This window comes from Nomascus leucogenys, chromosome 23 (genome assembly GCF_006542625.1).
Source record: "Nomascus leucogenys isolate Asia chromosome 23, Asia_NLE_v1, whole genome shotgun sequence".
NCBI lineage: Eukaryota > Metazoa > Chordata > Mammalia > Primates > Hylobatidae > Nomascus > Nomascus leucogenys.
The window spans coordinates 26025057-26086004 of record NC_044403.1 but is presented as its reverse complement, the minus strand read 5'-3'; the positions used below and the strand labels follow the sequence as shown (position 1 = coordinate 26086004).

At 49.4% G+C, this 60948-nt stretch overlaps 2 protein-coding genes and 1 non-coding gene across 10 annotated transcripts in view; all 3 read right to left on the bottom strand.

Annotated features, from left to right (window-relative positions):
- Positions 1–780: 780 nt before the first annotated feature.
- On the bottom strand, positions 781–39824 carry CHD4 (chromodomain helicase DNA binding protein 4). 7 transcript variants are annotated; one of them, XM_030804898.1, is made up of 40 exons: positions 39653–39824; positions 38627–38804; positions 34727–34848; positions 34311–34526; positions 34003–34121; positions 33643–33884; positions 33021–33148; positions 32628–32763; positions 32311–32489; positions 31867–32106; positions 30319–30522; positions 29990–30195; positions 27830–27961; positions 27168–27264; positions 25798–25989; positions 24757–24957; positions 24432–24569; positions 24047–24168; positions 23745–23918; positions 23276–23417; positions 23054–23185; positions 22826–22943; positions 19640–19764; positions 19054–19291; positions 18727–18902; positions 14347–14527; positions 14176–14262; positions 13998–14086; positions 13765–13898; positions 13286–13430; positions 12798–12963; positions 12144–12241; positions 11896–12025; positions 9719–9790; positions 9284–9421; positions 8901–9009; positions 8657–8789; positions 3819–4017; positions 1569–1732; positions 781–1393 (listed from the first exon to the last, which is right to left on the bottom strand). In XM_030804898.1, the coding sequence occupies exons 2-40, from the start codon at positions 38724–38726 to the stop codon at positions 1376–1378; spliced, it is 5742 nt and encodes a 1913-aa protein (XP_030660758.1). In that variant the 5' UTR covers positions 38727–38804; positions 39653–39824; the 3' UTR covers positions 781–1375. The 7 variants fall into 7 exon arrangements, with proteins under 7 accessions (XP_030660758.1, XP_030660762.1, XP_030660760.1 ...); XM_030804902.1 differs by having other exon boundaries at positions 32311–32450; XM_030804900.1 differs by having other exon boundaries at positions 34311–34505; positions 39653–39822.
- On the bottom strand, positions 12622–12758 carry LOC115832970. Its single transcript, XR_004028380.1, has one exon.
- A 12225-nt stretch (positions 39825–52049) lies between the features above and the next one.
- Positions 52050–60948, bottom strand: part of LPAR5 (lysophosphatidic acid receptor 5) — a 9517-nt gene continuing 618 nt past the window's right edge. Inside the window, exons 1-2 of one of the 2 annotated variants that reach the window (XM_030804904.1) lie at positions 58421–58528; positions 52050–54312 (exon numbers count right to left, since the gene is read on the bottom strand). In XM_030804904.1, the coding sequence (XP_030660764.1) occupies positions 52978–54096 (1119 nt within the window). In that variant the 5' untranslated portion in view covers positions 54097–54312; positions 58421–58528 and the 3' untranslated portion in view covers positions 52050–52977. Of the gene's footprint in view, positions 54313–58420; positions 58529–60948 lie in introns of those variants that run through there. The other variant, XM_030804903.1, reaches the window with a different exon arrangement.

Sequence of the window (60948 nt, the reverse complement as noted above, 5' to 3'; positions counted from 1 at the left end):
TGGAGACTGGGTGTAGGGGGTGGGGTCTCACTATGTTGCCAGGGCTGGTCTAGAACTCCTGGGCTCAAGTGATCCTCCTGCCCCCACTTCTGTGCTATTACAGGCTGTGAGCCACCGTGCCTTGCCCTCCCAGCACGTTCCTTGATGCTCACCCCTGATCAGCCCCTCAGTTAAGATGCTGCACTGCACCTAGTTCGCAGGGGGCCTCTTCGCCGGAACTCGCTTTCAGGTGGGTCTACAATTAGTTGGGAAACAATGGGTTGCAACGCTGACCTGGTCTGGGACATGAGGAGGGGTGAACTACAAGGGTTTCAAGGTTGGAGGGCGTTAGGTCGGGCCTCTGGGGGTGTGGGTTGAGGCTGTGTTCTTCCACAAATTGCATCCCAATTTTGCACAACTTAGCAAGAAAACACCCCTCAGCCTTCCTCGAAACTAACATTAAGGTAGTGGTTAGGTGTTAAAAACTGTTCCATGTACTTTACTGGTTTAACATGACAACCGTGTGAGATATACATGAGAAATCTGCATCCCACCAAAGTTAAACAACTTTCTCAAGGTCACAGAGCCATTAAGCGGCGGTGCCCGCAGTTTTGCAGCCTCTCATTTTCCACAGGTGGAAGTCACCGTTGGCAAGGCACATACTGCACCCACACACAGAACCCAGTTACTCAGTGGGGTATCAGGACACCACGTAGCCCTTAATTTTCAACTATACAGGTGCCAGGCTCCTGCCGCACACACTCATCCACCTGCATCTATACCCACACTGAACCAGAGCACTAAAATACAAGGAAACTTTTATTTTCAATTTTCATCAAGAAATTTGCTGTGGTTTTTTATGCTTTTGGTTTTTTCCTTTTTTTTTTTTTTCCACTTTATTTCATTTAGCCGCTCAGTGGCTAGAGCCGCTGGGTTCCTGGTATTAAAAAGATGCCAACAGAGGTAGCTGTGTCTCGCCCAGGGGCCCAGCCCACTCTGAATACCCCCAAAATAGGAGAAAAGAAAACACAAAATAAACCAACAAAATAAAACCAAAAGGAGGAAAAAATTCAGATCATTTTCTTCAAGCCTGGCAGGAACCCACAACAGTTTGTGTGTAACAGGCGTTACAGTGGGGAGAAGCCAGGGTCCAGAAGGCCAGCCCGCCAGCTCCTGCAGATGGCGCCGGCGCTACTGCTGCATGTCTCTCCTGCAGGAAGGGCACCACTGCCCCTCACTCCCTCCCCTCCCCCAGTACACTGGGGCTGTTCCTTTACAACATGGAAGATGGGCAGAAGGAAGGTGAGGGTCTCTCAGGCCCCCAGGGGAGAAGCTGGGACAAGAGAAAGTGAGGAAGGTCACTGCTCAGCGCTGGAGGTGGTATCAGTCTGCATCTTCACTGCTGCTGGGCTACCTAGAGAAGGAGACCCAAGGAGTCAGAATTCCAGATGATAGGATTCCACCCAATCTCAAGGGAATTTACTGATAGGCCACCCACCCAGTATGTAAAGCTAGGGACATACAGCAAAGTTACAAGCTCCAGAATGGTTCTGCAGGAAGAGGTGGTGTCAAGAAGAAAATGGTCCTACCTGCTGTGGGGTAGGTTCGGGTGCCCGGTTTGCCAGACGGCTGAGAATGTTACGCTCTGACATCTGTAACCTCACAGCAACTGGGGGAATTCGGGCAATGGTAGCTGGGAGTCGAGTCACATCAGCTTTCATGTCACTCAGCAGTTCTTCCAGCTGTTTCAGAACTGCATAGGGAGAAAAAGAGGTGGTGAGCTGTGGTGGCCAAGACTGAGCTCCCTCTACCCTAGTGGACCAGCCCCCTATCACTTCTCAGTGACCAAGTGACTGTGATGTATTGTCTTCTGTCATCTGACCTGACCTCCACCATGTTCAAATTCCTACTCCTCATATTCCATTTCCAACTGTCCATGATTTTGTGCTTTTTAAAGTCACCTAAACCTTCACTATCCCTTACTATTATTGTATTTCCTCTTCTTGAGAAGCTTATTCCTGTTTTTTCTCTTACTTCTCTACCTTCAGAATCTGTCTCCCACCTCCATTATAACAGCATTCTTTTCCTTATTTCACCCTCCGCCTCCTAACCTTTTACTTTAATTAGAAACAAAATGTTGAAAGGGGTCTAGAATTTGAAGGGATCTTTTATCACCTGAAGTTACCTCTAAAATATCCCAAATGACACTATATTATTCTGCTTTGCTTTCCATCTCAAGAACCTGAATATGTTTAAAAGAGGTGGCAGGGTGCAGTGGCTCACACCTGTAATCCCAGCGCTTTGGGAGGCCAAGGCAGGCGGATCACCTGAGGTCGGGAGTACAAGACTAGGCTAACCAACATGGAGAAACCCCATCTCTACTAAAAATACAAAATTAGCTGGGGCGCGGTGGCTCATGCCTGTAATCCCAGCACTTTGGGAGGCAGAGGCGGGTGGATCACCTGAGGTGAGGAGTTCAAGACCAGCCTGGCCAACATGGTGAAACACCATCTCTACTAAAAATACAAAAAATTAGCTGGGCATGGTGGCAGGCGCCTGTAATCCCAGCAACTTGGGAAGCTGAGGCAGGAGAATCGCTTGAACCCGGGAGGCGGAGGTTGTGGTGAGCTGAGATCATGCCATTGCACTCCAGCCTGGGCAACAAGAGCAAAACTCCATCTCAAAAAACAAACAAACAAACAAAAAACAAAATTAGCCGGGCATGGTGGCACGTGCCTGTAATCTCAGCTACTCAGGAGGCTGAGGCAGGAGAATTGCTTGAACACAGGAGGCGGAGGTTGCAGTGAGCCGAGATCACGCCATTGCACCCCAGCCTGGGCAACAAGAGCAAAACTCCACCTCAAAAAAAAAAAAAAAAAAAAAAAAAGAGGTGGCCAGGGCGGGGCACAGTGGCTCACACCTATAATCCCAGCACTTTGGGAGGTGGAGGCGGGTGGATCATTTGAAGTCAGTTTGAGACCAGCCTTGCCAACATGGTGAAACCCCATCTCTACTAAAAATACAAAAATTAGCCACAAGTGGTGGCACATGCCTGTAGTCCCAGCTACTCGGGAGGCTGAGGCAGAAGAATTGCTTGAACCCAGGAGGCAGAGGTTGCAGTGGGCCAAGATCACACCACTGCACTCCAGCCTGGGCAACAGAGCTAGACTATCTCAGAAAAAAAAAAAAAAAAGAGGTGGCCAGATACAGTGGCACGTATTTGTAGTCCCAGCTACTCAGGAGGCTGAGGCAGGAGGATCACTTGGGTCCAGGACTTCAAGACCCACCTGGGCAAAATGGTGAGAGCCCATCTCTTTTTTTTTTTTTTTTTTCTGGAGTCTCACTATGTTGCCCAGGCTGATAGCCCATGCAATGGCACGATCTTGGCTCACTGCAAACTCCGCCTCCTGGGTTCAAGCGATTCGCCTGCCTCAGCCTCCTGAGTAGCTAGGATTATAGGCATGTGCCACATGCCCAGCTAATTTTTCTATTTTTAATAGAGACGGGGTTTCACCATCTGTTGGCCAGGCTAGTCTCGAACTCCTGACCTCGTGATCCACCCGCCTTGGCCTCCCAAAGTGCTGGGATTACAGGCGTCAGGCACCGCGCCCAGCCAAGAGTCCATCTCTTTAAAAAAAAAAAAAAAAAAGAGGCAAAGAACTACTGTCCTTGATTGCCTCTAAGATATTAACTTCCCAAGGATGGCAAAGATCCCTAGCACCTCCTAAACTCCCAGACAAAGGAGCTCTGAAAAAGGTTTGAAAACAAATACATGTACATTGGGATACAGTCAGATCAGGGAGGAGGCCGAATCAGCAGGAGGCAGGGGAGCCACTGGCTACCTTTGTGCAGGACTGCATTGGCTGGCTTGTTTCCTGCCATTGACTCCTTGGACAGGTGCTGATGACTTTCCGCCAAACACTCCACCTCAGCAAAGCGAGTGTTGAGGGCCATGGAAGGGTGAGAAGGGTCTTCTGACATGTTCAAGTAAGCAGCCCGGCGCAGCTGTTCCTCAATCACCAAAGCTTGTTCTAAGAGCTGGACAAGGGGTAAGAGGAAACGGGAGTTTGACTGATAACTCACTTTGCTCACTTGTGACTGGCCTCTCAGCTCACCTCTCGTTTCAGATGGTAATAAGAACCTATGAAGAACTTCATGGACAGCTCATTCCCACACTCAAGTAGTTTAACTTTGCCTTGTACCTTTTTTCTTTCCCTTTTTCAATGTCCTCATTTTTAAAACTCTTTACCCTTTAGGTTCTCTTATACAAAAGCGATAAAAACTCAATTTAGAAAACAGAATATCAAAAATTAACAACAGATAATCCCACCTTCTAGAAATACATCCTGATTTTTTTTAGGTTTTTTTGTGTGTAGTTTTTTACATAACTGATATCATACTATATACATATCCATATTATGTTTTCATTTAGTTACACAGTTAAGCATCTTCCTTTTTATCATCTACTCTTTATCAACTACTCTTCAAAAACACGTTTTGGCTGGTCACAGTGGCTCACGCCTGTAATCCCAGCACTTTGGGAGGCTGAGGCAGGCAGATCGCTTGAGGTCAGGAGTTCAAGACCAGCCTGGCCAACATGACGAAACCCCGTCTCTACTAAAAACACAAAAATTAGCCAGGTATATTAGGAGATACACCTAATGCTAAATGACGAGTTAATGGGTGCAGGAAATCAACATGGCACATGGATACATATGTAACAAACCTGCACATTGTGCACATGTACCCTAAAACCCTAAAGTATAATAAAAAATAAATAAATAAATAAATAAATAAATTAGCCAGGTATGACCTGTAACTGCAGCTACTCAAGAGGTTGAGGCAGAAGAATGCTTGAACTCGGGTGGCAAAGGTTGCAGTGAGCCAAGATCGCGCCACTGCACTCCAGCCTGAGTGACAGAGGGAAACTGTCTCAAAAAAAAAGGGGTTATTTTGCTATTTTAAAATATTTTTGTTTTTTATTTCCTCTTATCGCCATCTCACTCCCATTCCTCTGAAAAGCAACCTTTCTAATATAGTAATACTGTGGCTTTTTGTGTAGGTTTTTAAAGACTGTTTTTGTTTCATATGTATGTTTCTAAGTTACGGAATGATGTTTTCTGTATCTATAAAATGCTTTTTCTTCTCCCACTACATACCTTTTAAAAGGTACTCTTACGTTGTATGCACATGAATTTTGTTGCTTGTTGCTTAATGCCCCATGATATGAATACATGTTTTACCTATGCATTCTCCTAATGCTGAACATTTATGTTGCCTCTAGGCCCCCACCACCAAAAATCATACTGTAAAAACACTCATGCACATGTCACCTGATGGAGCTGTATTAAAGATTCTTTGAAATATATCCCAAGAGGCAGAATGTTGGTTCTTAATTTATGAAAATATTTTAATTACTTAAAAAATATATTCATGAAATATATGACTCAACATAAAAGAAGATTTCTTATACCCTTCTTCTCTCCTAGTGTCAGCCAGCACTTCTATGCAGATGATTTGATGCTTCTCAAACATGTACCTTCAGCACTGGTTCTGATCCCACTAGTGTATGGTGATGGGGTAGGTAGTGGGAGAGGTGCTGATTTGTGAAAAATACCAAAAGACTTGTCTAAAATTCGATATCATTCTTTTCTACAAACTGCTCCCTCTCTTCTTAAATGACAGTTTAACTTTCTCAGTGACTCAGGCTCAAAATGTTATTTTCAGTCTCACTCACTCTGTACCTCAAATCAAGGCAGGAGTTGGCAAGCTACAGCCTGTGGGCCAGATCTGCCCCACCACCTGTTTTTATATGGCTCAAGAGCTAAGAATGGGTTTTACATTTTAAAATGGTTGGCAAAAAGTCAAAACAAGACTATTTCATGCCACTTCATGAGAATTATACAAAATTCAAATTGTAATATCCATAGATGAAATGCTGAAACACATCCTAACTCAGTTATGTATCCCCTGTGGCTGCTTTCACACAACAAAGATGGAGTTGAGTATGTGCAACAGAGACTACATGTCCCACACAGGGACTATCTGGCCCTTTAATAGAAAAGGTGTGGTTGGGTGCAGTGGCTTATACCTGTAATCCCAGCACTTTGGGAGGACAAGGTGGGCAGATCACCTGAGGTCCAGAATTTGAGACCAGCCTGGCCAATATGGCAAAACCCCATCTCTACCAAAAATACAAAAATTAGTCAGGCATGGTGGTACACGCCTGTAATCCCACCTACTTAGGAGGCTAAGGCAGGAGAATCGGTTGAAGCCAGGAGGTGGAGGGTGCAGTGAGCCAGATGTCACCACTGCACTCCAGCCTGGGCAACAGAGCAAGACTTTGTCTCCAGAAAAAAAAAAAAAAAAAAAAAAGGGTTTTATTAACATTTTTGGTTTGGGGGGGAGAAAAAAAGGTTTGCTGACCCCTACAGTAAGTCACTAAGTCCAATAAATTATTTGGTGTTGTTTCCTTTATCTTTACCCTTTTCATTTTCCACAACCAGCATCACAGCCCAGAACCTTAACGCCTCATGATTATATGACAGTTTTATAATCTTATGAATGCCGTTTCCGTTTCCCTTGGTCCCATCAAAACTCTGCTCACAAACTTTCAGTGGCTGCCCACTAATGATAGGGTAAAGTCCAAACTCTTATCTGGTGCCAAGAACCCACCTACTGATCTCTAGCCTGTCCACCTTTCTCTTTCCAACCTACCTCCCACCATCACCCAACACAAATGTTTCCCTACAGCTCAACTGGGCTATTTGCTGTTTCCAGACATACTAAGCTTTGCTGCCTCACATCTTTGCCCAACCTAATCCCTTTGTTCAGATATCCTTCTGTTTCTACCAAAAAATCTCCATCGCATTCTTCAAAACTTCACTCCAATGCCATCTTCTCCATAAAGCCATTTGTGAGTTCCCTCCCTACTCCAATTGCCTCTCAAGAACTTTTTTTTTTCTTTCTTCAAGACAGGGTCTTGGATGGGCACAGTGGCTCGTAATCTCAGCATTTTGGGAGGCCGAGGCAGGCAGAACATGAGGTCAAGAGATCCAAGACCATCCTGGCCAACATGCTGAAACCCCATCTCTACTAAAAATACAAAAATTAGCTGGGCATGGTGGCGCACACCTGTTGTCCCAGCTACTCGGGAGGCTGAGGCAGGAGAATCGCTTGAACCCGGGAGGCAGAGGTTGCAGTGAGCAGAGATCTTGCCACTGCACTCCAGCCTGGCAACACATCAAGACTCTGTCTCAGAAAAAAAAAAAAAAACAGGGTCTCACTCCAATGCCTAGGCTGGAGTGCAGTGGCACAAGCTAGGCTCACTGCAGCCTCCCAAGTAGCTGGAACTACAGGTGCATGCCACCAGAACTGACTAATTTTTTGTTAATTTTTGTAGACATGGGGTTTTGCCATGTTGCCCAAGCTAGTCTTGAACTCCTGGACTCAAGCAATCAGCTCTTTTAAAATGCTGGGATTAGCCACTGTGTCTGCCTCTCTGAGAACTTTCTTTTCTTGTGTTTTTTGAGATGAGTTTCGCTCTGTCACCAGACGAGTGCAGTGGTGTGATCTCGGCTCACTGCAACCTCCGCCTCCCGGGTTCAAGCAATTCTGGAGAACTTTCTTGTGCCAATCAGCAATCTCTCTCCTGATATGCAGAATGGCATTCATTTGATTACACATGTGCTCCTACTTGAAACTGAAAGCTCCTTGAAAACAGATACCATGCTTTGTCTTTTTATCCCTGGGCACATCATTTGCTTAGTACATAATACCTGAAGGCTTATTCATGTACCATTTCTTCCCCGATTACACTCAGCATGTGAGACAACAGACAGGTCTTTTTTTTTTCTGAGACAGAGTCTCACTCTGTTGCACAGGCTGGAGTGCCGTGGCACGATCTCAGCTCACTGAAATCTCTATACCTCCTGACTTCAAGCGATTCTCCTGCATCAGCCTCCCAAAGGGCTAGGATTACAGGCGTGAGCCACCGCACCTGGCCCACACAGGTACTTTTTAACCCAGAAAAAAGAACCAGGCCAGGCATGGTGGCTCACGCCTATAATCCCAGCAATCTGGGTGGCCAAGGCAGGTGGATTACTTAAGGTCAGGAGTTTGAGACCAGCCTGGCCAACATGGTGAAACCCCATCTCTACTAAAAATACAAAAAAAACAGCTGGGTGTGGTGGAGGCGCCTGTAATCCCAGCTACTCAGGAGGCTGAGGCAGGAGAATCACTTGAACCCAGGACACAGAGGTTGCAGCAGTGAGCAGAGGCTGCATCACTGCATTCCAGCCTGGGTGACAGAGACTCTGTCTCAAAAAAAAAAGAACCAGCAGCCCACTGACTGATAGCTCTACCTCTTCAGAGATGCAATTCAATCCCAACTCTGTATCTTTCCTGAATACTCCAATCTGCAGTGTTCCCCAAACAAACCCCTCTGCACTACTGTGTCATTGATTGGACACATAGTCACCTACAGTTCATGTACAGTTAGTTAACTTTCAAGTCTGTGTGTCTTTAACCCTAATGTGTAAGTTACTTGGGAGCAAAGCCTTCCATAGAATGAAGAAAGTGAGAGCGGTGCGCTGGATGGACAGACTCCCTCTTCTGCAGGACGTTATGCGCTTTCAAGTTTGTCACTGAAGCAATATATTCCTCCCCAACCGCTCACCTTAAACCTTCGAGCTAGAAATTTATTCTTGATCTCTAAGAAATTGCCACGGTTCATTTCACCCTTGAAAGGCTCATTGAGGATGGCATAGCGTGGGTCATTCTGGATGTCTTGCCACCGGGCATAGCCATGGCTATTGGAAAAGTGCTCAGGAAAAACAAAACAAGGAAAGTAAGAACCTCAAACTAAGAGACGTTCAGAACCTTTCACCAAAAGCCTCAGTACACATTCAGGCAAAGGATACTTTATGATGCCGGCTAGCAGCCAGTAGTCATGCCGTCGATGCCAGATCTCATAAGTCTTCTTGGTAACTGTGGCTGCTCGCTCTTCATTCTGCCAAAGGGAGTGCAACTCTGAGGAGGAATTTAGGGAAGGTTGGGGGGGAGGGGGGAAGCAAACATCTGTGAGAATTGAAAAAGCTACTTATTCTTGTCCCCCACCGTCCCCTACCCCTGGATCCATCTTCATATAATTTGCTTCTGGCTTTCTCCACAGAACCCACTATCAGTTTGGCATTCCCTCATCAAACAGAGGTAAAGAGATAAAGTCCCTGTACCGTGGTTTCTGACAAGAACCCCAATTTCACATCAGATCCTTCTAACCGTGGTGGGCCCCTCATTTCCATACCAGTAAAACCACCATCTGCAATGTTAAACATGAAACGCTGTTTAATATTTTTCTTCTGTTTCTCATCATTCAGGTCCTTGGGGGTCTCTCCATTCTGAAGCATCACCTCTTTTTTCTCTTCTTCTTCTTTCTTCTCTTCTACAGAATATGGGGAAGAAAAATGTCAGCTCCAGCCAAAGCCCAGCACCATCGCCCTTACCCAGAACACTATGCTACAAGAATCCATCCACCTCCACCCCTTCTCCACCTGGGTGTCTCTCAGACCCAGAAAATGGTGCCAGTGACCCACTGACAATGAAATGTGGGGACAGGTACAGTCTTTTATCTTGGGATAAAATGGCTAGATGAGTATGGACAGGGAGGCAGGGCAGATACAGTCCTTGCTTCTGGATTTAGAGTTCTTCTAAACCACAATCAACTTCTCCAAACACCCACCTTTGTCTTCTACCACAATAGGGGTCAGATCTATTGCTGACTTTTCCTCCACCTTCTCTACGTCAGCAGCACCTAGGGGAAGAAACGTTATTGAGAATATACCTAAAGGAAGAACATTCTCCTCTGTTGCACACTATTATCCAATTGGATAGACCTACATCTAAATGTCTGCAATTACAGTAATGTCAGCTGGGCACGGTGGCTCATGCCTGTAATCCCAGCATTTTGGGAGACAGCAGCAGGCAGATCACTTGAGGTCAGGAGTTCAAGACCAGCCTGGCCAACAAGGTGAAACCCAATCTCTATTAAAAATACAAAAATTAGCTGGGTGCGGTGGCTCATGCCTGTAATCCCAGCACTTTGGGAGGCCAAGGTGGGTGGATCACCTGAGGTCAGGAGTTAGAAACCAGCCTGGCCAACATGGTGAAACCCAGTCTCTACTAAAAGTACAAAAATTAGCCAGGCATGGTGGCTCACACCTGTAATCCCAGCACTTTGGGAGGCCGAGATGGGTGGATCTCTTGAGGTCAGAAGTTCGTGACCAGCCTGGCCAACATGGTGAAACCCCGTCTCTACTAAAATACAAAAATCAGCCAGGCGTGATGGCGCATGCCTGTAATCCCAGCTACTCAGGAGGCTGAGGCAGGAGAATTGTTTGAACCCAGGAGGTAGAGGTTGCAGTGAGCTGAGATCACACCACTGCACTGCACATCAGCCTGGGCGACAGAGCAAGACTCCATCTCAAAAAAAAAAAAATTAGCCGGGCATGGTGGTTACTCAGCAGACTGAGGCAGGAGAATCACTTGAACCCAGGAGGCGGAGGTTGCAGTGAGCCAAGATCGTGCCACTGCACTCCAGCCTGGGCGACAGAGTGAGACTCCGTCTCAAAAAAAAAAAAAAAAAACATATATATACATATATATATTGGCCAGGCGCGGTGGCTCACGCCTGTAATCCCAGCACTTTGGAAGGCCGAGGTGGGCGGATCACGAGGTCAGGAGATGGAGACCATCCTGGCTAACACAGTGAAACCCCGTCTCTACTAAAAATACAAAAAATTAGCCGGGCGTGGTGGCAGGCGCCTGTAATCCCAGCTACTCGGGAGGCTGAGGCAGGAGAATGGTGTGAACCCGGGAGGCGGAGCTTGCAGTGAGCCGAGATCGCCCCACTGCACTCCAGCCTGGGCAACAGAGCAAGACTCCGTCTCAAAAAAAAAAAAAATATTAGCTGGGCATGGTTGTGGCACGCCTGTAATCCCAGCTACTCGGAGGCTGAGGCAGGAGAATCGCTTGAACCCGAGAGGCAGGAGTTGCAGTGAGCAGAGATCGTGCCACTGCACTCCCTCCTAGGTGACAGAGTGAGATTCCATCTCAAACAATAAAAACAACAACAAATAAAGTCATAAGAGATACCTTAAGGTAGGGGAAAACCTGCCACCTAAAATCAAGGGTGCAGGATTCTTCAGCGTCGCTTCCTCCTGATTATCTCTACAGCCCCAGTGAAAATTCACGAGTGACCATGGTTCACACAGGGATCTGTAGTGCTTAATATGGATACTGGCCAGGCACGGTAGCTCACGCCTATAATCCCAGCACTTTCTGAGAGGCCAAGGCAGGTGGATCACCTGAGGTTAGGAGTTCGAGACCGGCCTGACCAATATGGAGAAACCCCCTCTCTACTAAAAAATACAAAATTAGCTGGGCATGGTGGTGCATGCCTGTAATCCCAGCTACTCAGGAGGGTGAGGCAGGAGAGTCACTTGAACTCAGGAGGTGGAGGTTGCAGTGAGCTGAGATCACACCATTGCACTCCAGCCTGGGCAACAAGAGTGAAACTCCTTTATTAAAAAAAAAAAAAAAAAGGCCAGGCACAGTGGCTCATGCCTGTAATCCCAGCAGTCTGGGAGGCAAAAGCGGGCAGATCATGAGGTCAGGAGATTGAGACCAGCCTGGCCAACATGGTGAAACCCTGTCTCTACTAAAAATACAAAAATTAGCTGGGCATGATGGCGTGTGTCTGTAATCCCAGCTACTCAGGAGGCTGAGGCAGGAGAATCGCTTGAACCTGGGAGGTGGAGGTTGCAGTAAGCCAAGATCGTGCCACAGCACTCCAGCCTAGCGACAGCACAAGACTGTCTCAAAACAAACAAACAAACAAAAAAACGTGGATACCTTTACCTTTGGGCTCTGTCTCCATAGGTTCCTCTGTTCTCTCCTTCACCTCTGCTTTTTCCACTTTCTCCTCTCCCTCAGGGGGTTCAACAACGACTTTTTCATCCTCTGAGGCAGGGGCAGGGGCCTGTGTACACTTCAAAGGAAAAAAAAACAAAAACAAAAAAGATGAAGCAGACAGGCCAGCAACTAAAAGGAAGACTGGACTTACACATTTGTCTTTAGCATGGCATTCAGTCACCCCCATCTCTTACCTCAATGGCAGTCTCAGGGGCTGCAGATTTAACCTCCTTTTCTCCTTCTATGCTCTCTTCTTCTTTGAGGCTATTTTCCTCTATTTTTATCCCATCTTCTGCAGAACAGTAAGAGACAATCAATTAGGAAGAAGGTACTAGATCAGAGAGAAGGTCATTTCTTCCCAGTTTGTCTCTTTTTTTTTTTTTTTTTTGGAGACGGAGTCTCGCTCTGTCACCCAGGCTGGAGTGCAGTGGCGGAATCTCGGCTCACTGCAAGCTCCGCCTCCCGGGTTCACGCCATTCTCCTGCCTCAGCCTCTCCGAGTAGCTGAGACTACAGGCGCCCGCCACCACACCCGGCTAATTTTTTGTATTTTTAGTAGAGACGGGGTTTCACCATGGTCTCGATCTCCTGACCTTGTGATCCGCCCGCCTCGGCCTCCCAAAGTGCTGGGATTACAAGCGTGAGCCACCGTGCCCGGCCTGTCTCATCTTAAATTGTCCTCTCGTGCCTTTAAGAGCCAGCCCTATTCTTAGGACGGCCCTCCTAAACTGAGAGGGAAATTGCTGTGTGTCCTGCCAGACTACCCTGTTAGAACTGAGCACAGGGGAGCAGAAAAATAGGCCAGGACAAAAAGAGAGGGACAGAAAATGATAGGACAGGCAGACTTACCAGCAGGTGGGACAGGTGCAGGAGTGTTGGGCTGCGTGTCCCCTGGAGTGGAGGGTGTAGGAGTCTTTGGGGAGGGTGACCCTGGCTGGGACATTTTCTTGTTTTCCTCTACCTCAGCCAGTTCAGGCATGCTCCAGCGCCCATTAACATGTTCAAACTCCTGAACCTGTAGCAATGGGACAAGAAGTTGAAGACCCAATTCCAGCTACAGGCTCCTTTCCTATTGGCCTTCCAGTCTCTGCCTCCTGGGTTCAAGCAATTCTCCTGCCTCAGCCTCTTGAGTAGCTGGGAATACAGGTGCCCGCCACCACATGCAGCTAGTTTTTGTATTTTTAATAGAGATGGGGTTTCGCCATGTTGACCAGGCTGGTCTCAAACTCCTGACCTCAAGTGATCCACCCGCCTCGGCCTCCCAAAGTGCTGGGATTACAGGTGTGAGCCACTGCTCCTGGCCCCCTAGAAACAATGACAAGAGGCTCAGGGCTCACCTTCTTGCGAATCAAAGACATAACACCAATTCTAGTAAGGACATGCTGGCGAGACAGGCCTTCTCGGGGGACACCATCAGCAAAGGTCTCAGCACCATCTGCCCCCGGCTCACATAAATGCCGCATAAAAAGAGAGACATATGCCCTGTGTAAAGAAGTAGAGAAATGAGTTAAATATGGATCATACTGACTCTTAGATTCTTTTCCATCCCTTCGTGAGGCATTATCACAGGCAATAACTATGGCTCCACCTTGAGGTAAAGCCCACCACTGCACGGGAAGGCTGACCTCCAGACCCCACAAGAAGACCCAGGTTCTCTTCCAGGGAAGCTAGGAACACATTACTAACAGCTTCACCTGCCAACTTCAACAGAGGAAACAGCCCACTTCCCTGCACGGCTGGGCCTAGAACCATGGAATGACCAGATAGATAGCAGAAGCCCTTGCTCTAGATCAGTCCACTCCAGCCCTCAACTCACTTGAACTCTTTCTCTGATTTGCCTCGCAGGTCTCTTACAAGCCACTGGGTAGTAAAAGCATCCTGAGGTGGCATACCATATCGCATAATTGCATTAAGAAAGGCTTTTCGCTGACGAGCATTAAAACCAAGTACCTAGGGGAAGAAGAAACCCAGGTGAGAGGGAGCAGGTCGCATTCCACCAAAGATCCAATACCTGGCACTCACCCCCCTTTAGAATCGTATGGCACTTACTTCAATATTCCCACCAACACGGGCCAACAGAGGAGGCAATGGCTTATCTTTATCATTCCGCAGGCCCTTACGACTGGGCCTACGGGGAGCTGCAAGAAGAAAAAGATGAATGAGTGACACAGGTAGGATATTAAACAAAGCAACATTTAGAAAAGCAACAAAAAAGCACAGCCCTCACCTTCTGAACGTTCATCAAAGTCTTCATCACCTTCCTCTGAAGCCACTGAGTAATCGGACTGGTTGTCGGACTGGTCGTCCTGCCAATCTGGAGGGAGAGAGGGCAGATGAGCGGGGCCCACTGCTCTAGTGGAACGGCCCATGGGTGGGGGGCGGGGCCGGCCACACACACCTCGGTCCTCCTGGGAGCCATCATTGTAGTTGACCTGTTTACGGATTCTTTTTCCTTTGCCCAGATTTCGGGCTAGATCTTCTTGCTGCTGCTCATAATGGTGCCGCAGCAATTTCTCCCAGTAGTCAGGATCCACACTTTCTTCCTGTTTAATGATTTCCCGTTCTACCTCCTCTTCCTCCTGGGACAGAGGGAGGGCCAGGACTCAGGAGTGCTGAAGTCAGCACCACCAGCTACCCCTGGTCCTCACAGTTCCCACTCTGCTAGCTCCTTTTCGTGACTGGACTCTTCAATACTTGGTGTGCCTGTTTGGACCTAAGAACTTAGAAGAAATTTAATTGAGAGTACATAGCTCCTCATAATTATGTATAGATTAGCAGTCAGCATAACTCAAGGAAAACATGGGATAGAGCTATTATCACAGGGAAGGATGAAGAGACAGAATGCTTTCTTCTAACCCCTTGCACTGATGCACATACAATTGAAAGACAGCAAAAAGAAGAGGTCAGAGCCTTAGCAAGGCAGAATGGAGAAGCTTCTGAAGTACTGTAAAAGATTTTCATAAGAGAGAAGAAAGGAGAGGATGACTATAAGCCTTTCTGTTCTTCATAAACTTCATAAAAGCTTACCAACTGTCTGCAAAACGAAAAGAATTATATATAGCCTCTTATGTCCCAAAAATGTTGATACTCCTCTAAAAGTGAATTTTTTTCAGACACTTCAGGACCACTCACTGATTCCACATCCCTTATATTGGAATTAAACAGCTGCTAATAGCATAACATTAGAAACAACCTAAATGCCCATCATTATGGAACTAATTAAATAAATTACAATCGGCCCTCTGTATCCATGGGTTCTGCACCTGTGGATTCGAACAACCATAGATGGAAAATATTCAGAGAAAAAACAAAATTATGTCTGTACTCAACATGTACAGACTTGTTTCTTGTCATTATTCCCTAACCAATGTAGCATTTACATTGCATTGGTATTACTTTTATGTTTAAAAGGAAAGAAAAGGTTTTGGGTACATATATGTGAGTGTACATATACATGTATGAATATATGTATAATCTGTATACACATAAAATATTTTTGGAAAGATATAAAAGGAACTGAAAACATTAGCTGTCCCCAAGAAGAGAACTAAATTGTTAGAGGACAGGAGAGAAAAGAGATACGTGTGTGTACATATAACTATATATATGTTTTGTTTTTTTTTGAGAGAGAGTCTAGCTGTGTTGCCCCGGCTGCAGGAGAGTGGCATCATTACGGCTTACTGCAGCCTCGACCGCCAGGTTTAAGGGATCCTCCCATGCAGCTGGGACCACAAGCGTGAGCAACCACACTCGGCTAATGTTTTTATTATTTAGAGATGGAATTTTACCATGTTGCCCAAGTTGGTCTCCAACTCCTGGGGTCAAGCGATCCTCCTGCCTCAGCCTCCCAAAGTACTGGGATTCTAGGCATGAGCCACCGTGTCTGGCCCTTTTGTGTATTTTGAACTATGTAAATTACTATCTATTAAAAATAAAACTTAAAAATATTTTAAAAGAAGTCAACAGCAGCTGTAGTCACTAATCAAAGAACAATGTGTATACTTGTGTAGTCACCAGCAAGGATGATCCACTTAGCATGTGCTCTCCCGTCAATCACTTCTATTACATTCACTGCCACTGAAAGGAATGTGAGCATTCTATCAATAGGGTCGTTTCTGATTGAACACTGTGGTACACAGACCTATGTCAGACCATTCAGCCACACTTACATATAAACTGAGGTTGGACGCATTACCTTCAAGAACAAAATCACAGGGAAACACAGCAAGGGGGATGGTTCTGAGGTGGAAGAATGAGAAAAGATGACAAAGACCACCAGAACTAATGCCAATTCAAAGAACCCGGAGCTGAGTGGTTTACAGAAGACAAGAAAAAGGAAATTTTATTTTTCCATTTCATACCCCTCTATATCATTTAGGAGTGAAAAACATTAAAACAAGCCACACGCACATTCCTCACATACTATTTTCTTTTTTTACTATAAAAGAACAAGAAAAAGAAGGGAGGAGAATAAAAAGGTATATACCGATTCTAATCTTTTTTTTGAGATGGAGTCTCACTCTGTCACCAGGCTGGAGTGCAGGGGTGCAATCTCAGCTCACTGCAACCTCCGCCTCCTGGGTTCAAGTGATTCTCTGCCTCAGCCTCCTGAATAGCTGGGACTACAGGCACCCGCCACCACGACCAGCTAGTTTTTGTATTTTTAATAGAGAAGGGGTTTCACCATGTTAGCCAGGATGGTCTCAATCTCTTGACCTCGTGATCCACCCACCTCAGCCTCCCAAAGTGTTGGGATTACAGGCGTGAGCCACCGTGCCCCACCCGATTCTAATGTTTAAAAAAACACAAGGAGGGGCCAGGCACGGTGGCTCACGCCTGTAATCCCAGCACTTTGGGAGGCTGAGGTGGGCGGATCATGAGGTCAGGAGATCGAGACCATCGTGACTAACATGGTGAAACCCTGTCTCTACTAAAAATACAAAATATTAGCTGGGTGTGGTGGCACGTGCCTGTAGTCCCAGCTATTCGGGAGGCTGAGGCAGGAGAACTGCTTGAACCCAGGAGGCGGAAGTTGCAGTGAGCCGAGATCACACCACTGCACTCCAGCCTGGGTGAGACAGCAAGACTCTGTCTCAAAAAAATTAAAACAAAAACACACAAGGAGGCCAGGCGTAATGGCTCATGTCTATAATCCCACCACTTTGGGAGGCCGAGGCAGGCGGATCACTTGAGGTCAGGAGTTCTACAGTATCCTGGCCAACAATGGTGAAACCCCGTTTCTACTAAAACTATGAAAAAATTAGCCGGGCATGGTGGCGCGTACCTGTAATGTCAGCTACTTGGGAGGCTGAGGCAGGAGAATTGCTTGAACCCAGGAAGTGGAGGTTGCAGTGGGCTGTGATCGCACCACTGAACTCCAGCCTGGGCAACAGAGCAAGACTCCGTCTCAAAAAAAAAATACATAAGGCCAGGGGCAGTGGCTCACGCCTGTAATCCCAGCACTTTGGGAGGCAGAGGTGGGTGGATCACAAGGTCAGGAGATCGAGACCCCCCTGGCTAACACGGTGAAACCCCATCTCTACTAAAAACACACAAAAAATTAGCCGGGTGTGGTGGCAGGCGCCTGTAGTCCCAGCTACTCGGGAGGCTGAGGCAGGAGAATGGCATGAACCCGGGAGGTGGAGCTTGTAGTGAACCAAGATTGCACCACTGCACTCCAGCCTAGGGGAGAGAGTGAGACTTCATGAAAGAAAGAAAGACAGAAAGGGAGAAAGAGAGAGAGAAAGAAACGAAGGAAGGAAGGAAGGAAGGAAGGAAGGAAGGAAGGAAGGAAGGAAGGAGAAAGAAAGGAAGGAAGAAAAGAGAAAAGAAAGACACACACAAGGAGACCTGGTGTGGTGGCTAACACCTGTAATTCCAGCACTTTGGGAGGTCAAGGCAGGAGGACTGCTTAAGGCCAGGAGTTCAAGACCATCCTGGGCAACATAGCAAGACATCTCTAAAAACATTTTAAAAATTAACCAGGTGTGGTAGCACACATACTAGGGTCACTCTTCAGCCCAGGAGTTTAAGGTTGCACTCAGCTATGATTATGCCACTGCACTCTAGCCTGGGTGACACAGCAAGACCCTGTCGCTTTTTTTTTTTCTTCAGAGTCTGGCTCTGTCATCAGGCTGGAATGCAGTGGCGCAATCTCAGCTCATTGCAACCTCCGCCTCCTGGGTTCAAGCAATTCTCCTGCCTCAACCTCCCGAGTAGCTGGGACTACAGGTGTGCTTCATTGTGCCCGGCTAATTTTTTTTATTTTTAGTAGAAACGTGGTTTCACTGTGTTGGCCGGGCTGGTCTCAAACTCCTGGCCTCAAGTGATCTGCCTGCCTCGGCCTCCCAAAGTGCTGGGATTACAGATGTGAGCCACTGCACCTGGTAGAGACCCTGTCTCTTAAATAAAAACCAGAAAACACAGAGAGATAGATTACCTAGAATCTTCTGCCTTTTCTCTAGAAAGATGAGGTAGCATTCAAAATTTTATTTGTAAGGTTTAATAAAACACATAAGAGAAAATGACATTCTGGTAAAGAGCCAAACTAACTGTTGTGAGCATGATATTTGGTTGTCAGTTTTCTGACAACCAAGGCAAAGATGAAAATCTGATTAATCATGTTAGCAGCTTTGTTTTCAAAGGAAGAGGTATATCAATTCATCAACATAAGTATTTGCCTACAGATATTTTCCTCTTGTCTCAAATACCACCTTGGTCTCAATTCCAATTTTCAGACCAATCACCAAGCACAGGATTGCCTTGGATTCATACTCACCCCCATTTCTTCTTCCCGTACCACATACTGGGCCACTTTGAATGAGCTCAAATATTCATTCATGCCCTGCAATTCTGTGTCTTCAGTCTCATCCTGGTTACGGTCTAGCAGCCGTTCAATGGCCTTATCATCGTAGTGGATAACACTGCTATCTTCTCCCTCTTTGTTGTCTCCTCCTATAAAAAATTAAGGGCCCACATCCCAAAGTCAGCTTCAGCAGCTGCAGTGGAAAAAGCAAGTCCCACAAGACCCTTGGTATCAAAGATTCTCCATAACCTTTAGAGAGGCCAAGCCCCACACCAAAATGTAAGTTCCTGACTACCTCACCTCCATCAGTGGCTTCATCCTTGAATAGTTCCTCAGTGCCAAATTTGAGGATATCATCAAGCTCCTGTTTGGACATAGATCCAGTCTTGGAGCCCAGCCCAGGCCGCACCACTAGATGCGTCAGCATCATTTTCTTCTTTGCCACCTGCGTGATGCGCTCTTCCACTGACGCACGGGTCACAAACCGGTAGATCATTACCTTTTTATTTTGCCCAATCCGGTGAGCTCTGCTAAAGGCCTGGAGTTGAACAGGAAATGAAGCCAGAAATTGTATTTTTCTGGTGCCACTGTTATCCTGACTTCCACTTAATATTCTAAATTCAGTACAAGGCAAGGTCCGCAGCCTGCCTTCATAGGAAACTTCCTTTTGCACCCCTGCTTCCAGACACCACCCTCTATTATCATGTTACCCAAAATAGGACCACAGCTAACCAAACTCTGGCTCATAGTAAGGTAAACAACACAGAAAGAATCTGTTGTTTCTCACTTAAAAACCTAATTCCAGATGATGGAGCCCTCATAGAGGCCACTATGCCTTTCTAGCGTAACATGTTACTTATTAAGGCTGCCTGCTGCCTCTGCTCACCTGAATGTCATTATGAGGGTTCCAGTCAGAGTCATAGATAATAACTGTGTCAGCAGTGGCCAGATTGATTCCAAGGCCCCCAGCTCGAGTGGAAAGCAAGAAGCAGAACTGCTGAGCACCCGGTGCTAATAAAGGAACCAAAAACACCATTAGAAGTGTCTCCTAAATTCCAATTCATAAATGTAGTAAAAAATTAAGCCAGGGGCAGTGACTCACGCCTGTAATCTCAGCACTTTGGCAGGCAGAGGCAGGTGGATCATTTGAGATCAGGAGTTCGAGACCAGCCTGGCCAACATGGTGAAACCCCCGTCTCTACTCAAATTACAAAAATTAGCCAGGCGTGGTGGTATACACCTGTAATCCCAGCTACTCAGGAGGCTGAGGCAGGAGAATCGCTTGAACCTGGTAGGCAGAGGTTGCAGTGAGCAGAGATTGCGCCACTGCACTTTAGCCTGGGCAACAGAGCGAGAAACTCCATCTCAAAAAAAAAAAAAATTAGCTGGGCATGGTGGCACACGCCTGCAGTCCCAGCTACTCAGGAAGCTGAGGCAGGAGAATCACTTGAGCCCAAGAGTTCGAGGTTATAATGAGCTCTGACTGTGCTACTGCACTCCAGCCTGGGCAACAGAGCAAGACCCTATCTCTTAAAGAAAAATGTCAGAATAGGCCAGGTGCAGTGACTCACACCTGTAACCCCAACACTTTGGGAGGCTCAGGTGGGCAGATCACCTGAGGTCAGGAGTTCGAGACTAAGCTGGCCAACATGGTGAAACCCTGCCTACTAAAAATACAAAATTAGCCAGGCGTGGTGGCAGGCACCTGTAATCCCAGCTACTCGGGAGGCTGAGGCAAGAGAATAGCTTGAACCCGGGAGGCGGAATTAAAAAAGAAAGAATGTCAGAATATAAAACTTCACTAGGCAAACACCACAGTAATAATCATTGTAACCAAGGTCCACTGATGAATACTAAAATCAGTGTGAAAGTTTAAGGAGAAACAAGACACTGACATAGTCTCAAATATCTCCCTCAAGCTATTTATCAATTACAATGGGAACAAGAGAAACTTTACACTGCAGAAACTCAGTAGGCACCACCTTAACCAGTGATCAAGTCATTACCAGTAAGGGGACATATGAACATCATGTCCGTCCCCCAGTATGATGCATTGAAAAGGACACATCATCGACTGGGCGTGGTGGCTCACGCCTGTAATCCCAGCACTTTGGGAAGCCGAGGCAGGTGGTTCACAAGGTCAGGAGATCAAGACCATCCTGGCCAACATGGTGAAACCCTGTCTCTACTAACAGTACAAAAATTAGCTGGGCGTGGTGGCGGGCGCCTGTAATCCCAGCTACTAGGGAGGCTGAGGCAGCAGAATGGCTTGAACCCGGGAGGCAGAGGTTGCAGTTAGCCAAAATCACGCCACTGCACTCCAGCCTGGTGACAGAGCAAGACTTTGTCTCCAAAAAAAAAAAAAAAGAAAAAGAAAAGGACACATCATCACCTCTGTGGCATTCTTGCCCAAAATGTCGAATCTAATCAAGAGAAAACATCACACAAACCCAAACTTAGAGACATTCTACAAAGTAACTGAACAGTGCTTATCAAAAGTATCTATATTGACCAGGCACAGTGGCTCACACCTGTAATCCCAGCACTTTGGGAGGCCGAGGCAGGCGGATCACCTGAGGTCAGGAGTTCGAGACCAGCCTGGCCAACATGGTGAAACCCTGTCTCTACTAAAAATACAAAAATCTGCTGGGCGTGGTGGCGCACATCCGTAATCTCAGCTACTCAGGAGGCTGAGACAGGAGAATTGCTTGAACCCAAGAGGCACAGGTTGCAATGAGTCAAGATCGCGCCACTGCACTCCAATCTGGGCAACAGAGTGAGACTCCATCTCAAAAAAAAAATCTGTATCATATAAGAAAATAAAGAAATGTCACATGTCACAGATAGCAGGAAGCACAATAACTAAATGGAACACAGGACCTGGGATTGGATCCTGAAACAGAAAATAGACATCAGGAAAAATTGGTGACATTCATTGAAGTTCTGTCATTTATAGTATAATACCAATGTTAATTTCCTAGTTTTGATCATTGTACTGCAATGATCAATAATGTAAGTTATTATTAAGAGAAGCTAGCTAGTTGAACAGTATACATGAACCCTCTCTGCTGTTTTGCAACTTTTTTCTAAGTCTAAAATTAAAATAAGTTTTTTTTAAAACAAGGAATAGTGATACCGAGCACAGTGGCTTATGCCTGTAATCTCAATACTTTGGGAGGCCAAGGCAGGAGGATTGCTTGAGCCCAGAACTTTGTGATCAGCCTGGGCAACATGGCAAGACTCCATCTCTACAAAAAAATTTTTTTAGTTAGCTAGGTACAGTGGCTCAAGCCTATAGCCCCAGCTAGTTGGGAGGCTGAAGCAGCAGGATCACTTGAGCCTGGGGGTCGGTCCAGGCTGCAGTAAGTCATGATTGTGCCACTGCTCTCCAGCCTTGGCAACAGAGTGAGACCCTATCTCAAATAAACAAAACAAAACAGGCTAGGTGTGGTGGCTCATGCCTGTAATCCCAGCGCTTTGGGAGGCCGAGGTGGGCGGACCATGAGGTCAGGAGATCAAGACCATCTTGGCCAACATGGTGAAACCCCATCTCTACTAAAAATACAAAAATTAGCTGGGTGTGGTGGCACATGCCTGTAGTCCCAGCTACTTGGGAGGCTGAGGCAGGAGAACTGCTTGAACCCGGGAGGCGGAGGTTGCAGTGAGCCGAGATCGTGCCACTGCACTCCAGCCTGGGCGACAGAGCAAGACTCTATCTCAAAAAAAAAAAAAACAAACAAAAAACAAAACCAAAACCTAGTAGCGTCTACTGAGGCAGACAAGTCTGCTAGTAACTTGCTATTTGAGCTTGAACAAGTCCTGACCCCTTGCTTGCCCTCGAGATACAATGCTTTCTTCTTTCTAGCAGAAAGAACAAATACCGCAAAAGAAAAAATCTCCTAGGAATAGTCCAATACATCCTTCCAATTGAGACATTCAAAAGCTTTACTCTTCCATCTCAAATGACAAAGCCCCAAAAGAACTACACAGAAAAGGAGATGCACAAGAAGTTAAAGTCCAAAGATACAAGCAAATGAGGATTCCTGAAACTAAACAACTCCTTCTCTCTCACCATTGAAGCGGTCAATGGCCTCTTGCCGCATGTTCCCAGTGATTCCACCATCAATGCGTTCGTATTTATACCCTTCATGTTCCAAGAAATCCTCTAGCAGGTCTAGCATCTTGGTCATCTGTAAAAGAAGCACGGTTTAATTACGGAAGGGTCAGATGGTAATCCCTTTCCTTAGGTAACTAAGGGTTGTCTATGACTGTTCCCTAAAGCTCCCAGTCCACATGATACCTGGGAAAAGATGAGTACACGATGCCCACCCTCCTTAAGGTTCTTGAGCATTTTCTGCAGCAGCAATAATTTCCCAGATGCTCTGATTAGGGCACTGCCATCATACATGCCATTAGGCATCTTAGGGGCTTCCTGAGAACAAATGCAAAGAAAAAAATATTAAAAGAAAGCCCACATGGAGGAGACCCAACCCAGGGTGGAACAGGAGATGGCACTACATACCATTGCAGCCACAGGGAAGAGGTATGGATGGTTGCAGCACTTCTTAAGATCCATCACCACATTTAGCAGAGACACCTGGTTGCCACCACCTCGGGCATTGAGTGCTTCAAAATTTCGAGTGAGGATGTACTTGTAGTATTTCCTACATGGGCAAGGTAGAAAGACAGGTTAGACTTGAGGGCCTTTCAATGACTAATAATGCAGTCCCAACAACTGAGATCTTTCTTCCAACACATCCCACTTTGGAACTAAGGACACCTAACGCACAAGCACTACCACCACTACCATTTTAAATAAGGAAAGGTATAACTTAAAGAACTATGCGTTCCAGCGCCCTAGCATCAGGTTTCTTCAGGCCTTGCTTGCTCATGTCACCAGATGCCTTGAAGCTGAGTGGGGGAGGAATAGGAAACACTCTGCAGACTGGCAGATGTCTAAATGGAGTCTGCTTCTGTCCCTCCCAACTCACTTCTGCATAGGGCTCAGCTCCACACGCACAATTAGTTCTGTCTTGGAGGGCATATTCTTGAACACATCAGCTTTGAGCCGCCGCAACATGTGCGGCCCCAGCATGTCATGCAGTTTTTTTATCTGGTCCTCCTTGGCAATGTCAGCAAACTCCTCCAAAAAACCTTCCAAATTGCTTCAGAAAGAAAAAGGAAAAAGTTATTGGAGAAGGAGAAAGGAAGAAAGAAAAGTGATACAGGAAATGGGCAACAGGAAGAATGAGAAGCACAATTATGAGCTGATTACAGATAAACACATACTTACTGGAACCTCTCGGGGGTGAGAAAGTTGAGCAGATGAAACAACTCTTCGAGATTGTTTTGTAATGGAGTCCCAGTCAGCAACAGCTTGTGCTGGAGTGAGTAACCGTTCAATACCCGGAAGAACTGGTGAAGCAGATGGAGAAAGGTGAAATCCAATGAAAACAGAGCTCTGGTAAATCTCTACAAAATTTCAAGTTTTTCACTGCCCACTAGTTAAGCATCCCACTCCTCACATTCTTTTTAAAGGCCTGGCCACCAAGGGCTGTCACATACAAGGAAAGACAATTTTTCCCTCTCCTCTCCACCTACAAGTTTCCCCTTAATGAATTGGTAGTACTAGAAAAAACCCAAAGTGGGGGCTCCAACATCCCTCCCTCAGCCCTCACCTTAGACTGATTGTTCTTCAGCCGATGGGCTTCATCCACGATGAGGCAGGCCCAATCAATAGAGCCCAAGATAGCCATGTCAATGGTGATCAATTCATAGGATGTCAGCAGCACATGGAATTTCACAGATGCCTCTTTCTGCACATGAAGGCAACTTGGTCACTACTCGTCAGTTCCTTTGTGTAAGCACAACCAGGGGACTGATGGAATGCTTTCCTCCTCCCAGGGTTACCCTTTTGCCTCACCAGGGACCAGATCACAAGGAGGTAAACTAAGCCAGAAGCCACAACTCTTTCTCTAGGGTGGCTTCCCTCCCCTCAGATACCTTCATGCGGGAGGCCTTCTTGCCACCACGAATGGCATTGTCTTCAAAGGAGAATTCATTCTCTCGGATGATGGCACGGCTGTCCTTGTCACCCACATAGGTTACGACATACATGTCTGGAGCCCACATTTCAAACTCCCGCTCCCAGTTGATGATGGTAGAAAGAGGGGCGCTCACTAGGAAGGGGCCTTTGGAATGACCCTTTGAGGAAAAACAGGAGAGTCAGGACTGAGGGCCCCAGCACACTGCAACCCCAGTGAACACCCACCACCCTGCTGCCCCCTCAAGCTGGGCCAAGGACTGACAAGCCTGTGCTGCTGCTCCTGCTCTCACCTTCCTCTATACATGTGCCCAGCCCACTCCTTTCCAAAAAGCCAAGGTCCCACCATAACTACAAGTCTTACCTCTGCCATTAAGTCTTTATATACTTTTTTTCTGAGACGGAGTTTCACTCTTATTGCCCAGGCTGGAGTGCAATGGCACAATCTCGGCTCACTGCAACCTCCACCTCCCGGGTTTAAGCGATTCTGCTGCCTCAGCCTCCCAAGTAGCTGAGATTACAGGCGTGCACCACCACACCCGGCTAATTTTGTATTTTTAGTAGAGATGGGGTTTCACCGTGTTGGTCAGGCTGGTCTCGAACTCCTGACCTCAGGTGATCCACCCACCTCAGGCTCCCAAAGTGCTGGGATTACAGGTGTGAGCCACTGCGTCCAGCCAAGTCTTTCCATACTAATTCTACTCATAATTCTACTTCCCTCAACACACAGTCATTCCCCTAGAACTGACACTATGGACCCATTGCTAATCCTACCCAGGGCTCCATGCCCTCAAATCTTCCACTGTGTACATGTGTTTATCCACTATCACATTTATCTACTATCTACTAAACACAAGTGTACATGTGTTTATCTATTATCCACAGTGTTCTTGAAGGTCAGAGACCAATTTTTTTATTCCCTTATCTCTCTACTCAGTGTAAGTGAAGGCTTCAAACACAAAACACCCACACAAAAAACTATCCGCCCCAAATTTCCTTACCTCCTTGTAAAGGGAATACAGGAAGACTGCTGTCTGTACAGTTTTCCCAAGGCCCATCTCATCAGCCAAGATGGTGTCAGTGCCCTGAGCCCAGGAGAAGCGCAACCAGTTCAGGCCCTCCATTTGATAGGGGTGCAAGGTTCCACCTGTAGCATCCAGGTACTCTGGCTGTCGCTCATACTTCACTGTTGGCTGAAGGATGAAACAGAGAAGTCAAGAGCTGGCAAGGAACTCCCTTCCTCCCCTAATATAGCAGCTGCTTCCTCCTCACTAGTCTTCACGGATCCTCTTGGGGAAGAGCTACAAAAAATTCTGAGGGAAGAGATCCCCTATGATTACTGCAATTTCATGTTCAGTTTAGGGTCCTCCAGGAAACAGGGCTTAACCAGACAGACCTGATTTTGATCCTACAGATCACTGAGGAAAAACACATCGCAGACTCCCTACCAATACAATAATTCTACTAGTCAGGATCCATCAGGTAAATAATCGTTATGTCCCTCTTAGATTCATCTTTTTAACTTGAATCACCCTCGCCGGGCGCAGTGGCTCACGCTTGTAATCCCAGCACTTTGGGAGGCCGAGACGGGCGGATCACGAGGTCAGGAGATCGAGACCACAGTGAAACCCCGTCTCTACTAAAAATACAAAAAATTAGCCGGGTGTGGTGGCGGGCGCCTGTAGCCCCAGCTACTCGGGAGGCTGAGGCAGGAGAATGGCATGAACCTGGGAGGCGGAGCTTGCTGTGAGCCGAGATTGCGCCACTGCACTCCAGCCTGGGCGATGGAGCGAGACTCCGTCTCAAAAAAAAAAAAAAAAAAAAAAAAAAAAAAAAAAAAAAAATTAGCCGGAAGTGGTGGCAGGCGCCTGTAGTCCCAGCTACTCGGAGAGGCTGAGGCAGGAGAATGGCGTGAACCCGGGAGGCGGGGCTTTCAGTGAGCCAAGATTGCGCTACTGCACTCCAGCCTGGGTGACAACAGAGCGACACTCCGTCTCAAAAAAAAAAAACTTTAATCACCCTCAAATTACACTGTACAAACAAAACCCAGAGGAACTGAGCCTGAATTAAGCCAGATTCCAATGTAAGTTCATAAAAGCTAGGCTATGTGGCCCCTCCCCCCAGATAACACTTCTTCAATCACTCAAAATATACCTCCTTTTTTTTTTCTGATGACAAAAATAGAAAGTAATCCTAGTGCTTTCTGATATATAGAGATGTGCAGAAGTGGGGAAGCCAACTTTGTGAAGTAATCTCAGCTACAAAGTTACTATCTGCATTTCATTACTTAATAGTATTATCATTAGACTGCAGCAAAGATACACTGTCCTACCCAACAAACTACTCTACAGTCCTTTCCACCCCCACTCACATCAACTGTTGGCGTTTCTGGAGGCCTCTCCAACTTCCGAAGCTTCACCTTCTTGAGCTTCTTGCCTGGTCGGCCTTCCTCACCCCTCATTAACTCCCTAAAGGAGAAAGACATCACACAGCTGCCCAAAGTCCTTTTCTATAGAAGAAACAACTTGGCCAGGCACAGTGGCTCACACCTGTAATCCCAGCATTTTGGGAGGCCAGCACTTTGGGAGGCTGAGGTGGGCAGATCACCTGAGGTCAGATCGAGACCAGCCTGGCCAACACGGTGAAACCCCGTCTCTACTAAAAATACAAAAATTAGCCGGGCATGGTGGCAGATGCCTGTAATCTCAGCTACTCAGGAGGCTGAGGCAGGAGAATCGCTTGAACCCGGGAGGCGGAGGTTGCAGTGAGCCAAGATCGCACCATTGCACTCCAGCCTGGGGGACGAGAGCAAGACTTTGTCTCAAAAAAAAAAAAAAAAAACTAGCTAGGTATGGTGGCGTATGCAAATAATCCCAGCTACTCGGGAGGCTAAGGCAGGAGAATTGTTTGAACCAGGAAGTCGGAGGTTGCAGTGAGCCAAGATCACGCCACTGCACTACAGCTTGGTGACAGAGCAAGACTCCATCTCAAAAAAAAAAGAAGCAACTCTATTCCTCACCCAAAATCACTCACCTGTGATTCCAATAGCTCTGCTTGAACAGGTCGTAATCCTGGATCTCCACATCCTCACTCTCCCAAGAAGCCTGATCGTAAGGTAAGTCCCGCCACTTGATCAAGTAGTGGACGTGGCCCTTCTTGTCCACACTGCAAGTCAAGGAGACAAAACCCTCAGAGCCAGAAAAGGCAACCCTCCTCACTTCCTCTCAAAAACTGGCAATACCATATGTTTCACACCAGACCTCTAGGTATGCCACAGATCACATTTTCAGAGCCTCTACTATACCAGTCTTTGACCAAAAATTATCTCTAATTTATACTTTCCTACAGCTCAAACACCAGAATTCAGTCAGTTAATAATTAATATAGAGTGTCGGCCGGGTGCAGTGGCTCACACCTGTAATCCCAGCACTTTGGGAAGCTCAGGCAGGCAGATCCCTTGAGGCCAGGAGCTCAAGACCAGCCAGGCCAACATGGCAAAACCCCATCCCTACTAAAAAAGAAAAAAAATTAGCCAGGCGTCAGGCCGGGCGCAGTGGCTCACGCCTATAATGCCAGCACTTTGGGAGGCCGAGGCAGGCGGATCACCTGAGGTCGGGAGTTCGAGACCAGTCTGGCCAGCATGGTGAAACCCCGTCTCTACTAAAAATACAAAAATTAGCCAGGCACGGTGGCAGGTGCCTGTAATCCCAGCTACTCGGGAAGCTGAGGCAGGAGAATTGCTTGAACCTGGGTGGCAGAGGTTGTAGCAAGCTGAGATTGCGCCACTGCACTCCAGCCTGGGCGACAGAGCAAGACTCCATTTCAAAAAAAAAAATCAGGCAGGCGTGGTGGCACACGCCTGTAATCCCAGCTACTCTGGAGGTTGAGGCAGAGAATTACTTGAGCCTGAGAGGTGGAGGTTGCAGTGAGCTTAGATCATGCCACTGCACTCCAGGCTGGCCCACAGAGCAAGACTGTCTCAAAAAATATAATAAATAAATAAATAAATAGGCCGAGTGCTGTGGCTCACGCCTGTAATCCCAGCACTTTGGGAGGAGGAGGCGAGTGGATCACAAGGTCACGAGATCAAGACCATCCTGGCTAACACAGTGAAATCTCGTCTCTGCTAAAAATACAAAAAAAAAAAAAAAAAAATTAGCCGGGCGTGGTGGCGGTGGCCTGTAGTGCCAGCTACTCGGGAGGCTGAGGCAGGATAATGGCGTGAAGCCGGGAGGCAGAGCTTGCAGTGAGCCGAGATCATGCCACTGCACTCCAGCCTGGGTGACATGTCTGTCTCAAAAAAAAAACAATAATAAAATAAATAAAAATAATAACATAAAGGTGTCAGGCGCAATAGCTCACGCCTGTAATCCCAACACTTTGGGAAGCTGAGGCAGGCAGATTGCTTGAGCCCAGGAGTTTGGGACTGCTATGAGCAGTGATCATGACACTGCACTCAAGCCTGGGCAACACAGCTAGACTTTGTCTCAAAATAAATAAATAAATAAGGCTGAGCGTGGTGGCTCATGCCTGTTAATCCCAGCACTTAGGGAGGCCAAGGCAGGCAGATCACCTGCGGTCAGGAGTTCAAGACCAGTCTGGCCAACATAGCGAAAACCCCGTCTCTACTAAAAATACAAAAATTAGCCGGGTATGGTGGTGGGGGTGCCTATGCCCAGCTACTGGGGAGGCTGAGGCAGGAGATTCACTTGAGCCCAGGAGCCCAAGGTTGCAGCGAGCCGAGGTTGCACCACTACACTCCAGCCTGGGCAACAGAGCAAGACTCTATCTCAAAAAAACAAACAACCGGGTGTGGTGGCTCATGTCTGTAATCCCAACACTTTCACCTGAGGTCAACAGATCCAGACCATCCTGGCCAATGTGGTGAAACCCCGTCTCTACTAAAAACACAAAAAATTAGCTGGGCATGGTGGCTTGCGCCTGTAGTCCCAGCTGCTCAGGAGGCTGAGGCAGGAGAATCACTTGAATCTGGGAGGCAGAGGTTGCAGTGAGTCGAGATCACGCCACTGCACTCCAGCCTGTGCACAGAGTGACTCTGTCTCAAAAAAAAAAAAAAAAACAATGTCTTCCGAGTCTAAGTTACTGGTGACATTGGTGACATCCATTTTCCCAATCCCTTTAGCAGGAGTCTCCCATGGAGACTGCCTATCTCCCGTGTGCTCAGCTGGGTACCTGTGGTTGAGGATTCGGTGGATCATCATCCACTCAGGTTTTATCCCATAGCGATAGAAGCGTTCCTCCATCTCTGCAAATTTAGGGTCCTTGTTTTTTCGCTTTCGGCTTTTCTCTTCATCACCACCAAAGTCCCCAGAAGGTGGCTCATCCATATCATTCTTCCGCTGATAGTTTCGGAACATTACCTGACAGTGCAGCTCCAGCTTTGAGCAGAAAGACAAAATCAGCCACCAAGAAGCTGCGTTCATTCCTTCTATCCACAAGGCTCTTTTATCACTGTCCTCTTCATCATTAGCCCCTACATCTCCAGCCTATCCTAAACTTACCTGCAGTTCGGAAACCCAGGAGCAGTGCCAGTAAGACATGCCTTGCCATTTCACAAAAAACTGCCTCTCTGGCCGCCCCTCCAAGGGCTTTGGGGAGGGCGTGTTGGGATCAGCATCTGGAGGCCGCGGCACTGGTGTGGGAGATGGTGGCTGACCCCACTTCCAGATTAGGATCTTCTGCACTTTGCCCTTCAGAGCTGGACACTGAAAGAAAAACAGACAACTTAATCTCAAATCATAACCATGGGAGGAGAAGGGACAGCCCACAGTCTCAACTTCGTCAAAGGACGATTAAGATCTCATTTCAGACCCGGAGCAGTGGCTCATGCCTGAAATCCAAGCACTTTGGGAGGCCGAGGTGGGCAGATCATGAGGTCAAGAGATCGAGACCATCCTAGCTAATATGGTGAAACCCCGTCTCTACTAAAAATACAAAAATTAGCTGGGCGTGGTGGCGCGCACCTGTAGTCCCAGCTACTCGGGAGGCTGAGGCAGGAGAATCACTTGAACCTGGGAGGCAGAGCTTGCAGTGAGCCAAGATTGCCCCACTGCACTCCAGCCTGGGGGACAGAGTGAGACTCCATCTCAAAAAAATAAAAAAAGATCTCATTTCAAATAAAATCTAATCCCAGGACTCCTCTAGGGAGAAAATACAGGTTGAGGACCCCTCGTGAAATGCTTGGGACCAGAAGTATTTTGGATTTCACATTTTTGGATTAGCGTGCTCAACCTGTGATAGAATTCCCTCTCCATTTCTGGACATCATCCAGGATTTGCATGCCACCATCACTCCTATCTGCTTAACAGAGCTAGTAGTTAGACTTTAATAAGCCAGAACAATCAGGAAATCAACAGACTTAGAGCACAGAATTCCTCCCTTAAGCAATCTAAAAGCAGTAAGTGGCCCTATTAAACATTCTAAACTGGCTGGCATGGTGGTACACGCCTGTAATGCCAGCACTTAGGGAGGACAAGGGAGCAGAATGGTTTCAGACCAGAAGTTCAAGAGCAGCCTGGGCAACACAGTGAGACCCTGTCTCAACAGAGATTTTTTTTTTTTTAATTAGCCGGATGTGGTGGCATGCACTGGTACTCCTAGCTACTCAGCAAGAGGCTGAGATAGGAGGATCACTTGAGCCCAAGAGTTGGAGGCTGCAATGAGCTACGACTACACCACTGCACTCTAGCCTGGATGACAGAATGAGACCCTGTCTCCAAAAAAAAAATTTTTTTAACAAAAAAATTAAAAACATTGTAAGCTAGCAAGACCCTGAGGCAGGGTGTCAACACAGGGACAAATGTTCTCAGCTAGAAGAACATTGCTTCAGCTCCTCCTAAGAGAGCTGGCAAAACATCAACTCCTCAGTTTGAAGTTAGTCCTATATTTTCCCAGGACAAAAGTATCCCAACACTATAGGATGAAGGAAAATACCTTTCTCAGGGCTAAAAAGCTCATAGTTCCTCTCCTGCACCCCAGCCTCACGATAGCCTACATAGAAAAGACTACACTTTCCACATCTTTTGCCCTGGCTGAGATCAGTCACTCACCGTACAACGGGGACAGAGCCATTCACCATTGGGGATCTCTGGAAGTGGGGGATTCAGGCAGTGGATGTGGTAGGAAGAAGGACAGGTATCACAGCAGAGCAGTTCCCCACCATCCTTGCAGACCCGACAGAATTCCATATGGTGGTCATCCTCCTCTTCGAGGTCTCCCCCAACCTCTTCCAGGATCTCCTCACCCTCCGAATTGTCCTCTTTAGCTTCCCACTGGATGCCTTCCTTCTCCTGCAGTAAAGGACCACAGATTCAGATTATTACCCCCGCCCACCCACCAAAGTCTGAAGCCAGTGCCCATCATTCCTTTGAATGCTTCCCAAAGCTCACAACCCACAGCACCAGCATTTCGATTTCCATCCAGGACTCAAAGAGCTTTACTGTCCCACCCTTCTTCTCATGGGTTCCAAGGGGCCACAATGGCCAGACACTCACGCAGTGTGGGCAGCTCCACTTGCCCTCGGGAGCCTTCTCCATGTCGGGATCCAAGCAGACCATGTGGTAAGCACGGGGACAGGTATCACACAGGATGATCTCACCGCCTTGCTGGCACACCTCGCAATAGTCCTGGTGGTCTGTCTCATAACCATCCACAGCAGTCACCTCCTCCTCGCCTGGGCAAGGAAGAGGGAAAGCCCAGTTATTGGAAAAAAACTACCTCCCCCCACCCCCCAACCCCTATCTCCTTAGGGAGATTCTTCCCCAATCACTCCCACCTCATCCCATCACAATTATACAGAAGAGAAACACACCTTTCTTTTTCTTTTTAGTGGTTCGGAGTTTCTTGCGGCTGCGGCTACTACGGCTGGTGGAACCATCAGAAACAGAATAGCTATTGATACTGGCATCATCGAAGTCAGATTCCACATCCAAGTCATCATCCTCACTCTGGCAGGATGAAAAAGAGTTAAGGTTAGATGTTCAAGCCAAGGGAAAGGACAGAGTGGCAGAGAGGGGAGTACTCTCTCACTGGGGATACCAGAATCCCAGCAAGCACCGTTATACAGGGAGCCTAGTCTCATCTTGTTCTGTGGGAAACTCCCCACATTCTTACGTGCCTACTATGAAGGACAGGTCCTGATATACGGTCACATCCTTTCTATTAGACATGGCACCCTCCCTAAAGCGATGGGCTGGGCTCTCACCGAAGATCTCTTACGCTTGGAACCAAAACCTCCCAGCTTGATTTTCAGGGGAGCTACTTTCTTGGGTTTAGGCTTCTTGGCATCAGGTACGCGAGGGCTGCCCTTGGGCTTCCTCCGAGCATTGGGACCTAAAATCAGGATACATGCAAATATATACCACAAGACCAAAGATGGGGAAAATAAAATCTCCACCTAAGCTTGCTTCCCCACATTCAGATTCCCAAATTTCCCTCCAAAATCCAAGACTCCACTTTGGGAGGCCGAGGCGGGCGGATCACGAGGTCAGGAGATCGAGGCCACGGTGAAACCTCGTCTCTACTAAAAATACAAAAAAATTAGCCGGGCGTGGTGGCAGGCGCCTGTAGTCCCAGCTACTCGGAAAGGCTGAGGCAGGAGAATGGCGTGAACCCGGGAGGCGGAGCTTGCAGTGAGCCGAGATCGCGCCACTGCACTCCAGCCTGGGTGACAGAGCGAGACTCCGTCTCAAAAAAAAAAAAATCCAAGACTCATTCCTCCCTCCTATCTCCTACCTTAGGGCTGACAGAACAGCATTCTCATGCTCTGTCTTTGACATCTTAAGCCCACACTAGACACCCCCACTCCCATTTGAACCCCATTTCACCTTTGCCCTCCTTGGTCTTGGCCTTGCGGATAGGCACCTCCACAGGGGGAGGTGGCGGTGCAACCTCAGTGGCTGTCACCATGCTCTCCACCACAGCCACCGCTGCTGCTGCCGCAGCTGCCACTGATGCCCCAGAACTGCCTTTGAAGGGGTTATTGGTACTGAACTCCCGCCATTTTGCACCCAAAACCATCATCATCTTGGAGACAGCAATCTTGGGATTTTTGGCAGCAATGAGGGGTCTGGTGGAGAAATGCACAAGAGCAGAGGGAAAGGTTTAAGAATAAAAGAAAGAAAGAGAAGTAAGAAGAGATAATAAAAAGATTCTCCTCCCCCTTCCCCAAGCCCCTTCTGTTTTACCTGACAAACTGGCTGAAGGCCTTGTAGTTGGTGAGGGTTCGATAATCCTCCTCTGAGAACACATGGTCAATGTCTTCCATGCCCCAGTCTTCCAGGAGCTGAGCAGATGATTTAGGCTCCTGCAGAAAGAGCAAAGTCAAGTACCTGCCACCTAGTGCCCACACTTGCTAAGCAAATTTGTGTGGAAAAACCAGAGTAACAGAGTTAAGAGAAAAAGAAGAGAAAGTGTTCTAAAGGACAGTAAGGTGTCTAAGAAACAAAAGCACAAAAGTTTAACAGTACAAAGAAGAGGATGGAGATCCAGGCACCTTTGAATCATCATCATCGTCATCCTCCTCCTCCTCCTCCTTCCGCTTGGATTTGCTCTTCTTCTCTTTCTTAGGTCCAAGCTTCTTCTTCTTCTTCTTGCCAGGGGTATAGTCGCTGCCCTCACTGTCTGAGCGCAGAGCCACCTCTTCCTCCTCCTCCACAAACTCTGGCCCCTCCCCAGAGCTGTCCCCCAGCTGCCGGCATAAGAGCATACGCTGGAGCAGGGAAAGGGGGGGAGAGGGAGACAGACACACACATGCTACACACATGCTGACCTCAGGACAGCCCTGAGGCTCATCCCCAGAACCTGGCCCACCACTCCTCAGAAAGAAACAAATGCCCTCAGCCCTTCAACCCTTCTCAGAGCTCCTCCCTTCTTCCTCTGATTCCCCGTAACATTCAGTCACCCACTCACCTCCTTTTTTTGGCGCTTGCTCTTAGGGATTTTAGGGTCCCGAGGTTTCTTAGGCTTTTTCTTCTTCTTGAGCTTTGGAGTCTCTGTTTCTGACAAATCCTCCTCTGGGTCCTCTTCATTTTCTACATATATTTGGCAAAGCGTGGTAGGCAGGAAAAAGATCAATAGCAAAAGGTTAGGCCCTAATCCAGAGGCTTTAGACTTTATTCCCCACCTCTTGTCCCAGATTCCTCTGAAGAGAACTGCTATACTCTGTACAGAAGGAAGCTGATACCCAGGACAAAAACAGACAAAGAGAGAGCTGTATATACCCGAAATAGGCCTGCCAGGCCAGACCAGGCCCACCTCGGGCAGCTGTCCAGACCCCTGCCTCCTCTCTCCCATTCCTACCAGCAGTCCTCTAGATGTTCACCAGTATGGCTGAACTGAGCTGCTTAGAGTTCACCAAGTAAGAGAACTAGGTTTAGGCCTCCTGTAACTGGCCACCAAGTTATTCTATAAACCAGGGAATGAGAATGAAAGATCCTACTCAGAAGGCAAAAACTATAGAATATACCTTCCCAGAACAGGATCAGTTCAGGGGTCTCGGAAACCACACCCTTCTCTAACCACTTTGAAGTCCTCACTGCTCAAATTAACCAGAACCTCCAAGTCCTAGGTTCAGGTGCCAGCCCAGTCTCATGCCCACTTCTAAAATACAATTTCCTTTCCCCATCTCCAACCCTAATGTTCCTCCTCAGCTTCTCCTGGGTCAGCAGCCTCTTCTCCCTAGGGGCCCAAATCAGCCCAGCTGTCACCATCTCCCCCTGCACCCGCCCCCCAGCAATCCTCCTCCCATCTGGCTCCAGCTCCTCCCCTGGCTGGAAGCACACACAAAGCCTGGGGTAATACTGAAAGCTCCTGGGCAAGGATAGGTGGGAAGGGACACAGAGAAGGCCAGGAGGCAGCTTCCTTTGTAACAGACATTCACACCAGCTCCAACTCCCTCCTCCCTCCTCTCTCCCTCTTCCCAACCCACCCCCGCCCAAACGGGGGTGGGTAGAGAAAGGAGTGGAGAGAAGAAGGGAGTGCCTCACCCACTGAGGAGAGGGAAAATGGCTCCTGACCGCAGAAGCCAGCCCAGGGCACCCAGCTGCCAACATAGGACAGACAGGAAGTGGCAGGGGAGGGGGCGGGTTTGAGAGAGGTGAGGCGGGGGGTGAGGGGAGACTGCCCTCATAGAAGCCTCCCCAAATTATTACCTGGCCCCAGGTCCAAATGCCACCTACTCTGGGATGACACAGTTCACAAGAGCCCACCCTAATGTCCTAAGCAAGGAAACCCAAGGAAAGCGAGACAAACATGAAGGTAATAGAGAAGAACTCGATTACTCCCTCAATCATAATTATTTTTTCAATCATCAGAGCTGAGATTTAACATAAGGCTCAGTGAACCCGTGGTCAGCGCATACAACCTTCTCCTCAAATTTCTGATACCCAAAAGATTTAGTTTGAGGAATGGAGGCCCACAAGAAGTCTCTGAAGCTCAGCTTCCTCACCACCCCCACCCAGATTCCTATCCAACATATGGGAATGTCTGCACAAAAAAACGGAGCAGGACCTAGACAGTGGTAGAACATAATATCCCAGCCGGGTGCAATGGCTCATGCCTGTAATCCCAGCACTTTGGGAGGCTGAGGCGGGCAGATCATTTGAGGTCAGGAGTTCGAAACCAGCTTGGCCAACATGGTGAAACCCTGTCTCTACTAAAAACACAAAAATTAGCCAGGCATCGTGGTAGGTACCTGTAATCCTAGCTACTCAGGAGGCTGAGGCAGGAGAATTGCTTGAGCCCAGGAAGCAGAGGTTGCAGGGAGCCAAGATTGCACCACTGCACTCCAACCTGGGTGACAGAGTGAGACCCTGTCTCAAAAATAAAAAACAAAGTAATATCCCTCCTTCAATCCCTGACATGTTCTTAGCTCTTAACCCCCAAAATTAGCCCTAAAATGTCTCTGGCTCCCCACTTCCTGAGCTAGACAGATACTAGGGAATGAGACATTAGGCTGGACAAAGCACCATCAGCCTCCCTGCTTCTCAGCCCAGAATAAGACTAGGCACAAGAAAGCCCCTCCCATTCCCCCTTGGGAATGGAACATCAGCCTGGATTTCACCAGAAAGAATCATTTTCTTAAGGACTTTTCCCCACCAATCCCCAAGTCAACCCCCAACCCCCAACAGCTACATCTCACCACCCCCATAAAAGCTGGAAGTGGAGACAAAGACAACCCATGGAGGCAAAGGGGACATCCTTCCATGCACATGGAGCCCTCAAACTTCTCAGGCAAATAATATGCTGAAATGGCAAACCGCAAACTGACTGAGATATAGAGAAGATTTAGGAAAGGGACAGGAATGGGGTGTGGCAAGTGGAAAAAGTGGGTCATGTTACAGCTAAGGACAGAGTTCACAGCTCCTGCGCAGCTCCCGGTCAACACGAAAGGCAGCCCCAGCCCAAGGGGCCAATGGGAGGCCAAAATGTGGAACCCACAATGTCTAGGCAGCACTACTGTTTCTCATGCCCCTCTCAGGGTCCCCTTACCAGCACCACAACCCTGCCCTCACCTTGGGCAAGGGCACGGAAATCTGCCCCTCTACTCTACACAAGGATGAAACCAAGTTTCTCATCCCAACAGCTGAGCCTCCATGACAACACTAACCCCTCTCCTAAATGGCCTCAGGTTGAAGAAAAGACTTCCAACTTAAAAAGTGCCAAATGTGAAAGCATCTCTCCCAGACCACCTCAACTTCCACTGAAGCTAAGAAGAGAGAAGGCAGAAGTGAATGATGCTAAATGAGAAACAAAAACAGGATCAGCAGTCTCCAGAATGAGAAAAGTGGAAGCAGAAGGAATGAAGAAATGACATGCAGGAAAACAAAATTAAACTAGAAAACATGAAGGTCAAGGAAACAAGTAGGTGACATAGCTAGGGGCTCTGAAGAAGGACACAGAAGAGAAAGACATCTGCTTAGGAACATGACATCAACCATCATTTGAGGATAGACAACGGCTCCCCCAATCAGGCAGGGTGGTTATAACCATACGGGTTTGGCCAGTTCATGGAGCCACACCAAAACACAGATAGCGCAACCCCTAGCACACCTACACAGACACTTCACACTGCCAGCCTAAACCCCAGGCTACCTCATAGAGGCAGAAGCCACTAGGAAAAAAGCCAAAATTATGTCCACTCACCAGGAGAAGAGGGGTGCCCTCCCTTCTTTTGCCCCTCTTCACTAGGCTATTACATCCTCCCCGAGCCCCCATCACTTCCCCACTCAAAACATTCCAGCAATCTGCCTGGCTAAAAGCACTCCAGATCCTGCTGAAGAGCGCGATTCAAACTTCACACAGTTGAGACAGCACAGAAAACCGGTAACCGATCAGAAGCTAAAAATAATCAGATAGAGTGTAACCAGCACTCCCTCTTTCCTTTCCACAGCGGCAACCACAAGATCCTACTAGCACAGATGCCCGGCTGGTCTTTCAAACAGAATCCTCAACGCCCCCCTCCACCACCACCACCACCACAAGCCTCCAGGCGTCCCAGCTACCTGCATTCCTCCGAGGACCCACACACCAGGTAATGCCTGCCAGCCCAGAGAGCTCCCTCAACTGGGAACTGCAGAGCACTCCTCAAGACAGAGTGCAGCAAGCTGGCATCTCCGTGCCCAGGAGGCACATGGCTTCCACCCCCCTCACACCAGAGCTCCGCAGAAGGGAACCACTCCCTTCGAATACCCTCCACCTCCGGCTCTGCACAGAGACAGCGGAGGAACACAGCCCTGCCTCACCAGGGGAGTCACTTGGTAGAGCCCCAGATGCCTCCTTCCCGCCATGGGCCCTTGGGGAAGATGTTACCTGGGTGGGGTGGGGGCAGGCTGTTGTTCAAAAGTGCATCCATGTCCTCCTCCTCACTGCCCGCCGAGCAGGGGGACGGGGAGCCCAGGCCCGACGCCATCCCCTTCCGCTCCCGGCCAGGGAATTGGCCCAGCTGCTCCTGCCGGCGGCCTGGGGCCCTCTACACTGGCCCGAGTCACTGTGCGGGGGAAGGGGGAGAAACAGAGAACAGTCAGTGACGCGCACTGTCCCCCTCCCCCACACCCACCCGCTCTTTCCGCCCCCCACCCCAGCCACCCTAGCAGGGCACCCGAACCGCTCAGGCTGAACTTAGTTCCACACTCCTCGGGGGCAGCCCGGAAGCTGGCTCCCCGGCAGGCGCCCCCACGGAGCGAGGGAGCGACGCCTCCGAGGGCAGGCTGGTGCAAGCGCGGGGAGGGGAGACGCCGGGCTGGACCGAGCGGGGTGTGACGGGGGAGGGGGTCCGAGTGGCAGCGGCGCGGGGGGGCCAGGGGAGGCCGCAGGCGGCGAGGCGCTCGGGGACACAAGGTCACTTGGGGGTGGGGGGGCGCCACCCTGCGCCCGGGGAGGGGCCAGTCCCCAGACAGGGCAGCTCTCCAAAGGCTGTCCTCTGGGACAACTCAGGCTCTCCTCAAGAGCTGCAGGGACGAGGGGGCGTGGAGGCTCGGGCGCTGCGGGGGGCCGGAGGCAGGGACGCGGGGGGCGAAAGCGTCCCACCGGGAAGGGGGCCGGGCCACGTGTCCCGGGGGACAAGTGATCAAAGGGCGAGAGGGTGGGCGCCGGGCATTGTGGGAGACCAAGCCGGAGGCGGGGGGTCGCGGGGAGCAAGACTCTGGCAGGGTTAGGGCGGGGGCTGGGGAGGAGGCCGGGCGCCCTGCAGGGCCGGGAAAGGAAGGGTCGGCTCCTCTGGGCAAGGGGCGGTCCGCGGGTCCGGAGACGCCTGAGGAAGGGGCGGGTGACGGGATGACCCTCGGGGCTGGTAGGGCCGTGAGGGGCGTCTCTTTGGGAACCCCGCGCTCTCCTCACCCCGGAGCCGCTGCAGGTCGCGCTGGGTCCGGCTCGGTGTCACTCCCGCTCCGGATCCTCCTCGCCGCGGCCGAAGGGGGGAAAATGGCTCCGGCTCCAGCGTCGCCTCTTAAAGGGCCTGAAACACCGGCCGGGAAATCCCACCGCACAGGCCCCGCCCCCCCACGGACAGCCCATAATAACCTCAACCAACTCCAACCCCCCCCTTCCACTACCGCCACCCTCCTCCCCAGGTCTCCCGGGCAACCCCCGCCCCCTCGTCGCTCAGGCAACCACTGGCCACGCCCCCTTCGAGCGCGCGCGCGCGTGTCACCTGGGCAACCGCCCACCTCTTGGCCATCCCATAATACACACGGACACCCCCCCCCCCAACACACACACACAAACACACAACACACACACCCTGCCCCCCACATTTCATACACATATGCCAGGGGCTGCTGACATCTCATAATATTGCAGACCTTTTGCAACTAACCCTCTTAGACATCCCATAATAGCCATCCTTTGCCAACTTCTTCACTCTTGGCCCTAATGCTAACATCCCATAATAATTCATCACCCCTCCTTCCTCATGGCCATCCCATAATAAGCACCCCTCCCAGCACTTATGCCTCATATCCCATAATATTCAGCCCCATCCCCCACAGACATCCCATAATAACCATCCTTCATCCACCCCCAGTTTGATATCCCATAATAGTCAGAAACTCACCCCCCCCCATACTACAACAACGGACACTCGGCCTCCTCCCACACACATCCCGTAATAATCAGTCTCCCACTTTCTATACTGACATCCCATAATAACTAACCCCCTAGAGCTGCCCTCAGTCCCTGCAGGCCAGGGTCTAGAGGCTCACATCACCCCCAGCCTTCCCTCTTCTAGCTCCACAGCCTATAGTAAGTACCCCTCCTCTATCAAAAAGATAACCCATAATGATCAACAGCCCTACTGTCATCCCACAGATGGACATCTAATCTCTTTTCCTCTAACACTGGAAAGCTATCCCATAATAATTTTACTCTCCTACCCACATCCTGACATCCCATAATAATTGCAAGGAGCCCGTGGTCAACCAAACATACCATAATACTCCCAACACAACCCAGTGTCACATCCCATAATGCTTCATCTCCACTCTACCACCCCATACCCTTCGAGCCAGGCATCCCATAATATTCATATTCTTCCCACCCCCATCTCCAGGCGCTGTCAGTCTATTCTAACACCCAGAGCGGAGAGGGCCAGGCAGGCTACCCACGCTTCCCTGTCCCCGCCCCCACTTGCACACACCTTAATCCCTTTCTGGGCCAAAGCAGTATCCTGGCAAAAAGCCTCCTGATGTCTGGGACCCCAGCTTCCCTCATACCATCATTTCCAGACACTAGGGGGCTGGGAGCCCACCTAGGGCCCCACCCAGTCCCACCAAAATCTAGGTATTTTCCAGATGCTTACCTCCAGCTCCTAAGTTTTGAGGAACACCAACCAACCAAAATACCAAGCTGACAGATGAAACATTTACATGAAGTCTAATTCACCCTACAGCATCCCATAATAATTACCAACTCCCATCCAAAGACTATCTCTCAACATTCTAGCAATCCTCCCCCTCACCACACCCCCAGGTCAGGGATCTTTCACCAACACCCCCAGGCCACTCCTGGGGATGGACATCCCATTACAATGTGAACTCAGGTTCCTGCTCTATACACACCAAAAGTGAAGGCCTGCCCTCCCCCTACTCACCACTACTCATGTTCATTCAACCTATGTTGACAGAGTACCTAGAAAGGCCGAGCTCCACACCATGGAGAAGCAAGGAAGACCAGGGGGCCTCCCTTCAGAAAGCATAAGCAACCAAGCAAACTATGATACACGACAGAATGGTGCCAAGGGAGAACTGCTGAGCACTGTTTCCCAATTTCCTGTTACAGAAAATAAAATCCCACTGGTCCCAAGAAAGAACATATCCCAGTAAGATTTATCATGGTCCTTCTAGAGGCTGGAAGATGATACTTAAAGGATTTATGGGTATAGACCATAGTCAACATGATCTCCTATCTGTTCCCTACTTACTAGGGGATTTTGATTGGAAAGCAATGTTGATCCATCCAGCATTCCTGATACTGAAATCCTATAATATGTTCATGTCCTTCCTTCTTAAGAGACTCCACAATATACCAGCATTGTTTCCCTCATTCTTGAACACCAAATCCTGCTTATCCTCAATGTCCCATATTTTTCAGGCACTTTCCCATTTTATATCCTGAAGTCTCATAATATCTCCAATGGCCTCCATCCTCATCTTGTTGGGGCCCCATTCTCCACCTCAAAAAAAAAAACTGTAGTTGTATAATGTTCCCCATTTTTCCCTGTCTGTATAGAAGTCAATATTCCAGCGGGGCACGGTGGCTCATGCCTGTAATCCCAGCACTTTGGGAGGCCAAGGCAGGTGGATCACAAGGTCAGGAGTTTGAGACCAGCCTGGCCAAAATGGTGAAACCCCGTCTCTACTAAACATACAAAAATTAGCCTGACATGGTGGCACATGCCTGTAATCCTAGCTACTCAAGGGCTGAGGCAAGAGAATTGCTTGAACCCAGGAGGTAGAGGTTGCAGGGAGCTGAGACTGCACCACTGCATTACAGCCTGGGCAACAGAGGGAGACTCTGTCTCAGGAAAAAAAAAAAAAAAAAAGTCAACATTCCAGGAGGCCTTCTACATTGAATTATGCCCCAAGGTAGCCCTCCAGCATATACCATCCCCTTCCCTTATTATGCATACCCTCCAGCCACCCTATGGACCCAATCCTAGAAGCTGAAATAACCGCATCTTTTTTTTGTTTTGTTTTTTGTTTTTTTGAGAGACAGGGTCTCAGTGGCGCAATCACAGCTCACTGCAACCTCAACGTCCTGGGCTCAAGTGATCATCCTACCTCAGCCTCCCGCCTGTAGCTGGAACCACAGGCATACACCAGCACACCCAGCTAATTTTTAAATTTATTGTAGAGACGGGGTTTCACTATGTTGCCAGGCTGATCTTGAACTTCTGGACTAAAGTGATCTTCCCACCTCAGGAAGGAGCCCAGTTTATTTGTATTTTTTTTTTTTTTTGAGACAGAGTTTCGCTTTTCTTGCCCAGGCTGGAGTGCAATGGCGCAATCTCAGCTCACTGTAACCTCCGCTTCCCAGGTTCACGTGATTCTCCTGCCTCAGCCTCCCGAGTAGCTGCGATTACAGGCATGTGCCACCATGCCCGGCTAATTTTGTATTTTTAGTAGAGATGGGGTTTCTCCATATTGGTCAGGCTGGTCTCGAACTCCCGAACTCAGGTGATCCGCCCGCCTCAGCCTCCCAAAGTGCTGGGATTACAGGCATGAGCCACGGCGCCTGGCCAGGAAAGAGCCCAATCTTAAAACCCTTTGGCCCTCAGAAAACCTGAGCCCATCAGCCTGTCACTTTTCCCCTTTCCTGACTCCCAGAGATTCAGGACCTGAGTGAAAACCAATGTCCCAGGCACCACTGCCTTGCTGCCCTAACCCCAGGCCAAGGACAACGTCTCCCTCTGCTCATGTACCTTTTTTGCATGGGTCCAAGACCTACGGAAGTGGGATGAGTTGAAAAGAAACTGGGGGCCGGGCGCGGTGGCTCACGCTTGTAATCCTAGCACTTTGGGAGGCCGAGGCGGGCGGATCATGAGGTCAGGAGATCGAGACCACGGTGAAACCCTGTCTCTACTAAAAAATACAAAAAATTAGCCGGGCGTGGTGGTGGGCGCCTGTAGTCCCAGCTACTCGGAGAGGCTGAGGCTGGAGAATGGCGTGAACCCCGGAGGCGGAGCTTGCAGTGAGCCGAGATTGCGCCACTGCACTCCAGCCTGGGCGACAGAGCAAGACTCCGTCTCAAAAAAAAAAAAACAAAAAAAACAAAAAAAACAAAAAAAAAAAGAAAAGAAACTGGGACTTCCTTGTAGAAAGGGCCCTTTACTAACCAGTAGTGAGTGGGATGAACCTCATGCCATCTCTGCATTACCCTTCTCATCTCATTTCCCTAGAGGAAGGCCTGGCCAGATGGCTCTCCCCTTCTCTAGGATCCAAGGGACTGGAGAACTGGCACAAAGAAATGAGTTCAGGGAAGGCAAGAGCTTGCCTCAGGGAATTACGATGCCCCTGCTCCTGAGCAGAGCACCGGGGATGCAGACAAGTCTTCCGCTAGCTCCTGGCTGCCTCTGTAGACCCACTAGCCTTCTACATTTAACTCTCCTCATCTTAGGACTGGAGTTTTCGGCATCAAAGACATCAGGTCCTGTCAAAAGCTCCCTGTCACCTTTGAAGTAGGTGTTTTCTTTTTCCAACCTTCCCTTCAGCTCCCTGGCCCACCCTCTTGCTGCACTCATTGTGGCAAGCGGGCCATTCTCCCCCGTTCGGCAAGGCTTCCCAGTTTCCCTCGTTAAATGCTCTCGACATCAAGACTGGGCCCCATTTACTTACCCAAGCCCTCTCCCATACTTACTCTGAGTACTAAGAATGAAACTTGTGTTCCACAATGGGGGGTGAGGAGGCAGCTCTTTTCAGATACCATGATATGGGGACACCTCCTTTCAGGGAATTTTCTCCTTCCTACAGAGGGCTGCCAGATGCCTACAGAGGGATGCCAGATGCCCTCTTCTACCCTCATTTCTCCAGGGGATCCAGCCTGTCTCTGGGCCTCAAATTCCCCTCTGCAATATCTCCATCTGCCCATACCCATACTCTCATTTCCACAGTGATCTGTCCATATAAACCAGTAAGAGAGTGTTTAACTGGGTAGTCACAGCCTCCTGCCTGGGACTAAAAATATCCACATTTTATTTATCCATATATCCTTTGTCCACTACTCACCCTGTGTCCCTATTCCTGTAGGTTCTACCCACTTCTTCCTTTGCTGCTCTTGCTCCCTACCTCTCCCTGACACCACAACAAGGAGAAAGTTAAAATCCCTTCCTCTCTTCCTGAGTTCCAGAAAGGGCTCGGAGGTGTGTGCTGGTGTGTTGCTTTGTAGTCCTTATGCTTCTACGCTTCCCCTCCTTCCTCTAGCCCCGTGCTACCCTCCCAGATAAATTATAAATAAACCACTAGCATGACTGGCCCACGGAGACTAAGGGTGGGATAATCTCCTAATTAATGCACCCAGGAGGGCAGCCTCTCTAACCAGTTACTTTAGAGTTCTGTTTTCATCCCATGGTACAGAAGAACCTAGAATAACACTCGGAGTGGGTTGTTCATGGAGTTTTTAGCATTTGCTCTATAATTCCTCTCCTTACACCTCTGTTTTGTGTGAACCTGAAAAACTGTTCATAAGAGGTCCAAGGGGCCACAGTGTTCTCCTGCTCTGTCAGAAAAGGGGATTTGGGGAGACCACAGAAGGAAGAAAAGCCACAGTGACAGTGCACTCCAAAGGCTAGACAGGATGCAGATCACGTGGGGCTTGGGGGTGACATGCCAGGTGTTTGTATCTCAGGAGGCAACCTAGTGTCTGTTTTTTGGGTGTGACTGCAAGGTAGCAAAGCGCCCCGTGCACAACCCCCCAACCTGAGCAAAGCGCTCCGTGCACAATCCCCCAACCTGAGCTATGGTCCCCAGGCTCAAACCCAGGAAGACAAAGATGGAAGGGAGATGGGTACTATGGCCATCCATGAGTACTACTCCCTTTGGTATGCCACCTGGCCAGAACCTCTCAGTTCTCATTTGCAGTGCAGCTCTGCAGGCCCCGGACTCACAGGGCAACCCTGTAGCGCACAAGCTGTTTAAAGGACCCAGGTGTCCAGGGTTCAGATTTGGCTCGCTGGAGCCTGCCCCAGGGGCCCCTTCAAACAGCTGTCACCAAAGAAACCTCTCCAGCCAGTTACTCCTGCCAGGCCTCAGGTCCGACTCCAGGGCTCACCCTACCCTCCCCAGCTCCTTCCCTCCTTCCTCCTTCCCTCCCCACCCCTCCCTAGAGTTTCACCTCTCCTGGACAGCCCCACCCAGCTGTGCAGGGCACATCCCATAATAATCCTCCTCGCCAGCCTTACCCCCCCAAAAAAAAGAGAGGCGGCCATCCCATAATAGCCACCCACAAGAGACATTCCGCGGTGACCGCCCCCTCCCTGCAGAGCTGCTGGGAGCAGCCATCCCATAATAGCTGGCCGCCTGTTTTACTGGTTACGGCTGTGGAGGGAGCTGGAGAGGAAATGGAGGGGAGGGGGGAGGGGAGAAGGATCCAGGGCCCCCACTTTGTGGGATGCAGGGAGAAGGGGAAGGAGGTGGTATAAGGGGCTAGGGTGCAGAGGAGGCCGTTGTGCAGGTGGAAGGTGTGATCCACTGGCCACCACCACCCTGCTTTAGGGCTTTCTCCCCATTCGCCAGGGGCTACTCTTCCCCTCAGCACCCCGGAGGTGGCTGCTAGTTAGGGGAGATGCCCGGATGGGTTGAGGTGCCCAAAGTCTATGTGTGTAGAGAGATGGGTTTCAGGTGTTCCTCTTGGGGCGTCTGAGAGAGGATGGTGACCTTAGAAAGGATGGTAGGCGAGTAAGGGTTGAGGAGGTGGGGGGACTGGAGAAGAGCTCCTCAGGCCCTCCCCATTCTCCACCACCATCCCATAATAATCCCCCCAGCCCCACTCCCCCTCCCACACACGACATCCCATAATATCTTCTGGAGAAGCAGTCCCCGCAGTAGGTACAAAGAGCTATCCCATAATAAGCTCCCCCACCCCCACTCACCACCCCCCCAACTTGGCCCCCCCTCAGTCACATGCAGCCGGTGCCATCCCCCGCTGCTCCCCCCTCTGGCCACCGAAGGCCTTGCCAGCCCATAATACTCTTGCCTCTGGTCGCAGGAGGCCTCCAGCCCATAATACTCCCTTCCACCACCACCCCCCCTTCCCGCCCCGCACCCCTTCCTCCCGCCTCCAGTTGGAGCCGGGCCTCACCAGCCCATAATATTCCCCAGTCTCCTAAGGCTGTTCCAGCCCATAATACTCTCCCTGTCTCCTAAGGCCTCTCCATCCCATAATACTGCCAGACGCCTGACCTGTGGGCCAAACCCCAGCCCGTTCCACACATCGAGGCTGTGTCAGCGCCGCCGGCCTCCCTCCCTGTCCCTCCTCCCTCTCTGGTCGGCGCTTTCCCTCCCAGGCTTTCTCCCGCCCTCCTGCCCTGGGCCCCTCTCCCAGCCCCACCCCGTGCCTGCCTGGGCCTTCGCTTCCCCTCCAGCCTCCTCCCTTGCCCTTTCTCCATTGCTTGGTTCTCCAGCCAGCTTCCCCCTGTCTTGCACTTTCCCACCTCCTCCTTGGTCTGTGGGATGGAACATGGGCCTAGTGGGGAGAGAGTGCCCCCAGAGGGCAACAGGCCAGTCGCTGCCCCTAAAGACTTCCTGCTTGACCTAGCACCGTGGAAACGTGCCCAGCCTGCCTTGCTCACCACCTCCCGTGGTCCTAGTTCTGGTTGCTGGCAGAGCTCTGTCTGGGTGAGGATTCACCTGGAGCCCTTCACGTCTTCTGGAAACACCCCTTGGGCATCACTGGCAGAGTTGATCAGTGGCCTCACCTCCCCATGCTCTTGTTGGAAAGAAGGAGCTCCCACTTATGGGGCCTCTAGAGTACCTTTCAAAGGTGGGTTCCTTGACCCTCACAATAACCCAATAAGTGGATATTATGAGCCCCATTTCACAGAGAAATGGGAGAAAACAGAGGCTCAGAGAGGTCAAGAAATTTGTTGAAGCCACATTGCCAAGAAGTGAGAGAGTTGAAATTAATGCCCAGATTTGTTTGATTCCAAAGTCCTGGATCCTTTGGGATTCCCCAAATCCTGAGTGAGAAAGTTCACCTTCCAGGACTTTCCATGCTCCTCCGGCAAGGACAACGTGGTGAGAGTTACCCCAACTTGCCCAGGGCCTTCCTGTGTGAGATTAACCTTCCCTTCCCCATTTCTTCCATGGGACCCCAGGTGGCAGCCTCGAGGGAATTCCATCCTCAAGATGGTTGAGGACCAAGAAGGAAGAATCTCTGCCCTCCTTTGATATCCCTTACCTCTGCCCTGGCTCTCCTGAATTTCTTTTAAGATTAATGATTGTGGCTGGGTGTGGTAGCTCACACCTGTAATCCCAGCACTTTGGGAGACAGAGGCAGGCGGATCACATGAGGCCAGTTCAAAACCAGCCTGGCCAACGTGGTAAAACCCCGTCTCTACTAAAGATACGAAAATTAGCTGGGCGTGGTGACGCATGCCTGTAATCCCAGCTACTAAGGAGGCTAAGGCAGGAGAATCACTTGAATCTGGGAGGTGGAGGTTGCAGTGAGCGGAGATGGCACCACTGCACTCCACATGGATAACAGAGCAAGACCTTGTCTCAAAAAAATAAAAATAATAATAATAATTAAGGGCAGGAGCGGTGGCTCATGCCTGTAATCCCAGCACTTTGGGAGGCCGAGGTGGGCGGATCACGAGGTCAGGAGACGGAGACCATCCTGGCTAACATGGTGAAACCCTGTCTCTACTAAAAATAAAAACAACCAGCTGGGTGTGGTGGCGGGCGCCTGTAGTCCCAGCTACTCGGGAGGCTGAGGCAGGAGAATCACTTGAACCTGGGAGGCAGAAGTTGCAGTGAGCTGAGATCGTGCCACTGCACTCCAGCCTGGGTGACAGAGCAAGACTCGGTCTCAAAAAAAAAAAAATTAATGATTGTTACTCTTCCCAGCTACTCTCACCATGTGGAGGGACCATCCTACCGAGGAGACAGACTTTGAGGAAGGGTGAACCAAGGGATGGTCCCTGCTCAGTGTACACAATCAGGAGTGCTGCCTTGGAGATGTAGGGTACATCACAGGCTGGGGGAGGGGAGTCATGGCCAACTGCATGAAGTCTTAAGGCATCCTGCCTGTGTGTGGGCCCTCGATGTGGTGTATTTTAGGGCCCAACACAATTAGAACCTTGAGTGAGCCAGCTCTCAACCCCCCCAACCCCTACAGCCACATGGTGTTCAATAAACAGGGGGCTGAGACAAACGGAGAGGGAAGGAGCGGGTGTGCTGTAGGGCAAGTGGATTAGGGGCATGGAGGAAGAACTGGGAAGAGGAGGGCCAAGATGATGCAGCAGATTCAAGGCAAGCCAGGCTGTTGAAAGAGGTGGCTAGATGAGGAGGGGAGGAGAAGGAAGGAAACTCGGGGTGGTATGTAACAGGAGAGAAAGTCCCAGGAAGGAGAGGTAGGTATACTGCAAAAAGCAGGAGTTTGGGAGCCAAATACAGACCGAGCCACTTTCTAGTTGTGTGACCTTAAGACCTCAGATTCACCAGGATGTTTCATGTGTAAAAGGAATAAACATCATCTCTAACTCAGATTATATTATTTAATATAATAAAGAAGATAATGCATCTTAAGCGCTAACTTGAAATCTTGGCATACAGAAGAGTATTTTTTAAACCTGCTAAAAGGCCGGGCACAGTGGCTCAAGCCTGTAATCCCAGCACTTTGGGAGGCCGAGGTGGGCGGATCACCTGAGATCAGGAGTTCAAGACCAGCCTGGTCAACATGGTGAAACCCTGTCTCTACCAAAAATACAAAAATTAGCTGGGCATGGTGGCGGGCACCTGTAATCCCAGCTACTCAGGAGGCTGAGGCACGAGAATAGCTGGAACCTGGGAGGCGGAGGTTGCAGTGAGCCGAGACCACGCCACTGCACTCCAGTCTGGGCAACAAGAGCGAAACTCCATTTCAAAAACAACAACAAAAACTGCTAATGCTCATTCCCTTCCGTCTAAGATTTTCCCCTTCTCTATCTTTGGATTTTCATAGACCTTAAATGGAGCAGCTCCAGGGCATGGGGTGAAGGCTCTGGACTTCATACTGCTCCCGTAGTCTTGGGGAACCCTATGAAAATGGCCTAATCTGTTCTTGCCTCTCTGTTCTCTTGATGGAAAGCCTTTGGATATCTGAATGGGGAGAAATAGTCCACCAGGGCTTTGACACCAGAGATTTCACATCAGAGACAACGTATTGCCATCTAGCTCTTCCACAGGCCGTGGCCACACTTGTCCTGGGCTATTGTAATGGCTCCCTGACCAGTCTTTCTTTTCTTTAGACTCTCCCTCCATCGTTTACCTACAGTTTATTCCACACGGTTTGTCAGTGTGAGCAAAACCTCACTCAGGAGCCTCCGTGGGCTTCCCATTGCCCACTAAACCAACTGCCAACACCTTACCCTGCATTCTTGTGTTTTCTGCCTGGCATTATAGTTTTTGTTTACAAAAACTATAATGTTTTTGTTCTATGATTCCCACTAGATTGTAAACTACTTCACAGCAAGATCTGACTGTTCATTCATTCAACAAATATTTATTGAGCACTTTCTCTGTGCCAGGCACTGTTTTAGATGCTGGGGATCATCAGAGAATCAAACAAAAATCCATGCCCCCACAGAACTTACATTCTACCTAGGATATAGGACGGGGTGGCGGAGATGATAAACTATAAAAATTAGAATAAATATATGGCATGCTGGAAAGTGATACATGCCGTGAGTTGTAATTACTTTGGAACTCACGTACCTGCCTATAAAAGTACTCAAGTAATCTTTAAAAACTGTGTTTTATTCTGGTTGAATAGGGCAAAGTGCTAAGATTTTGGACTACGAGGTTTGGCGCTGCCAGTGCTCTCAGGACAGGAAGGGCACAGGTCTTGAACCTTGAAGATGAAGAGAGATGGAGCAGGTGCTAATCACCAGGCCTCTTCCAGAGCAGCTGGAGGTAAGTGCCGGGCTGCAGGCTCCAGGCTCCAATCTCCACCCAGATGGAGAAAGGCCCAGATTTCATGACTATCCCTGAGGAATCTGGGTCAGTTCTCTGATGTGGCCACCAGGGGTCATTTTACCCCTGTAAATCACCGTCTGGAGCCCTTGGCATAAAGGCACACACAAAAGGCTACCCTGGATTAAAACAGACACAAACAGAGAACCCTGAAACACACACACACACTACTCTCTCTCACACACACACACACACACACACACACAGTGCGTGCACACACACATAAAAATACAGTGTTGAGACATAGGGACAGAAATGCTATAGGACGCACACAGGGCAACAACTCCCTCAGTAATGTCAGGGTCTGAAGATGTCCACAAGTGCCAACTCTGCAGCCCCTCCAAGCCCCCAACTTGGGTGAAGAGGGAAGGAATAGCCGGGCACGGTGGCTCATGCCTGTAATCCCAGCATTTTGGGACGCAGGCAGATTCACCTGAGGTCAGGAGTTTGAGACCAGTCTGGCCAACATAGTGAAACCCTATCACTACTAAAAATACAAAAAATTAGCCGGGTGTGGTGGTGTGCACCTGTAATCCCAGCTACTTGGGAAGCTGAGGCAGGAGAATCGTATGAACCCGGGAGGCGGAGGTTGCAGTGTCCAGCCCAGGTGACAAGTGTGAGACCCCGTCTCAAAAAAAAAAAAAAAAAAAGAGGGAAGGAATAGTAGATGGCCCATTTCCCTTGCTTCCAGTGTGCTGAGAATGGACAGCCTATTCCTGTCCTCCCATCTCACTCTTAACTTCCCCATAAACTTTTCTCTCCTGGCTGTGGCACAGTTCCCTTTTCCCTCCCCCAGAGAAGCCCCATCCCCTCCGCCTGAGTGTATGACTAGTTCCACCCCCCGGTCTCCATCCCTGCCCCAGGGCTGCTGCTCTGATATACCCAGGGTAGTGTTCCATTTTATGTACTACTCCTAGGGCTGCAGGAAAACCCTGAGCCATGAAGACTATCAGTAGTGATTAATTTATTTAGCACTGCCCTCTCCCCACAGTAATAAAAAGCACTGTACATAATGCCTTGGGAAGAAGTTAGACATGAACTCTAATACTTCAGGACAAGTATGGTTTTCAAAGTGTGATCCAGGGACCAACCCTTTGAGGAAGTCCACAAGGTCAAGCTATTCTCTTTTTTTTTTTTTTTTTTTTTTTTTTGAGACGGAGTCTCGCTCTGTCGCCCAGACTGGAGTGCAGTGGCGCCATCTCGGCTCACTGCAAGCTCCGCCTCCCGGGTTCACGCCATTCTCCTGCCTCAGCCTCCCGAGTAGCTGGGACTACAGCCGCCCGCCACCACGCCCGGCTAATTTTTTGTATTTTTAGTAAAGACGGGGTTTCACCGTTTTAGCCAGGCTGGTCTCGATCTCCTGACCTCGTGATCCACCCGCCTTGGCCTCCCAAAGTGCTGGGATTACAGGCGTGAGCCACCGCGCCCGGCCCAGGTCAAGCTATTTTCATAATACTGCTACACAGATGTTATTTGTCCCTTTCACTCTCATTCTATCACAAGTATACTGTAGAGTTTTCCAGAGGCTTCATGAAGTGTGTATGGTGACATTATTGCTCCCATGGCTAATGTAATGTGTGCATGTGTATTTAAAAATGTATTTGCTTTAATTTCTAGTATGGTAAGTATCAAAAGAACAAAATATAAGCAAAGCTGTTTGAGATCTTCAATTTCTAAGAGTGGGGTCTGAGACCAAAAAGTTTGAGAACCAATGCTTTAGTAGAAATAATTTTATCCTTACTCTGGACAAAGGAGAGAGAGGGAGAGAGAGAGAAGAGGAGAGAGGCGAGGCAAAGAGAAAGAATATTAAGGACCTAAAATGGAGGAGGCCTGGAAAAGGGGATGTGATGGAAGAAAGGATAACCTAAAAAGGGTTTGGACTTGGATTTTGTTGAGGGGGAAACTCTGAGTCAGTTTTGCCTTGCCCCAACTACCCCACGCTAGATGCCAAGTCTAAATCGTCACAAGTCACTGCGAGAAAGAATCTAGTTCTGTCCATATGGAACTCTTGTATTAGGCCTCAATGGTGAGCAGGGGAAGCCTAGGCCGAAATGAAAGGGGGTGGCATCCATGATCCTAGACAGAAGTCAGCAGATGAACAAGCATCTCAGTAGCTTTGTCCACCAAACCTGGGGCTCTTCGGCTCTCAGGCCTCTGTGGCGGTTTAAATCCAGAATGCCCATTTTCTGTTCCATCTAACCAGCTTTTAGCAGTTTAATTCCCTGCCCACCCAAAGGCACGGGTGGGCTCTCTGCATCACTTCCCACCACTGGAGAAGGGGTGCTCTGCGTGCTCACAGTTTAAAGAAGCCATTTCCAGCAGCAATGCCTTCCCCGGGCCCTGGCTTCCACACTTAGTACTCTTCTGCGTTGCTAAACTGGAATTGCCACCCAAAGGTCCAAGTGTCCAGCCCACCTTCTTGTGTGTACACCCTGCAAGCCTCCCAGAACGAGAGGCGTTGGGAGTCGGGCACGGACAGCGCTATGGCCTGATGTGCGTTCAGAGGGCGGAATCCTGGGGACACTGTGTGAAGGAAGACAGAGAGTGGGAGTTGGAGGGTCGGAGCAGCCCCTGACTGGCGGCATCCGGCCTGATGGCGTCGGTGGTGACAGCGGACCTTTCGGATTGCGCCAGCGCCGCCCGCGTCCCGTCAGTGGCCAAGGTCCTGGCCCGGTGCGGAGTGCCCAGGCCGCGCAGGGTGTTGCGGAAGCCCTCGGCGCTAAAGTAGTACACCAGCGGGTCCAGCACGCAGTTGGCGCCGGCCAGCAGCACCATCACCATCAGCACCCCGCGCACGCGATCGCGGGCAGGCACGCTGGCCGCCACCAGCTTGCTCCGCAGCAGCCCGTAGACCGCCAGCGTGGCGTTGTAGGGCACGAAGCACAGCAAGAAGATGACGAGGTTAGCCAGCAGGAGGCGCACCGTCTTCCGCCGCCGCTGGCTCTGCGTGGCGTCGGGGCGCGCCAGCGTCCAGAAGACTCGGCCCGACGAGTAGACCACCGCCGCCAGGGGCAGCAGGAAGCCCAGCGCCTCGGCCAGCAGCACGAGGGGCAGCAGCCTGCCTTTCCACAGCTCGTCGCTGAAGCTCTCGAAGCATAGGCGCACCTCGCGGTCCCGGTAGCGGCAACGCGAGGGCCTGTGCACGCGGGCGGCGGGCACGGCAAACACCAGGATGAGCGCCCACACGCCCAGGCAGAGCAGCCGCGCCACGCGGGGCCGCCGCAGGTGGCGCAGTCGCAGCGGGTGCACGATGGCGGCGTAGCGGTCCACGTTGATGAGCATCAGGAAGATGCAGCTGCCGTACATGTTCATCTGGAAGATGGCGCCCGTCGTCTGGCACAGGAGGTCGGGGAAGGGCCAGTGATGTAGTGCATAGTAGGTCAGACGAACGGGCAGCGAGAGGGTGAAGAGCAGGTCGCTGGCCGCCAGGTTACACATGTACACGCTCACCACCGAGTGCACGCGCAGCGCGCGCAGGAAGACCCAGAGGGCCAGCGCGTTGAGGGGGAGCCCGGCAGCCAGCACCAAGCTGTAGACCACCAAGTGCAGGCGGTGGGTAGGTCGGTAGTCAGGACAGGGGAGAACAGAACTGTTGGCTGAGGAGCTGTTGGCTAACATCGTGCCAAAGTGGGAATGGGAGCTAGGCTGGGGATGCCATGGGGCACACCAGAGTCATGGCATGGCATTCACCTCCGGGGCTGGGGCCTAGAGGCTGTACAGACATGGTCCCAAAACAAGCAGAGGGAGGGCATGGGAATGTGGGCTATGGCTGCAGGGACAGATGGCTGCCAAGGGTTGGGTGCGTTTGGTCACAGCTTCGTCAGCAGCAGAGACCTGGAATAGGAAGGCAAGCCAGAAGTTACACAGAGACAGGGCTGCACACACAAATGTTTAGCTCCACTGGCAGGCCTTCTGAATCTTTTCTCAGCCTCAAGTCTGCCATTGGGCCAGAATAGGTTCCTACAGCAGGACTATATAGTATAGTGTTAAACACCCAGGGACTCGGATGCCTAGGTTTAAATCTTGGTTTTGCTAACTTGCCTAGTTGTGTGACTTCAGGAAAATTAATCTTGGCTGGGTGCAGTGGCTTACACCTGTAATCCCGGCACTTTGGGAGGCCAAGGCAGACCAATTGCTTGAACCTAAGGGTTGGGGACCAGCCTGGGCAACACGGGGAAACCCCATCTCTACAAAAAAATACGGGGCCAGGTGCAGTGGCTCACGCCTGTAATCCCAGCACTTTGGGAGGCCGGGGCGGGTGGATTACCTGAGGTCAGGAGTTCGAGACCAACCTGTCCAATATGGTGAAACCCCATCTCTACTAAAAATACAAAAATTAGCTGGGCGTGGTGGTGCACGCCTGTAATCCCACTTACTCGGGAGGCTGAGACAGGAGAACCACTTGAAACCAGGAGGCAGAGGTTGCAGTGAGCTGAGACTGTGCCATTGCACTCCAGCCTGGACAACGAAAGTGAAACTCTGTCTCAAAAAATAAAAATAGCCAGGAGCAGTGGCTCACGCCTGTAATCCCAGCACTTTGGGAGGCCGAGGCAGGTGGATCACCTGAGGTCAGGAGTTTGAGACCAGCCTGGCCAACATGGTGAAACCCCATCTCTACTAAAAAAAAATACCAAAAATTAGCCTGGCATAGTGGTGGGCACTGTAATCCCAGCTACTCAGGGGGCTGAGACAGGAGAATTGCTTGAATCCAGGGGGCAGAGGTTGCAGTGAGCCAAGATCGTGCCACTGCACTCCAGCCTGGGTGACAGAGAGAGACTCTGTCTCAAAAAATGAGAGAGAGAGAGAGAGAGACAGACAGAGAATTCATGAGGTTCTTTGGAGATTAAGATGATGTGTGTAAAATGCTTAGGTTGCTGTTACTATCTCAAGATCTCTTCTTTCCTTCTTTCCTTGCTTACTGAGCTCATAGAAGGTTCCAGGCATGTTCACAGCAGGGAACAAAACAAAAAGTCTTTGCCCCCACCTCCTTTACATTCCATTGGAGGGAGACAGATAATAAGCACAAATCAATAGGTGGTCTTATGGAGCGCCTCCTTGGACCAGGTGCTAGGCTACCTCCTCATTACCCAAAGAATAAAGATCAAACTCCTGAGTACAGGGGAGGCTGAGGCAGGAGAGTCCTTGAACCTGGGAGGCAGAGGTTCCAGTGAGCCGAGATCACGCCACTGCACTCCAGCCTGGGTGACAGAGTGAGACTCCATGTCAAACAAGCAAACAAGCAAACAAAACTCCCAAATACAGAACAAAATCACAGCCTTACTCATCACATGCATCATGGTGCCTATGTGGGCTGGATTTGTGGTCAAAGCAAACTGGGTTCAGCTTAATGATTTGACTTCTCAGTTTCTTCATCTATAAAATGGGAATAATAATATAACAGTGGCCTCATAGGCTGATTGCATGCTAGTCTTGACCAGAGCCACATGTGAATAAATTTGACAGCACAGTCTTGCTAGGCAGGGGAAGGCCCTGTGGGTTGAGTTTTGCCAAGTGCTCCCCCAGCAGGTCTAATCCATTGCACTCCGGCCTGGGAGACAGAGTGAGAGTCTTGAGAGTCCGTCTCAAAAACAACAACAACAACAAAAAAGACCAAGACAGTGTTGCTTAACCGTCACCACTATCTGTTTCCAGAAATAGAACCTTTTCATCAACCCAGCAACGACTCTGCAGTCATTAAGCAGTGCTACCCACCGCACCCCATTCAACTCCTGGTTCTAGTCTACTTTCTGTCTCAATGAATTTGCCTATTCTAGATATCTCCTATGAGTGGAATCATACAATATTTGTCCTTTTGTGTCTGGTTTATTTCACTTAGCATAATGTTTCCAACATCTATTCATGTTGTAGTATGTAAAGGAATTTCTTTTCCTTTTTTTTTTTTGGAGACCCAGTTTCGCTTTTGTTGCCCAAGCTGGAGTGCAATGGCGCGATCTCGGCTCACCGCAACCTCTGTTTCCGGGGTTCAAGCGATTCTCCTGCCTCAGCCTCCTGAGTAGCTGGGATTACAGGCATGCGCCACCATGCCTGGCTGATTTTGTATTTTTAGTAGAGACAGGCTTTCTCCCTGTTGGTCAGGCTGGTCTCGAACTCCTGACCTCAGGTGATCCACCCGGCTCGGCCTCCCAAAGTGCTGGGATTACGGACATGAGCCACCACGCCTGGCCTGGAATTTCATTTTTATAGCTGAATAATGTATTTCATCGTATAATATTTTGCTCGTCCATTCATCTGTCAGTGAATACTTGGATTCTTTCCACCTTTTGGCTATTGTGAATAATGCCACTGTGAACAAGGGTGTCTAGATGTCATCTTAGGGAGAGAAGTTGTCTGAGACCCTGAGCAATTATCCCAAGACACCGAGTTTATTACTTTCAAAAGGAACTGTTTAGGCCCGGCATGGTGGTTCACGCTGGTAATCCCAGCACTTTGGGAGGCCGAGGCAGGCGGATCACGAGGTCAGGAGATTGAGACCATCCTGGCTAACACGGTGAAATCTCGTCTCTATTAAAAATACAAAAAATTAGCCGGGTGTGGTGGCGGGCGCCTGTAGTCCCAGCTACTCAGGAGGCTGAGGCAGGAGAATGGCATGAACCTGGGACGCGGAGCTTGCAGTGAGCTGAGATTGAGCCATTGCACTCCAGCCTGGGCAACAGAGTGAGACTCCGTCTCAAAAAAAAAAAAAAAAAAAAAAAAAAGAGGGCCAGGCGCGGTGGCTCATGCCTGTAATCCCAGCACTTTGGGAGGCCGAGGCGGGCGGATCATGAGGTGAGGAGATCGAGACCATCCTGGCTAACACAGTGAAACCTGTCTCTACTAAAAATACAAAAAAATTTAGCTGGGCATGGTGGTGGGCGCCTGTAGTCCCAGTTACTCAGGAGGCTGAGACAGGAGACTGGCGGGAACCCGGGAGGCAGAATTTGCGCTGAGCAGAGTTCGCGCCACTGCATTCCAGCCTGGGCGACAGTGAGACTCCGTCTCAAAAAAAAAAAGGAACTGTTTAAATTGTTGCAAGAAAATAAGTCATAAACCTGGCTATAACAAGTTTTTTGTTTGTTTGTTTTTTGAGACAGGGTCTCACTCCGTGGTCCAGGCTGGAAAGCAGTGGCTCGATCTTGGCCCAGTGCAGTCCTGACCTCCCAGATTCAAGTGATCCTCTTACCTCAGTCTCTGAGTAGTTGGACCTACAGGCGTGTGCCACCATCCCTGGCTAATTTTTAAATTTTTTGTAGATGGCCAGGGGCAGTGGCTCACACCTGTAATCCTAGCACTTTGGGAGGCTGAGGTGGGTGGATCACTTGAGGTCAGGAGCTCGAAACCAGCCTAGCCAACATGGTGAAACCCCGTCTCTACTAAAAATACAAAAAAAAAAAGCCAGGCATAGTGACAGGTGCCTGTAATCCCAGCTACTCAGGAGACTGAGTCAGGAGAATCGCATGTACCCGGGGGAGGGAGGTTGCAGTGAGCTAAGATTCCACCACTGCACTCCAGCCTGTGCAACAGAGCAAGACTCCATCTCAAAAAAAGAAAAAAAAATTTTTTTCATAGAAATGGGGTCTGACTGTGTTGGCCAGGCTGGTCTTAAACTCAGGCTCAAGCAATCCTTTTGCCCTGGGCTCTGTAAGTCCTAGGATTACAGGTATGAGCCACTGTACCTGGCCACAAGTTTTTCTTGTATTTGGTTTTGTTCTCCCTCCAACCACCACCATCAACAGTTTGAGACTTGTAAGAGATATAGTAAAATAGTTAAAGGGAATAAAGAAATACTTCCTCTGCAAAATACTAATCTCAACAATGAAGATAATACCAAATGAGGCTTAAACATGCTGAAAAGCAAGTAAAACCAGGCTCATTTCTGATACACTCCCCCGCCCTATGCTCCTTTGCTCCATTCACACCAAACTAATACTAATTGTGGACATACCTTATGTTTTCAGGACTCTGCCTTTGTATGTGGTGTTTCTTCAACTTGGAATGCCCTGCCTCCCGTTCTCCAACTGGCAAGCCTAGTATTTTTTCAGGACTCTGCAAAGCCTTCCCTGACCGCCGCTGCAACACAAGGCAGATGTGGTACCAGCGCTCTCCCCATGCATGGTAGTCAGCTGTTCCTGGTCTGCCCCTCCCATTAGACTGTGAGCTCTTAGATGGAGGGGCTGTGGACCATGGCTTATTTATCTTTGTGTATTCCCAGCACCTACCTCTGTAAATGTTAAAAATAATAGCTATCATTTACTGATCATCACCATATTGTAATTTCTATGCATAATATCTAACATAGATACATTATTTCACTTCCTCATTTGTCCAACTGAAATGTATAAAGTGGGTTATTTGAAGTGGGTTATTTTTAATAACCCACTTCCAAAAGTGGTGACATAAACTCATCTTTCACACATACACATAAATATGCTTGAATCACTGGAACCCAAGAGGCGGAGGTTGCAGTGAACCAAGATCATGCCATTGCACTCCAGTTTGGGCAACAGAGTGAGACTCCGTCTCAGTAAAAATAAATAAGTAAATAAACCGGGAATGGTGGCTCACACCTGTAATCCCAGCACTTTGGGAGGCCGAGGCAGGCGTATCACGAGGCCAGGAGTTTGAGACCAGCCTGGCCAACATGGTGAAACCCCGTCTCTACTAAAAATACAATTAGCCGGGCAAGATTCACGTGCCTGTAATCCCAGCTACTCAGGAAGCTGAGGCAGGAGAATTGCTTGAGCCCGGGAGACGGAGGTTGCAGTGAGCCGAGATCGTGCCATTGCACTCCAGCCTGGCTGACAGAGTGAGACTCTGTCTCAAAAAAAAAAAAAAAAAAAAAAGGGCCGAGTGTGGTGGCTTACACCTGTAATCCCAGCACACTTTGGGAGGCCAAGATGGGCAGATCATGAGGTCAGGAGACCGAGACCATCCTGGCTAACACGGTGAAACCCCATCTCTACTAAAAATACAAAAAATTAGCTGGGCTTGGTGGCACCTGCCTGTAATCCCAGCTACTCGGGAGGCTGAGGCAGGAGAATCGCTTGAACCCGAGAGGCAGAGGTTGCAGTGAGCCGAGATTGCGCCACTGCACTCCAGCCTAGGTGGCAGAGCGAGACTCCATCTCAAAAAAAAAAAAAAGAAAAAACTAAAATGTTAAATAGACCAAGATTATTAGTTGAACGGCTACTTAAAGGTAAAGTTAGGCCAAGTGGTGGCTCACGCCTGTAATCCCAGCACTTTGGGAGGCTGAGGTGGGCGGATCACCTGAGGTCAGGCATTCAAAACCAGCCTGGCCAACATGGCAAAACCCCGTCTCTACTAAAAATACAAAAATTAGCCAGGCGTAGTGGCGGCATCTGTAATCCCAGCTACTCGGGAGGCTGAGGCAGGAGAATCCCTTGAACCCAGGAGGTGGAGGTTGCAGTGAACCGAGATCGCGCCACTGCACTCCAGCCTGGGTGACAAGAGTGAAACTCTGTCTCAAAAAACATAAATAAATAAATGTAAAGGCATAGTTAGGAATTTTTTAGCGAAGGAAATGGCGATGCTCTCTTGTTACTCTATCCCAAAGGGGAGAAGTTCTTGGGGTTCTCTTTTTTGGATACAGAGTCTCACTTCGTTTGGAGGCTGGAGTGCGGTAGCACAATCTTGGCTCACTGCAACCTCCACCTCCCGGGTTCAAGCAATTCTCGTGCCTCAGCCACCCAAGTAGCTGGAATCATAGCTCGCACCACCACACCTGCCTGATTTTTTGTGTTTTCAGTAGAAACGGGGTTTCACCATGTTGGCCAGGCTAGGCTGGTCTCCTGACCTCAAGTGATCTGCAGACCTCGGCCTCCCAAAGTGCTGGGTGCTGGAATTACAAGAGTGAGCCACTGCACCCAGCCCATCTTTTTTTTTTTTTTTTTTTTTGAGACGGAGTCTCCCCGTTGCCCAGGCTGGAGTGCAGTGGTACAATCTCAGCTCACTGCAACCTTTGCCTCCCAGGTTCAAGCAATTCTCTTGTCTCAGCCTCCTGAGTAGCTGGGACTACAGGCGCACACCACCATGCCTGGCTAATTTTTGTATTTGTAGTAGAGACAGGTTTCACCATATTGGTCAGGCTGGTATTGAACTCCTGACCTCAGTTGATCCACCCGGCTCGGCCTCCCAAAGTACTGAGATTATAGGCATGAGCCACCGCACCTGGCCCTAGCCCATCTTTATAAAGGAGCCTGGTTGTCAAAAAGCTGCCTCTTTCTGACAATCACACAGAATGGCCCAAGCTGAGCACTGAGAGCTGCCAGGCTCCTGGCCTGGTCCCCATCCCACACTCCTGCTTCCCGAGCCCTGGGGCTCCCTTCAGGAGCTGAATGGGCACAGCGCCAGGCCAGATGGCGAAGATGGAAAAAACTGCCAAAAAGGAGGCTAACAGGATGTGGAAGGAGGAAATCTAGGTGTGGGGGAGGGGCAGCCCAGACCCTCTCCCCC

Excerpts from the sequence above, each read along its gene's own strand:
- CHD4 (XM_030804896.1), bottom strand. The coding sequence starts at position 38,726 with ATGGCGTCGGGCCTGGGCTCCCCGTCCCCCTGCTCGGCGGGCAGTGAG. Across the intron at positions 27,265-27,829 it reads CAGAGCTATTGGAATCACAG|GGAGTTAATGAGGGGTGAGG; the intron begins GTGAGTGATTTT and ends TTTCTCCTTTAG. Across the intron at positions 12,964-13,285 it reads TGTCTTTGATTCGCAAGAAG|GTTCAGGAGTTTGAACATGT; the intron begins GTGAGCCCTGAG and ends CCATTGCTACAG.